Source organism: Ambystoma mexicanum, chromosome 3p (assembly GCF_040938575.1).
Source record: "Ambystoma mexicanum isolate Mex_15411 chromosome 3p, UKY_AmexF1_1, whole genome shotgun sequence".
Classification (NCBI taxonomy): Eukaryota; Metazoa; Chordata; class Amphibia; order Caudata; family Ambystomatidae; genus Ambystoma; species Ambystoma mexicanum.
The window spans coordinates 36459130-36531218 of record NC_090925.1 but is presented as its reverse complement, the minus strand read 5'-3'; positions in this window follow the sequence as shown (position 1 = coordinate 36531218).

Sequence of the window (72089 nt, the reverse complement as noted above, 5' to 3'; positions counted from 1 at the left end):
CGCCTTCATCCTCAGTTCATGAGGCACATTCCATCAGCTCTGCACTTGACTCTTCCTCCTTGACTTCACCTCTTGACTCGCCTTCCTTTACTTGCACATGTAATTCCTTCTCCTGCACTTCGGCTCTAGACTCTTCTTGCCTCACTCCTGCTCCTAATTCTAATCCTTCCCCTCTGCATTTAACCCTCTGTCCACTTCTACTTGTGTGTCTCCTTCTCTCTGTTTGTACTCCAGAAACCCACATTGCTTCCTAGCACCTCCCTTCTGAATAGGCCCCAGTCCATGTCATCACTCAAGACTCTCAGGTGTGCCTTAAGTACAAGCATGTCTTTTGATTGGGATCAAGCTGCCGGGAGTACAGATTCAGCATGTGTTACGATGTGTCTGGTGGGCACTGGCTGTGGCTGTTTCAACTTTGTTTGCAATTATGGAGATATCTGCAAGAAAGTTTTCAGTCTAGCATGAGCACAATTGATCAGAGTTTACGTCTCCAACTGATAAGTAACAAGTTTGTGAATTTACGAAAGATGCTTTTATAGACTGTATTCATAGACCTGAAAACCGCTTTTGACAGAGTTCCAAGGTCCAGGCTTTGCCAAGCCCTTATTAACATGAACAAACCTCGTCCTTATTGAAGGCCATACAGATTGTATACTCAAATTATGAGACAGTGGTCAGATAGAATCTGAATGGTGGTAGCACAGATATGATAGAGGTCCAGATGGGGGTGCGGCAAGGCTGTATTCTTGCACCTAAATTGTTCTATTTGTTTATTAATGGCGCCATCGACAAATTCCTTGGATTCGCGTTGGATGTCCCTACTCTGGTAGGGGAGAAAAAAACAACCCTTATGTTTGCAGATGATATGTTTTTTAATGTCACTTACCCCAAAGGGGCTCAGTTTGCAGTTAGCAGCATTTACTGAGTTTTGTGCAGACAATGGGTTGTCAGTTAATGTGGGAAAAACCAAGGTGATGGTCTTTAGAGACAACAGAGCATATAACAGGCAAAGATTAATTTAGAGTTAAATGGTGAGCCGATAGAGCAGTTGGACACCTATGATTATCTAGGATTGAGAACCGAAGACGATTGTAACTGGACCGCTCAAGTTGCTAAGGCTGACCTGACCCTGTCAAGATACAGTGGAGCCATTCCAAGGTTCACTCGTGAACTTGGCAATGGGGTAGCTAGAGTCTCCATTGAAGCATACAAGCTACAGGCCAGAGAGGCAGCCGCATTTGGAGCCGAACTATGTGGTAATGTCAAGTGGTGGTAGATTGACAATAACATAAAACAAATTCCTAAAAAATGTCTAGGGCTTGCCCACCAGTACGCCTAATCTGCCTCTTTATTTGGAGTTAGACTTGCAGAGGATTGATTTGTTACGCAAGTCAAACCCCATATATTATTGGGACAGAATCTGGACAACTGCTAAGCTCCATAGGTTTAGAGAAGCAGCAGAGGACGTTATGGCTAAACCTAGGGAGGGTGGGGGCTTCTTTCCTCTGGATTGTGCATATTAAGAAACCACACGAGGGCACTGGGATGAGCTCATGTTGGAAGTACACTGAGTTAATGAGCACCACGACAAAGTATGTATTCAGAAGAACAATCAAGGAAAAGGCACAGCAGGGGCCGCCACTATGAGTCTGTTTGGGCAATTGTCTAGTCAAGGCAACTATTGGGAATGTAAGCAAGTTTTCGGGTATGAGGAGTACCTTTATCCAGTAAGCCCTAATTATGTGAGAAGTTTGTTCATTAAAATGCTAATAGGAATTCTACCTGAGAAGTGACTGGGATTCAGATGCCTGCCCATTGTTCAGCAATCTCCCTGGGAGTGTTGTTCATTTTATGTCAACTTGCCCTGAGTATCTGTCTATCAGGAAGAAGGATCTCAAACCACTGTTTTAGCAAGATCCATCCCCACGACAGCCGAAGCTATGGTTCTGTGTCGTCAATCGGGAGATAGTGTTGCACTTTATTCAGTATGTAATTAAATGGATGCGGAGGTTAATCTAAATTAGATGAATGAGAGATTGTCAATCTGTTCTGTTTTTGGGCATCTCCTCAGGGCCTTGGTACTGTCACCCAAACCCTTGTTGTCCATCATGCACTTTTCATGCATCTGCACTTTGTTAGCATGTTTGCACTCTGACTTTCTGAGGTGATGGTTAAAACAGAGAGGATAACTGTACTAGTGTAATGGCAGATGAGAAAAGGAATTGCAGATTGCTAATCTTGTCACAACTACTGTGGTGTCATATTCACCTTCATGTAATGGTGTTCTTGCATCCCGGAGTGCCCCGAGTGCCTGTTGGCCCGAGGACGTTGCGAGGACTACCTTCTGCTCGCTCCTACTCACACGGCTAACTCAAGTCTACAGATATTCCTTTAATATTGTGACTATCCACATTGCATGAAGCCACTCCCCCTTATTCGAAGGCACTTCTTATTTAGGCACTGGGGCCGCGCCCATCCACGCGTGCATCCAGGACTGCCCTGAGTGCCTTTTTGCCTGACGACGCTGCCAGGACTACCTTCTGCTCGCTCCTGCTCGCACGGCTAACTCAAGGATACAGATATTCCTTTGTACATGGTCTGAACTTAAATACTAAGTGACTCTTACTATACACCGGGTGTATGATTATTGACACATATTTCTGTTTGCTTTGTAGAATATTGTGACTGTCCACATTGCGTGAAGCCATGCCCCCTTTTTCGAAGGCACTTCCTATTTAGGCACAGGCCTCGTGCATCCCGGAGTGCCACGAGTGCCTTTTTGCCTGACGACGCTGCCAGGACTACCTTCTGCTCACTCCTGCTCGCACGGCTAACACAAGGATACAGATGTTCCTTTGTACGTGGTCTGGATTTAAATACTAAGTGACTCTTACTATACACAGAGTGTATGATTACTGACACATATTTCTGTTTGATTTGTAGAATATTGTGACTCTCCACATTGCGTGAAGCCACGCCCTCTTTTTTGAAGGCACTTCCTATTTAGGCACAGGGCCGCACACATCCCAGAGTGCCCCGAGTTCCTGTTTGCTGTTTGCTGGGTCACAGGGGAGTTGGGGAGGTGAGACCGGCATCTTTGTTGCCATTGTTCTTACTTCTGTTACAGTTATACGCATGGACTCTGAGGTTTTGTAGTTCTTGGGCCTCTAAACTGATTTAGCCGGTACCTATCACTGGAGAATGAAACTAAATCCCAGAACTAGAAAAGAAAAGTCAGAAGGGGAGGTGGTGGGGTGGGGATGTTTCATGACATTTTGTCAGTTTCCCTTATATTCACTCCGAAAAGTAACACCATGTTGAGTGCCTGGGTGCCACCACTGCCATCCTCCCCCCACCCCCCACCCCTCACCACCGGAATTGGAGGAGGCTGCCTCTGCTGACCAAGTTGGGGAGATTTTGCCACCCTTACTGGAGTCTATGGCCTGGCCCATGATGCCCGCTGCGGACATCCAAAGTAATGAGCAGGTGCCTCTTCCTTCTGGACCAGTATACTTGTCCTTTATGGACACGCCCCACATTTTTGGGGAGGGAGAGATTTCACCCAATTTCACCCAATATCCTTTGGGACAGGGGTGAGAGGGGATGGACGTTTTCCTTCCCTCAGGTCATGCTCAAGTCACGGTTCCGGAGGAGAGGAACAATCCAACTGACATGGGGGGGCTGCAAGACACCATTCTTTTGGAACTAAGGGAACATACAAAGTGTTGAAGGGCTATCATTATCCAACTATTTGGCCTTAACAGTCTGAGAGGAAATAGACCAAACAAATGTTGCCCAACCCCAACTCCTAATATTGTGGATCACCCGATTTCCCCCTGTCTGAATGTCGAAAGGGGAACAGAACCAAGGGAAAGTCCCACTGAGGATAGGGAGAGGGTGGAAAAAACAGAAAACAACAGACATTTTCTTTCCAGTATGCCATCGAAAATTATAGGAGAACCTCGGGACTGCAGTCCCCAATCAGCAAATACTTCTGCCTTAAGGGACTGGACTAAATTAACGTATAATGGGTAGAAAAAAGAACAAAGAGGGGGACAACTTCAGAATAAACAAACTAATCTCCGTAAAGGTAATAATAAACCTTCAAGAAATTCTTGGAGAAACATTGTAAGGGAGGAGATTGTGCATAACCTTGAGATTAATTCTGATTGCACTCTAGTAAGTGAGGATGATGACTGTACTGAGATTTTATCAATAGTGGAGGCTATAGAGGGGGCCTGTCCTCGTATTGATATCCTCCGACAGGACCTATCCACAGATGCCATGGATTCCTTGACAAACGAAATGAAACACAAAGGCACACAAGTAAAAACAAACCAAATGAATCTGCGGACTGCCTCTGGAAATCAAATCCAGGAGAAAGGAATCTATAACTTGTTTTCAAAAAAGAAAAATAAGGGCAAGGGGGTGGCCTTGTAAGGCTCAAAGGTGTTTGGTGAAACTACAGGGATAAGTGAAAGTATCGCTCATAAGAATACTGACTACAGAAATTCTGCAGACATTTGCTCAGGGAAAGATCCTGAGGTTACAAGCCCGCCAGAGGACCTAATCTCTATCAAACTAATGATGGAGAAAATGGTGAAGGAAACAGTGAGAAGTACGATTGATCAGTGGGTTAGGAATGGATCATCTGCATTCGAAGATTCACAGGGTGGGAAATCGTCTGCCCCCCTTTCCAATAGGGAGGAGATAATCTCTCTGGATTATTGCATGTCAGCCCAAGACCCAAAATCAAAAATGACTGTTGGTCCTGTGAGTACTATGCATTGTGATTCATAGGCTATGGTTGGTATAGATGATGTGAGTAAAAGGGCTCCAAGGGAGCTGAAAGGGCCGGATAACCACACTCATAATAGTGCCAATGATAATCTTTGGCCTGGGGAAAACTAGAACCAGACGTGGCTAATATGGAGGCTACGAGGGAGCCTATGTGCCAAAGTCTGTGTTTAACAGTGCTCTGATATTAGCTGTAAGGAATGGAATGGACATTGAAATTAAGAAATGTGTAAATGTATCTGAGAGTGTTGGCTGTGTTGTTGGAGTTAAAGTTAAGATCATCATGTGAATCTATCTTTCTTTTTAACATATGTTGGAATCCTCGAAACAATCTGTTTGTGACCATAAGAAAGATAAACAATCTTATTGAAGACTGGTTGGTCAATACACCAGCGGCACAGATAATAATAGTGGGGGATCTGAATGCAGAAATGTAAACGAACAAAGTAAATGGTGCTGAATGTGAATTGGGCTTGGGAGTGTTGACTTCGTTTGAATCATATAATCAGAACATTAGACTGGTCGGTCCCCCGGGGTGCAAAAAGAAGACTCTCCAGGGTCACATTTGGCAAGACATGTTTCTAAACTGAGGCCTGTACTTTCTAAACGCTCTTCGGGATATATCCGCAGACACTACTACATGGTCAGATGGAAACCGGACATCAACAGTTGACTACATATATATGTCCAAGACTTTAATTGATCTTGTGGATGTATTGAAAAAAAACAGAGTTTAGTGATCACAAGATGATGGAATTGATCCTTTCTTTTGGCATGGGGGTGCACAGGAATTACCATGGAGTGCCGCACAACGTGAATAACAATAAATCAAGGGGAATGTACTTAAATTGAATACTCTCATTTTGGCTGATTTTTGTGCCTCTAACAATCTACAAATAAGACAACATGGGCTCTCCCTCGAACTGTCGTCCAATAGCTTTATTGGATGCCGACTCTAAAATCTTTTCAGGTATCGTTCTAAAGCATGTAGAGGACTGCAGCTACAGGAACAACATTGTTTCATTGCAGCAAATAGGCTTTAGGAAACAAGTGGGCAGTGATGCTGGAGGGTTCTTAGTGCGGACTATGCAATGGATTTCATGGAGAAAAAAAGGTCCCCCGATATATTGGGCAGGTATAGATTTATCCCTAGCTTTTGATTTGGTGGATAGGCTCACACTTTGGTGAAAATTAAAAAAAAGTAGGCCTGTCGGGAGGTGTTCTATCTCTATCCATTTGCATGAGGCGTCATGAATTCAAGTTTGTTTGAGTATTGGATGCATCTTTGCACCAGCACTATTTACCTTATATATGGCTGATGCTGGCAAAATATTGGATAAGGCAGCATTTGTGCCACCTAAGATTGAGGCGACTAAAGTATGTTGGACAGCCTATGCTGATGACTTGTTTGCTAATGGATCATACTCCAAAGGGCTTACAGCGACTAGTAACAGCATTGAATGACTATATTCTCTCTAATGGCCAAAAAGTGAACTCGCAGAAAAACGTAGTAATGAGATTAGTAGACGTTCTACGCCAATCGGGAATGCATGGTTTCTGAATCATGAGAAACTTGCTCTATGATGTATCTTGGGTTTCCAATTTTTTGATAAACTACAAAAAAATGTTTATCGTAATTTCCTACACGACAAAGTAAACTAATTGCTCAAATGAAAAAGATAGATAAAAAGTAGGGCACATTTTCAATGCTTCCGCTGATATGCTTTTACTCTGCTAAGATTATACCACAACTATGCTATGGCCTAGAATTGTTTCCAGCTTGTGGAAGGGATGAGATGGGTAAATGGGAAGCTTTGATCTGGCGCTCAGTTTTATATTGCCTACCAAAATCTATCCCACGCATAGCAATTAGGTACGAGTTGGGACTGCAATCTTTTGAAAGTATGGTGGTATGGAGACCCCTGTCCTTGTGTCGGAAACTCTATAATAGCCCGACCAAAACATTATACGCACTATTAAGTAAGGCGCTACGCCAAGACTCGATAGGGAGAGGCTTTATTTCGATATTAAGGGAAGAGTGTGTATAGTCTTTGGAAAAATTGGGTTTAACAGTGGATATTCTGCTGTTTTCACCACATAGGGTGAAAAGCGTTGTAGAATATAATGATTGGGCCAAAACATTGGATGTAGTATCAGCATCTAAATTGTAATCCCAGCTTGTCTGTCATCATAAAAAAATGGGGTGTCTTGAACGTTACCTCATACGATTTCCAGATAAGAAGCAGCAATATGATTTTATGAGGGTAAGATTCAATGTCTTGAAGACTAGAGAGATTATGCCAGTACGCAGCGACATAGCTACAGAATTGTCTTGTTGTAGATTCTGTAGTGTGTCAGAGTGTAAGGAAACACTGTTACATTTGTTGACAGAGTGCCCAGCTCTCAGGATGGAGCACATTGAACAGTTCAAAAATGTTGTTTGGAATGAAGAAAGAGTGGATACCCTGTGGTGGGATATGTTGCAGAGTAACGCAGTCCCTATTAATATTGCAGTATTACGTTTCCTTTCTGAGGTGTCTAAATTATACTAGAAGTTAGATTGCTACAGTGATGTTTATAAATATGGATTTTATATGTATATATCTGTTTAATTTGTGTCGAGGGAAATATGAGACTAGTTTCGTTTTTCCTCTTTGGAGGTCTGATCTTTTTTTATGAAGTATGTGCTCAAATGATATTGTGTTTTATATTGTGTTGCATGAATTATGTGAATTGATAGAATGTTATTGTAAGTCTGATTTTATTAGGAATTGTTTAATGATGTATTAAGTGATTTATTGCTGTTGATTTGTTATTTAATTAGTAAAACAATTTGTAAAATTATTTCTCTCTTTTTTTACTATAAAATAGTAATGGTATTCTCTTTATGCACTAATGCAATTTCATACAGTGTGATTTTATTTTGTCTACCACACCATTGATTTTAACTACTATTTTTGTTTTGCGAAATATGAATTGTTGTCATAATGGTAGATGTGTATATGTACCAGGACTTTTGGATATACACAAGGTGATTTGATTTTAAATAGTTAATCTATTTAATTATAGTAATTGTATGTTTCGTACAGTGCTGTGGATGTTTGTGGATTATTATGCTGTCTTTTGAAGTGTTTTATGATGTATTTTGAAACTAAGGGTTCCTAGTAGGCCTTGATCTTCCAGGTTATTAACAGTCAATTCAAAAAAACAAACATGAACAAGGCCTTTATGTAAACCCCAATTAGTCCATTCGCTATTTCCAGTCAATGACTGAGTGGTTTTCATTAAATAAAATATATATTTCTTCAAGTTAAATTTCTAAAACAAGACAAATTTTATACACAATTTCAAACCACACATTTTTGGACATTCAAAACGATTACAGTGACAAACGTTGCTATCTCATTTGTTATACAAACACAAACAAAAGTCCAGTTGTTCTCATTTGGGATCTATATCTCTCATAGATCCAGACTCTAATATGTAGTTAATAAACAGAAACCCAGATAATTTGCAAGGTTGTTTTAACTCCTTATTTTTATTTTTATTTTTAGCTAAACATGCCCTGTATTTGCTGTGTCATTGTTGTTTCAAAGGAAAAATCGGCACAGTGTGTTTTGGCCGTCTTGTGAACGATTAGTCTGGTTCTAACCTATCGCGGCCTTCGTCAGGACGTGACACATTTCTTACAGTTCCAGCAATGTCTGTTCTGTGTCTTCAAGAAAACCAATGTATGTGTGTATTAAAAAAGCAGTTGGAGGGTGTTGACATATATATTCCTAAACGGACGACTCAATGCACCTGGGGTAATTTAAAAAACAACAAATGTACTGATGGACATCCTACCTGTGGTAGTAGCCAGATCAATGAGCGGGGATACCACTCAGACTGAGTGTGGATGTGGTCGTCAGTCGCCCAAGCCTATAAATGAAGTGAATATGTTGCTTGAAATAATGGATATTAACAGCAATTCCAGATGTCGTGCTGATCTTTGTTTGGACTCTGTTACTTAGCAATGGGCAACAGCACATTGAGCTTCTGGAGGAAAGTGAGAAAAGGGAGAATGCCCCTGGAAGTGGGCCTTCTTGGTAAGGTACAATATGTGAGGGGTGAAGGAGAGAGTGGAGTCGAAGATGACCCCAGGATTTTTGGCCTCTCAGGATGGTGAGTGTAGAGGGCCCAAGGAGGGCATCCAGAGGGTAGGAGGAAAACAGTGTGCAGGTGTCCCAATGAGCAGATCTCTCTGTTACGGGCATTACGACAGCGATCGCTAGCTTCACACCATGCCTGGACGATGGTCGGACAATCGGGGTTGAAAGAGAAGGAAAAAGAGGTAGTAGAGGGAAGTTTTTTGAAGCAAAGCTGTGTGTCATCAGCATAGCACTGGAAATGAGGAGAGAAGGAGATCAGGTGAGCAAGAGGGGTGAGATAGATATTGAAGAGCCACAGCGGTAGGATAGAGTCCTGGGGGATGCCGCAGGTCAAGAGTGTGGTGGTGGAGGAAAAAGGGCCCAGCTGCAACTGGGAATGGCAAGGAGAGAGGACAGCCATTCCAGTGCCGGGTCCGTGATGCCGAGGGTATCATGGAGTCGTTTTATGAGAATAGAATGGTTGACCGTGTCAAAGGCAGTTGGCCAGGCAGGAGGGGTCAGCAGATGGCTTTTTTAAGAGAGGGTACACATGGGAGTGCTTGAGGGATAGAGGGAAAGAGCTAGTGGCGAAGGAGCGGTTACAGAAGTCAGCAAGAGCCGGGGCAAGAGCGGAGATGTTGTCCTTAATAGTCCTAGAGGAGCAGGGGTAGACCTATTTGGAGGAGACCTTCATAGAGCAGACAACTTTAGGAGAGTGTGGGGGGTGTAAGGAGGGGAGCCACGGGAGGCAGGGAAGCATTAGCTGGAGTGGAGATGGGCCTGGGCATTAGCTGGAGTGGAGATGGGCTTGGAGGAGAGTGAGTATAGGATGTGCTGAGTTTTAGATGAGAAATGGGAGGCCAATGCACTGCAGAGAGCCTGGGAAGGAAGCAGAGATGTGGAGACTGCAGTTGGATTGGCGAGTTCTTTGCATTTTTTAAAAAGTTTAACGGTGTTCATAGTGGCTCCAGAGACGCAGGCTTGGATGTGGGCCCTCTTCTTGGAACAGATAGAGAAATTATATTGCCTTTGGCACATGTGGCAGACCAGTTTGTCAGAGGGTAAACCCAAGGTCTGCCAATTCTGTTCCGCAACCCTGCACTTAAATTTCAGAGATGCTAGATCAGTGCGTACCAGCCGTTAATCTTGGAGACAGTTTGAGGCAGATCCTCATGACAAGGGCAAAGATGTTGAGGGTGTCAGAGATGGAAAGGTGCAGGTTAGTAAGAACAGAGTCAGCGGGAGAGTCAGATGCGGGGGGTGAGGGGGGATGAAGATGCAAGCAAAAGACACGACTGACACTCGCTTCATCGGTTGAAAGATGGCGAAGGAGGCTGGCAGTGCTGGGGGTGGCTCAGGTAGAGGTCCAAGCGGCCCCAAGCGGGAAGAGAGGAGAGAGGGATCAGACCAGGTGAGGTGGGTGATGACTAGGTTAGAGATAGGGATGTCCCCAGAGATGAGGGCGTCCAGAGTGTATCCGGCAGAGTGGGCGGGGCCGGAAGGAAGAATAGTGAGTGAGAGGGAGTCACAGAGGACACAAACTGTGAGGTGGCTGATTCAAGGGAGTCGAGGTGGATATTGAAGTCACCAAGGAGGAGGAGTTTAGAGGAAGAGGCCGAGAGGGAGGAGGCAAGGTCGGCCCATTCAGAGAGGAAGAGAGACATAGGGCCAGGGGGCCTGTAGATGGTAGCGAGGTTCAGAGAGAGAGTAGGCGAGACCCCAAGCCCAGAGGCATTGCTAGGGGGGACTGAGAGGGTATAGCGCCAGGTCTTTTGGTTGTAGTCCCGGATAGAAGCACAGGGGCTACAACCAAAAGGCTAGCAAGTCCTGAGCCCGGCTGTCCCGACATTAGCATAGCCCTGGATCTTTTCCAGACCTAGCAACACCGCTGCCGAACCCTATGGATGAGGCATTCAAAATAGGAGTACAATTTAGTAGGTATGATAGAGGCAGGGACCCACTCAGAGAAAATCAGGGCTACTCCACCTGTGGGCCAGTTGGGCATGGTTTGGAGAGGATTTTGTAGCCATCAGAAGGAGAGTGTCAAGAGCAGTGAAAGAGCTTGCATTCAACCACGTCTTGGTAAGTGCGAGGCCGTCTAGGTCAAAGTCTTCAAGGAGGAGACAGATGTCAGAGGAGTGTTTGACAGCAGAACAAGCATTCAGAGTAGCTAAGTGAAGCTGATTGCCACCTTCCGATGAGGGTTAGAGGGGCGTGGTACTCCCATCGGTGATGGTGGAGAAACCTGAGGAAGTTCTCACTTGTAGACCTCAGGGATTCTTTGCTCAGGTGACCAGGGGAGGGTCATCGCATGTGGATCCCGACGCTGGGGCGGACAAGTTAGGAAGGATCACAAAATTGACCCTGTTTATCTTTCCCTTCCCTAGGACACTAAAACTTGCATAATTCCATTCCTCTACTAGACTACCAAAAGACTGAGCGAAGGTAGAGCGGGACTAAGAGTATGAAGATTACAACAGGAAAACACACTGAGAAACAGAGGACAGACTATCACATCCTGACAGAAGACTGTTCCACTAATAGGGTCAGGTAAGATCAGGCAGACCGAACCCTGAACAAACACCTGCAGACAATTAACATCTCACAGTTGTACAAAAGGAGACTGCAGGGGAAGAGAAGTCATTTGCTCTTGGGAGTCAGGCAGATGAGCCCTATCTGAGTATCGAGGCCTCAAAGAACAGCAACGCTCAACGGTGCATGCGAGCCAGAGCAGAGAGAGTAGAGAAATCTGCTCATAGTGGGACATATCCAGGCCAGTGCCCATTCATCTTGGGCATTGACAAACAGCGGAAGAAGTGCATTCTGGGAAAAGCAGTGCACTGCCTCCCAGGTGAATGACTTAGTTGGGTTGGAAAGACACACACGGAAACATCTGCTTCTCTCCTGGGTGAACGTAGGAGTTGGGGAGGAAGAAGGGGTAGGTGGTGAGATCCTGACCTCAGCCCAAGAAAGCACCAGACCCTGCCTGTCAACTCTGTGCCACCTGGGTGAGTCTAAGAGAGAGAGGAACCCAGTGGCATGTGTGTGGCTGAAACATAAAAAAATGAATTTACTAAGTCCAAGTGCATTATGGGGGTGGTCGTTTTTTCAGCAAAAGATTGAAACCCTGAAAATGTAGCAGAGTGGTCCGGCTGAAATGAGAGTGCCTTTTTGAAAGTCTCTGTGAACTGAATAGGTCGAAGGGGTCATGCGGAGGTACATATCAAATCCTCGCACATTCAAAAGTCTTTGACAGTAAAACCAAAGCGAGGAAGAAGTCTTGAGCCCGACTGGGGGGATCATACAGTGAACTGTGATTTGTGTGATGTGACCTATAAAGCAGGCTTGTGCCTGGCTGAGTGGGGCCTACCAAATTGTAGCTCCCAGGAGCGAGGAGAGTTAAGTGTTGCACAGGGGTGGCCCCCAGGCGGGGGACAGACCCAGGAGGGCCATAGAGACCCTAGATGAATCGGAATCAGAGAAGCTGAAGACTTGGGGAAGGGATCCCCCAAGTCATTTGAAATTGTGGTTTAGATATTTCCTTTGGATTTATTGGACATAGACTTGACTTTGGGGAAGGGAACCCTGAGTGGTGTAAAGACTTTTTTGTTTTGGGAACCTGTGAACACTATAACTTAGGTGAGAGAAACGCGGGACACCTACAGTGAACTGTTGTGGTAATATATTCTTGGTTAGGAACTGAAGAGTTGAGAGGGGCTGATCTGCATGACCTGAGAGCCTACCTCTCACTAAGACCAAGAGATCCATACCTTGAGAAGGAGACACAGACTTGGGTAAGGGAAAACCCAGGGGTTCTTGTTGAATCTAGATAAAGAAGGCATATGTCCATCCTGACTTTAATTTTGATGCACCCCTTTTGTCGTTTAATTACTCATCCCCCTTCACAGTTATTGTATAAGTTTAGGGCAGGTAATTGGTTTATTATTTTAACTATTATAGTTTTGGACTAGACTGACTAGGACAGTTTCTTTCTTTATTTCAATGGTCAAGATTATTACCATTCTAGAATTAGGGCAAGTTAGGAGTTTTTCCAACCCCCTTGAAAACTGTTTAATAAAACACCCTTGAACTTGTGTTGCATTCTTATTTTTGATACCAAAGTTCCTCACAGAAGAAAGGAAGAAGGAGGAGTGGCAGGAGAGGGGAGGAAGTTAATGAGAGAGGGCAGGTGCTGATCTTGAATGACGTGAGTACGTTGAGTACCTTGGGCCCTGATAGTGGCATTGTGATAGACATTAATGATGCACCTATAGGATGAGAAGTATGCCAGGAGTACTTCCCACCTAGTGCCACCATTAATGGGTGAGGAGAAGAAAGGGGAGAGAGTGGATACCAGATGGTGGTCCATAGGTTAGGAGAGGGGACAGAAATGAGGATGTCACTCATAGTCTGCCTGTCAGCAATAGATAGGCCTGGGTTAGAGGCCAGAACAGCTTTTTAAAAGAAATTTCTTCCAGGCTTTGTGAGACATAGGATAGGTTATAGAACAGCAGTTGGAATAAATAGGGGAGGGGCGCCCTTGCAAAGTGGCCTCTGAAGTGGCCTGTTGTGTCTGTTGCTCCTGCTGTGACCCACTTGGAAGACGTCTCGGAGAATTTACTATCAATGATATACATCACAGACTTTTCTCTGGTGAATATTGCATACAAGCACCCTCTAACAATACTATTTGGATACATATGTGCACTTACAAGGCTTTAAATAAGCGTTTTTTATATCACGCCCCAACGCTGGTGAACGTTATTTAAACTGTCGCGCGCGAAGTGACCTCTGAAGTGGCCTGTTGTTTCTGTTTGGCCTGTGGGGCCGTCAGGGCTGTCATGATATGTGATATCTGCTGTACAGTTTAATTAACTGTTAACCATGAACCTGGTAAAAGCTCCGTAGTTTCCACGACTCAGTTAACACCTGTGTGTTTGGGGTAACTGCAACTGTAAGTAGATATTTGGCAGTTTCGTGTCAATATACAACTGGTAAAATATGAGTGTAAAGAAAACAGTGAAAATTAAACAACAACTTGCGCTAACGCCGCCCGTAAATCAAATGGCTACTAGAATGAGCGTTGCGCGTGCTGCTGCAGCGTCTCTCTCAGAATCACCTTACTTAGCGGAAGAACTCATTGAATGTGCGCAGCAATGCTCACTGGAGCAGAGAATGGATGTAGAGTCTCACGTGGACGTTAATAATGCTCAAATGTCTGAAAGCTCTCAATCCTTGTTTGCGGAAGACGGCGACTTGAACGTGATGAATCAGGTCGCCGCCTCAGTTTGTAATACTGACAAGGTTGAGAATGAGTGTTTCTTGTATCCGATGACAACGCTGTGATAACCATAATAATTTAAGGGAAGATCATGAGGTGTCTAATAACAATGTGGTCAAAGACTCTCAGCTAACCAGAGAAGTAATTAGCTCACTTATTGAAGATCTTTTCGAATCAGAAACTTAATGAAGCAAAACGTCTGATACCTAATAAATCTGGTCTATCTCAAGGAAATATTGCTAGTGTGAATAGTATAAGCTGTCAGTATTTAGATGGCAGATCTATTGATACGTATAAGGCTACTGAGTGTTTAGCACAATAGAGCTCAGTAGTCAATGCTAAACAAAACGGTGGTCATGCACCCACATCAACATCTGATTTTAATCACAGGGGCAAAGGTGTTCAGAGGTCTGAAGTTCAAAACCTCAGATGCCCAGTTTATCCGAACGAACCAAGTCTTGTGATTTACTATGTGTTTGATGAGGGTGGTCCAAGGGTGCTAAATAGGCATTACCTTCTAACTCCGTTTAGCGAAATAGCTGAACTAAGTCTGATATCATCAGCTGATATTCAGCTTGTGGATTATATCCACAACGAGAGGTTTGACTACGTCAGGTTAATCATAACATCTCTATTGGTGAGGGCACTGTTACTAAAGGAGGCTGGTGCCTTACAGAAGAGAGGCTTTGATGTACTGCAATTTCATGATGGTACGTATAGTGTTGATGCCTTCAAAAAGCAAGAATTTAACACACAAGATTCTGCAGGCTATGGTACAGCAAGAATAGGGTCTCAGATACCTGCAGGCAAGGAGTTTGGTATGTCTGCCATAGCAGACGCCAGGTCTCATCTGACCGACATGCAGGAATGGAGGACGCTTGCTATGTCTTTTGAAAGAATCCATAGAGAAACTGAAATTGACCGAGGTATCACTTTAACAAATGCACACTGTTCAGTCTTATATCTTGGAACACTAGGGGCTGCTCACACATAGTCGCAAATATCGAAATCGTGAAGTTATTGGAAGAGTACGACTTTGTGTTATTACAAGAAACATGGGCGACCGGTAATCTATTGTGGGATGGTTATGGCGTTATAAATATGAAAGCGCATAAAGGTTTAACTGGCCGACCCAGTGGAGGTCTCCTTTTGGCGTATAGGTCTGATGCAAACATCACTATGATAACTGAGCAGTTGGTAATGGACTGCGTAATAATTGGTACATTCAAACTAAGATCAGAATACATGAAAACTGATATTATGTTAATAAACATATATTGGAATGCAGCCACACACTCAAATGAACAGCTTGTTTACTTGTTTGAGCTGTTGAATAGTAGGATAAGTGATTGGCTCTACTTATATCCTAGTGGAGCACTTTTGTTCGCAGGAGATCTCAATGCGGATTGTAACCTGGGGTATACCGAAGCTTCATGGATTTTGGCCTCTACAAGATCTGATTCTGTGGCAGCAACTAATAAAGTATTTAGAGGTAGCCTATGGCTGGAATTCATATCCAGTTGGGGCATGCAGCCAATGTATAATAACACTCCTACATGGCAAGCCAGAGGTCTTAGTTCAATTTTGGATTATATATTAGTTAGTAACCATTTTAACTCAGGCATGTGTAACAGGAAAGTTTATAGACTTGACGAAAGTGACCACGCAATCATTTCAACACATTTTCCATGGTTTAAACAAAAGAAGAACGAGGATACATGTGAATGAGTGTTGAAATCAAATCTAGAAAAAGTAAATTATTTATTATATCAGGACTACACGTCTCACCCGCTTGAATGGAAATTGGAGACATATTCTGGCGAAGCCTTTAAGGAATATGTCTTACAAATGCTAGACAAGGCAAACGTCAGGAAATCATATGACCAAATCCCATTGAATCAATGTGTGCATGTGTTTGATAATGAAGTAAAAAAAAGAAAGTCGCAACTGCGTAAAGAAGTGCGTAGTTTAAAGAAATCAAACTGCAACTTAGTTGAAATTACAAAAGAAATCAAGCATTGTAAACAATCATATAAAAATGGGCTTTTGTCTCACCGCTCATAAATGGCGCAAAGAGACGGAAAAGCAATGTTATCTGCCATGGAGGGAAGTAACACACGGAAAACATGGTCTTTAATTAATGGCACCGAAATTACACAGTTTCAGCTTTCAATGAACCCTATAGCGGAAAATGTGTGGGTGAAATACTTTGAGAACCTGTATAGTTGTCCTGATGATCACACTATGGTTAACTATATTAGTAACCAGTTATGGACGCTGGATATCTCTATAAAGAATATCTCGCAACATATTAGAAAGGTTAAAGCCTCATCTACACCGGGCCCAAATAACTTATCTTACATTACACTAAAACACAATATTGAATTGTGGGCTGGCCTACTGAATTGTATGTTCAACGGGATTGTAACGGAGAAGCGGATTCCAACATCCTGGAAAATGTCATATGCAATTTTAATATTCAAAAAAGGTAATCAACTTAACCCTCTAAACTATCGTCCAATCATGTTGTCTGACGTTGAATCAAAAATATTTACAGCAGTTGTCTTGGAAGAATTAAACATATGGATTGAATGTAATAGCATTCGGGACCTAAGGCAAATAGGTTTCAGACAATCTATGGGAACAGACATGGGTGGCTTAATTGTAGCAAGTCTGCAGGGAAAGGCAAGAGCTAAAGGCAATCATTCCCTATACATAGCATCAATTGACCTATCCATGACTTTGACAAGGTGGATAGGAGCACACTCTGGAAGACAATCTATGAACTGGGAATTGATAGAGGTCTTTTAGAGCTGATAATAATGTTATACTCGGGTACAGTAATGAGGGTTCGTTTAAGTAATAGAGGCTTATTATCCGAGCAAATTAGGACTAACAACGGCCTGCGTCAGGGATGTTAACTAGCAGCTACTCTTTTTAATCTTTATGTATCCCAGGTAGGTAAAACCTTGGACGCAAGTGGCTTAGTTTCCCCAAAGATAGGCAGTACAATCATAAAGTCGGTTGCATACGCAGACGACATGTTGTTGTTGTTGTTTGACGAAACAAAAGTTGGTTTGCAGAGAATGATGACCTCATTTGAAGATTTTATTAAATTGCTGATAAACCCAAACAAAACGATGATATTTCATACAGGTTTGAAACCATTGAAACAAGGTTCTTTAGTAATGTTTTGTGGTGGTATAAAGATAAAAAACCATTCAGTGCTGAGATATCTGGGCTATACCTACACCAGTGCACATACACTTGGCTATACATTAAACAATCTTAAAACGAAGGCCTCGGTCATTGCTAATCAGATGAAAATCATAAAAAGAAGATACAGGAAATTCACATTAAGTCCATGTATCCTATTCTATCGGACCAAAGCTATCCCAAGATTGACATATGGTCTTGAGTTTTGTTTGCACGATTTGTTACCTCATCTGAAATCTATTGAAGCATGTGTTTGGCGAGAGGTGTTAAGGCATATTCCAAAATGTATACCCATGGAAATGATGCGCTATGAGTTGGGCCTGTCATCTTTAAAAAGTATTGTTTCTTGGAAAAAGTTATCATTAATGCGCAAGTGTCTTGTTTCTGAAAATAACACACTGTATGATTGTTTGGGGAAGGATCTGGAGGGTGTTTTCATGAAAGGTCTAAAAAATGTATGTGACAAAAATGTATTTGACCTGGGCCTCTCAATTTAGACTCTTATAAAAAAAAACACGCAAGGTAAAAGAACTGACAAAAGCTTTTGATTGGCTCGAAAACAATGTGGTGATTTTAAACTCTTCCTTGTACTCACAATTAATTTCCTTTTGGAAATGGAACGTAGCGCCAGAGAAATATCTGGTAAAATATCCCTCTAGAGCTTATCTTAATTCGACAATGAGATTCCGGTTTAATGCATTGAACACCTTTGAGATCCAGAGTATTTGAGCCAAGAATGTAGTAGTTTTTAAAACTTGTAGGCATTGTAAAGTAATTGGAACCAAGGAGTACCACTTATAGATTTGCTATTGATTTGTCCGAGTTTGCTGAAACAGAGAATTGAATATTTCTCAGTTTTTGTAAATGACATCTCCAGAGTGAACAGAGATAATATTTGGTACGAGATGCTTCATGGAAACTCGACAATTTTGAAAATACGTGTTAATGAATTCTTGAGGATTATTTGTGATCTATCATGAAATAGTTCAAGTTATTGCTTAAAGTACTGTTTTAATTCAACGGCTTTTAAAGTGGTGAACATCAATCTCCAGTTCTTATGTAAGATTTTATGAATGTATTAACAAAGTGAATCATTTGTATGTGGTATTTAGGTATTCTATGAGTATGTAATGTGTGTTTGTTATTTGACCACATTTTGTGTTTAAATGTTCTGTAAAGTAATTAATTTAAGACAAATTTTGTAAAGGTTTAAACAATCAAGTTAATAATAAAAATAAATAAATAGGGGAGATGGATAGTGCCATGGGAGTAGTGGAGGAGAGAGAGAGAGAGGCAGCAGGGGAGCTGCACAGTGCACAAATCACTCACCAGGTGGCCTAGCAGCCAGGCAGGCACAGATGAAGGAGATGCACAGTAGAAGATAGTCAATGCGCAGAATTAAAAGCACACCTAAATTCGACTTTCAGCAAACCACTAGAAATCTGCACAAAATGGTAAATGCGCAGAATAAACATTACACCTAAATTTGACTTAAAAGCTGGCCACTAAAATGCAGCCGAAACAGTCGAAGTATGGGTTTGAAGCACAGCAGGAAACACGTTCAAGTGGTCCAGAAGTTACATTAGAGAGGCGTCATGAGATCGAGTCACCAGACAGCATAAACAGAAAATTACATCTAAGAAAGAGGGGAATGAAGGAAGAAGATTACATGTTGGAGTGTTAAAGGAGAGAAAGGCACCCATGTGGCAATTACTAACAAGCGGGCCGGTGAGCAACCAAAGGAGTAGGGCCCAGGGGAAGGATATATTCCAGTTGACACATGTCTTGAATAAATGAGTCACATGGAGGAGCAGGGTAGTTAGAGGTGCTTACCGGTTCAGCGAAAAAGAAGTTTGTCATACTCATTTTACGCCGGGTCACATTTTGAGTCTTTGAATAGCCTGCCCTGGGGTCAAGTCAATGGAATGGCACCATGGAGGGGGGCTCCCTCAAGCTCCAGACAGCTCCAGACAGGGGTCTTAATGGTGGGACTTTGTCAGGGGGCCAGCTCAGCCTGCCAGCTCCCTGATCGGTCTTTAGTGGCCCAGGCTGGCCAATAGCAGTCACTGCAGGGTGGGCTGGTGAGGCACTTGTAAAGTAAAAGATGGTGTCGGCCATATTGAAAAGATGCTACACATATGATTCTGCAGCCCAACTGGGCTACTGTAATGCGATCACAGTGCGGCAGAATTGCACCATGTCTGCACAACACCAATAAATATAGCCGGTGCCCCTGAGCTAACTAAAACATAGATTTTGCCAAAAAAGTCAAAGTCAAAGAATGAAGGATCCGCTGTTAGAGATCACCCCAACCCCATCAGGGCCTACCAGCAAATTAAAGTGTTGTTACGATCATCTGGCCAAAAGTAGAAGAAGCAGGATGGACGGTGGAGCCTGGTCACCCTCCTTATACTGCTTCCGGTTACTGTATGATGAGGTGGGTGGTGGTCCCAGGATCTAGGGTCACCCCAGTACCGTCCCTAGCATCCCTTATGAGACTTTGTCACAAATAGCAGATTGTTCTGAGCAGATATCTTTCCCTAGGGTTACAAGAATTGAATTTGGCAGGACTTCTAGGAATATTTTGTATCACAATAGCTATATTGGTCAATTGATGTGGAATCGGTGTGGGTGTGCATGATGGGGGGATTCACTAGACCACGCAACCTGAAACACGTATGCAAACTCAAGGACCTGGCCTACATTTTGGCCAAAAGGAGAATAGCCATGAGTTGGAAAGCAGCCGGCAGACCCAGATTAGAGGTCTGGTGGAATGATCTCCTGAAATGGGCAGGAGCCGAGACAGTAGCATGGTATGAGGCAGCCAACAGGGGGGAGGATGATGAAGTAGGACCTCTGATAGCATGGAGACAAATGGTAGCTACACTGTCAGGTTCCTCGCGGGCCAACTCCAGTGAATGCGACATGCCCCAGAGCGGCGAAGGGGACTAACCCCAAAAGAAGGGAAGCCTGGAAAATGAGGCGGAAGCTTGAGTTAAAATGGGGGTAGGGAGGAAGACATTCATAAATAACATGCAAATGTACGCCAAAAAACTTGGAACTGAAAATGTCGGGTGTGATGGTTATGTTTTGTTTGCTGTGAAAACCAATACAATTTGTTTAAAAAAAAGCTACTTTGGTCAATTGAACGTTGATGAAGTCTGAAGAAGACTTCAATTTCTTTTTCACTACTGACTCCAATCGATTTGTAAATGTATATTTTAAGATTGAAAATGCATTGATCAGAAAAGGACAAAACAGGAGACTTATTGACACACAATTTAAAAGGTAAAGTAAATGCATTCACAAAGCGTACAAGTTGTTATTCCAACATAAGGAAAACATACGGTTACAATTATTTTTGTTTAATATGTTTTCATTAATACTTTTTCTATATAAAAAAGTGACATATCCATCATACTTACAGCCTTCTGAACCATCTACAATTATAATGGTTTTGTATTCAATTTCAGACTGAGTTGAAACAGTTGCAAGTCTTTATCGCTAAGAAAATGGAAGGAGAAAACCGGACCACAGCGGAAAAATTCTTGATTGTGGGATTTTCAGATGTTACAGAGTGGCAAATTCCCCTTTTTGTTGCATTCTTACTGCTATACCTGACAATACTGTTAGCAAATATTATTATCATGGTAATAATATTCATCAGCTCACGTCTGCACACCCCCATGTACTTTTTAATCACAAATTTGTCCATCATAGACATCAGTTGCATCTCCGTCATCTTCCCACCCATGCTTGCCCACTTCTTCCAGGAAGGTGCACACATGACTCTCACTGAATGCTTGTTGCAGGTGTACTTTTTTGTGTTCATGGTGAGCACAGAATTGTTTCTGCTCTCAGCTATGGCTTATGATCGCTATGTGGCCATCTGCAATCCGTTACGTTACCCTATCATCATGAATAAGGCTGTGTGCATCCGCCTCGCTGCTGGAAGCTGGGTGACTGGTCTCATGGTCCCACTACCACACACTCTACTTTTGTCTGGATTCTCCTACTGTGAATCCCACACAATCAACCACTTCTTCTGTGATGTGATTGCCCTGATAAAGCTTTCTTGCACCAGCACTCCGACTATTGAGCTACTAAGCTATATGCTTGGGTCTTCATTTGGAATAGTGTCCCTTATTGTAATCATGATATCCTATGGCAAGATTATCTCAGCGATTCTGAGAATCCAGTCTACTAAGGGCAGACACAAGGCTTTCTCTACCTGTGCCTCCCACCTGATTGTAGTCATTTTATTTTACGGCTCCTTCTTTTATACATATATGCGTCCAAGTTCCACATTTTCAGTGAAAGACAATATGATAATGTCTTTGTCATATGTGGCTGTTACTCCACTGTGCAACCCAATTATATATAGTCTAAAAAATAAAGAGATTAAACATGCGTTGAAGAAGAAAAATGCAGTACTAACTACAAGAACAGGAAATCACTAAGATTAAAGGTGTTATGATTTATTTTACAAAATAAACAACAACAAACTCCTTCTGGACCATCGTACAGGAATGCACCCTACATGGTGGATCTCGGCATGTTGGGTGCATCATTTGTATATAGTCATAGAAACAGTTTGCTTATCACAATCCTCAGCAGCCACAGCTGCAGCATCATCACAGAAAGGGGGTGGGGGTGCAGATGATGTTTCCCAGGAGGGCGTTTTCACCAAAGCCCAGTTTCTTCAGCTCTGTTTGGGCACTATGGGGAAACTGCATTTTCTCAGGGTGCCCCCTTCACCACCCTCCCCCAATGCAAAGGACACCCCTGCGACACACATTCTCTCCCCAAGCCCTTCTCCTCCTACACCCTGACATCTGTTGATACTCCTATTTGGACCGGTCCCTCTCCATACCTCTGTTGTCATCGGCTACCACTTCCTGGTCCGCTCCCCTGTATGCACAGTAAGCACATGCGCTGGTCCCTGACAGGCCACCGCTTGGTGAAGGTAGACTGCTGGGGAAATGTTTTCACTGAAAATAGCCCTAACGGTTCTATGAGATTTCCCAGCAGCCCTATTTGCTCAAAAGCCGGTTTGCTGAGTCCGGGTTTCGCACTGCAGGGAAATCATAATTTTCATTTTGTGCTTCCTCCCTACCCTCTTCCTTTGGGGGCAACACCCCTAATATATCCCTGCCCTCCTTCCCCCACTCCTTAACCTTTCTTTTGTGGGGAAAACCCCCAGCTCACTCTCTGTCCATTTTCCTTTCTCCCTCCTCCCCACCATCCTTCCCCATCACTCTTGCACATATATACACGCACTCACACATACATTTATCTATTTAGTTATGTATTCATTTGTAGAGCGCGCCAAACCCCAGTCCAACTCCTTACTTTGCTCGCCCGTCTCCAACCAATTTCACGTATGCGCAGCAATCGACTGGAAGCGAACTGCGCAGTAGCAGAGGAACAGTGAGTTTGCAGTAAGCAAATCAACTTGTACCACCATTACGCAGACAGCATGCACTGAGGATTTACATGATCAAGGTATCTCCCCAAGACTTGAGTGACAAAAGGTAATTTACCCCAGCTGCTTATAATGGCAGAAATTCACTGAGCACTATGCGAAGAACCAGTCTTTGGTTGGAGTCTATGAAAACCACGTCTCATGTACTCTTTAATTGCATATTATTGCCTGCTCTGTGCCACGTTATGAGCAGGCACTGAAGATCAGGAGGCACAGTTTTAAAGGTTAAAACTTTAGGCATGACGCTGGAAGCATCTCTCAATTCTGTTGCCCAGGCGACCTATGTTAGTAAAAATTGTAACTACGACATCCGGCTACTTAAAGCCATCAGACCACTATTGAGTGAGAAAAACAGCGCCACAATTGCAAGAGCGACCGTCATGTCATGTCTAGACTATGGTAATGCTCTCCTGGTAGAAGCTAGTAAGCATAACATCCAAAAATTCCAACTGGTCCAGAACAACGCGATCAGAATGGTCAAAAAGAAATCAAGAAGTGAACATATAAGTGAAGCTAGACAAGACCTTCACTGGATGAGAATAGAGGAACGTATTCAATTCAAGTCTATGTGCCTTACTCACAGGTGCTTATATGGCAAGGCACCTGCCTACATGAAGTCCAAACTCACGTTTTACCATCCTCGTAGGGCATTAAGATCAGAGGCAAATGGATTGATAACACCCCTGAAATACAAGAAAGAACTCGGCTTGGGCAGAGCTTTCCCAAACCGAGCAGCCTCCAACTGGAACAAATTACCTAAGCACCTTAGATTGGAGTCCAACCTTCTGGTCTTTCGCAAAAAACTCAAAACAGAGCTCTTCAAGTAATCCCTCGTCTAGGCCACTCTGAATCAGATAACTGATATAAATCTGTCTGCCGTCCCGACGCCTCTTCTGGCTCTATCTTGAGCTTGTACATGTCTTTTTGTAAGCGCCCCGATGCCCGTGGGCAGTCGGCGCTATATAAATATATAAAATGAAATGAAATGACAGATACACACTTTGCTTTTTGGCATGGAACATATGAAAGGGGAATCTGATCAGCAGATTACCCCCATCAGAAGTGGAATCACCCACTTCATTAATAAGTACACATTTAAAAAATCCAGGGTTTTCACACCCTTACCAGATGGTAATTTGTCACACTGTAGATCAGGAGAAATGTCCATAGAGGCTGACAAGTAGTCAGACAATGCAGTGTGCCGCATCATCTTCCAATGTGCAATGGAGTGCAAAATGGAGGGCACCCTTGATAATGTTGCTGCACAGAGCCATACAGTCAGTTGTCGTGCAAAGAGGTGCAAGTACAGGTGAGAGCTTGGATGTGACTTGTGTTAACAAGCTCCAGCGAGGAACAGACCAGACACCACAGCTGATTCAGGCTCATCATTGGCTGACAGAGGGGACAGGCCCATGCACAGATAAAAGGTGCTTGGTGTTTTAGTTGAGTGTTCGGAGACAGGCAGCATTTCAGGTGAAGGTAATGATAGCAAGAGTCTAGGAGAACAGAGTGAGCAGGAGGCAATTATGCAGGCAGGAAGAGTATTTGAAATGATGGAGCAGGAAAGAATGGCAGAGGTCGGCAGCGTCAAAGAGCAGAGAAGACAGGAAATAGCAGTGTAAACAACGGGATCAGGAAAAAAGTGCAAGTGGGAGAAAAGTGCAAAGGCAGGTACAGTGAATGTTTCACAGTGCACGTGAAGAGGAGAGTAGTTATATGGTATACTGTTCATCAAATGTTACATTTGACAGGTGGCCGCACACCTTTTTCAACCCCTAACCACGCCCACTGATCCCAATAAATGTGCTTGAACCCAATAATTTGTATATATATTTTATTGCCCCCAACATTTTTTATATAAGCCCTTATATGGGCGATAAATAGATGATAATGAACCACTATAAATGTAATGGAACCCCAACATTTTAATTGTAGACCAATGTTTTTGATATAATTTTATATAAATTTGATTTAAATTGGATAAGACCACCATAGCAGTGTATACGTAGATTCTGTGATGACGCCTATGTATTGGATTGAACCCAAAAATAATCCTGTACATTTAAGATCACTTTACCAACTCTTAATATCAAACTTCTATATGAATTTGATATAACATGGATTAGACCTCCACGGTAGTGTATAAATGGATGATGTAATGTGGCCTATGCATTTGATTGCACCCAAAAATAAACCTGAAAATTTGAGTTAGCTTTACCGACTCATAACATCAAAGTTCTATATAAATTTTATGTAAAATGGATAAGACCATTGCGGTAGTGTGTAAATAGATGCCGGAATGATGCCTATACATTTGATAGCACCCAAAAATAGTTCTAGGCATTTGAGCTCACTTGAAGTTGCCCGCACCATAAAAATCTATATGCAATGTGTTTTCCCTGTGCCAAAGGCCAAGCTGTTGGCTTTGGCAATGCTTGTCCTTGAAGGAACAGCCAGCCACTTCAACCCTGTTAATTAAAGCAGCCCACACCATGACATCTTTATAAGCAAAGTGTTTTTTCTGCACCAAAGACCCAGCTGTTGGCTTTGGCAATGCTTTTCCTTGATGGAATATCCGTTCACTTCAACAAAGGATATACATTTGAGTGCAAACAAGTTTTGTTTTTTAATTAAATCTTACCTGTGAGACTGTGGAATTAAATTGCTCTGCAGACGCCCACTAATACCTAAAAGAATGCAACATGCATTCACCAAACGTGTCTATCACTGTCACTGAGCCTACCACTACTAGTCTGGCCCCTTGCACCTGTTCTAGTGTAGCAGCACGCACATATGTACACAACCCGGGGTTCCCAATGCATCACTGGGGTTCTTGTGCCAGGTTGGGAAATAACAAAAAGAGTTGGGCCCAAGCCTGGCGTTCTTGGCGCCACGTACATTTTTCATGAGGCAATTACTGCTCTGCCACCTTTTATTCCTCCAACAGCAGCAATTAACATGCAGAGCTGCCTTTGGGGTGTGGCTGACTCTGCCTTTTGGGTATGGCTGGGCGTGGCTAGTCTGTGGGTGTGGCTGGTGCTTGGCTATTTAAACCACACCCAAGCAAGAGTTACCCGCTTCGCATCATTCTGCCACTGCAGCGTGACGCTTACCGGCCTGCTCCTGAACTCCGGACCTAAAAGAAAGAAGAAAACAGCTGTTAGACAAAGCTCCGCTGTACGGACCCGATCCCGATCACCGGCAGCACTCACCTGGTTATCCTTACTTGGATTCTGGTCAGCAACGCTTCTTGGCATTCCGGCTCTTCGATTTTCTTCGTCGCCGCTCCTGCTAGAACAAGAAAAGAAACAAGATAAATGGTTAGTAATCATCACGCAAAGTTCCAACGCTCCGAGCAGCATTACCATCGCGCATAATAATTTAAGCAGCAGTTGAGGATGGTGAAAGCAGCAGAGCGCCTTGGGGGAATAGCAGTGCAGCAAGGCATCAGTTTAGTGTATACAACGCCGGCAACTGCCAGACAACCCACAACAAAACATTGCTCACCAAAGGGCATCGCTCAGCATCAAGGCCCGCGAAAGAGCACTGAGCATCAAAGGAATTGAGCATAGTTAGGATGCCGTGTGCCCCAAGGAAAAGCTGATCAGCACGCTTACACTGCAAGGAGGACACAAGCGCTTATAGCTCAGTCAAACGAACTTTCAACCGACCTTTAAAGCGAACTTTTAAGACAATTATCTACACCGCAAGGTGAAAGGACACTGATTCACGCCGCAGCAGGCCTGGGCTGGATATAGACCACCACAATCAGTGACGTAACTGACTCTACAACACATTGCGCCCATGCTCAAGAGGTAGCAGGATGGAGAGCTCCTCCTCCAAATAAACCCGGTGAGCGGCCATAACAAAAGCTGGGATTCTAAAAGGGGGGGATACAGGGTGGAGGGAGGAGCCCCAATCCATCACCCTCATTAACACAGTATTGTGCCTTCCTTTTAGGTTCATGCCCAGGGGCCCAATTCTTCTGGAGGGTCCGGATACAGATACCACACGGGAAGAGGTTTCCAGGTGCCCCCGCAGAGCTAAGGTGAGCGTTACAGTGTCTAAAACTTAAAGCTTTCATGGGTTAGCTCCTCATGCTCAGACAACGGGCCTCTCTAACTCAGTGCTTATGCGAGCACATCTGGGGAGTGAAGAAATGTTCCTTTGTAGGCCTGAGAGCCTGAAGACATGGCAGGAAACAACTGTGGGGGAGTTGGACATGGGGGGGATGGTTAGCTGATGGATTTAAAAGGGGGTGCCGGCCATCCAATGGCACATTGCCAGACCCCATTTGGACTTCGCACGTGGAGCTGGGGTTGTTTTTCTGCTGCTGGAAGTTCACACATTTGATTTACATTGGGAACCCCCACTGGCTGTTTGTTTGTTTGTTTGTTTATTTTATTTATAAAGCGCGCCTGACCCAGAGGTACTTGGGCGCTGTTAGGACATTAATGGTTACAAAGGTCAGTGATGGTAAGATTACAACAGTAAGATAAGATATATACATATTATACATATTATACATTTTATACAATCAAACGTTCGAAATCATGGCAAAAGTACAGGGCATCGTATAAGCAAAATGTGTAGTCCATCAAAGGTCACTGGTATTTACGGCTATGGTGATTATATTTTGTTGAGTAGCCAAGTGATAACATGGCTTCTGAATTTGTTAAACGCTTGAATCATTTGAATATTCTGAGGGAGAGAGTTCCATAGCTGGGCGGCTAATACCGGAAAGCTGGTGCCACCGGCTCTTTTTAAATTAAATATAGGCACCACCAGACAAGGTCTGTTGGATGATCTAGTAGTTCTGTTGGGTACTTTCCATGTGAACTTGTCTGTGAGATAGGGGGGGCTTGGCGGGTAAGCGCTTTGTGAGTGAGGCAAATAGTTTTTAAGTCGATTTTATCATGTATAGAGAGCCACTTGTGTTGCTTTCTGGTTTCTGATATGTGCTCTCTTTTGGAGATATTTAACGCTACTCTGAGCTCGTTATTTTGCATGATCTGCAGTTTATTTAGGATGGCTTTATTGGCACCAAGGTAGAGACTGTTACAGTAATCCAGTTTGGATTGTATGAGAGCTCTCGCCAGTGTTGGGCAGCTAGTGGGGGAGAGAAAAGGTCTGCCCACTCTAATCAGTTTGCCAGTGTAGGCAGTGGCAGATGAGGTCATGTTTATCTGTTTAGTTAAGTTAGATTGTGCATCGAGGTAAAAACCTAAGATTTTTACATGTTTGGCTACGGGTATATTGTTCCCATCAATGAGGATACTCGTATAGAGAGGACTAAATTTGAGCAGGTTCTTAGGTGAGCCAACTAGGAGTAACTCTGTTTTATCATCATTCAGGCAGAAGCCATGTGTGGCCATCTATGCCTGAATGATGGTGTAGACTTCGTTAATCTGTGCGACATCTATATCATAATTCCTGATAGGGGTAAGAGTATCTGGGTGTCATCCGCATAATTTGTGTAGGTGACACCCAGACGGTCCAATTTATGAAATAGTGGCTTTGTAAAAATGTTGTACAAAGTGGGCGAGACACATGATCCTTGGGGACTCCGCAGGTGATGGGAATGGGATCAGCAGCTGCCGAGGGTGAGAACACGCGCATTGTTCTATTTGCAAGGGAAGATTGGATCCAGGAAACTGCAGAACTGGAGAAGTGAGCTGCTGATGATAGGTGGTCACAAAGTATGGCATGGTCCACCAAATCAAAAGCCGCTGAAACGTCCAGAAGGAGTAGGATGGCCATCTTTCCATTATCTTTCAATTCATCGATCTGGCTCTTGAGATCAACAATGGTTGTTTCTGTGCCATGCTGAGGTCTGAAACCAGATTGACGGGTTCCGAGTAATTTGTGGGTTTCAAGATAGTCTTGTATTTGCAAATAGGCAATTCTGTCCAAGATTTCTAGTAAAAAGGGGACTGTCGTAATTGGTCTATAGTTGGTGGGAATTGCCGGGTCAAGGGTCTGTTTCTTTAGTAGCGGTAAAACCCAAGACTGCTTCAGGTTACTTGGGACAGAGTAACTGGCGAAGGATGAGTTTATGAGCTTAGTAATGAATGGTGCATCCTTTATGATCTGGGCTGAGCAGCTATCACCCTTAGAATTAGATGGTTTTAGAGAGGCAATGATTTTTTGAAATACGGGTATGGTAACTTTTTTAAACATGAAGCCTGAGTTAGTATGTGCGGTAGAGGTGGGTGCTGGAGTGTTGACTGTTAGTTGGGATCTTTTTTCAGCTATTTTGGTCTGAAGTCCTTTAATTTTGTTGGACAGGGCATTTTGTATACTGGTAGACCAGGCTTTATCTTTGGTGCAAGTATCTGGCGTGGTGTTAGGGTTCTCAAGTTCTCTTAGGATATTGAAAAGTTCTTTAGTACTGGAGCTGGCTTGGGCTATTCTGTCATTGTATGTTCCTTTTTTGGTCTGAATTATATTATTTTTGTAAGTGGCAGAAATGTTGGCAAGGTTAGTTTTGTTTTCAGGTGTGGGTGAGGATTTCCAACGTGATTCCAGTTTTCTTTTTTCTGTACGGAGTATTTTTAACTCTGGAGTGAACCACGAGTTAAGATGGGCTATCGGTTTACTTTTGCTCAGTTTTAGTGGGGCAATAGCATCAATAGCTTTGGACATAGTCTCATTATAGGCGGTGGTCAGGGTATTAGGATCATTGGTGTCCGGTAGGGCATTGAGTATGGGGACTATCAAGGGAACTAAGGCTTCTACAGTAATGTTACGTTTATTTCTTGTGAGGCAAGGGGGAGCAATGTAGGGCTTTTTCTTTTCCAGGTTGTTGATCTTCACTTCAAAGGTGATAAGGTGGTGGTCTGACCATACTAGTGGGGTAGTATCTAAGTGTTGCAGTTGAGAACCGCTACCCAATCAATTATCCTACCCTTTTCATGGGTGGGTTTGGAGCTAATTTGGGTGTAACCATGATCTGATAGTGCAGAGGCTAGGGAAGTGGCATGTGGGTCACTGGTGTCATTGTAGCCAAGGTTAAAGTCTCCTAGGATGATGTTTTGCGCCATGGGTTTGGTGTTGTCAGCTGCTAAGGCTGTAAGGAAGGAAGGATCCAGGGGGTCCTGGGGCCCTGTAGATGTTGTGTAGTGTGATAGGGTTGTTGGGTGAGGTTTGGAACTTGACTGAGAGGAGTTCACATGATGATAGCACCGTGGGGCTGACTGGTCTTATGTTAAGAGTGGCTTTAAAGATGATGGCTACTCCTCCTCCACGAGCCGTGGGTCTGTCTGCACGGAGAATGGAGTAATTATCCGGGATGGCTAGGGCAATGGAGGGGCCTGCTGCCTCGTGCAGCCAAGATTCTGTCATAACGAGGAAGTCGAGGTTGTTATTTACGATAATGCCAGCAATCTCTGATGCGTGTGCTACAAGGGACCTGACATTCAGAAGTGCTCCTTTGATAGGCTGTGTCAGTGAGCCCTTCAATGGTAAGCTGGGAGTGATGGTATCTGTGTTATTTAGTGCAGCTGTGTATGTAGTGTTTTTTCGCCTAGAATTATTATAGGTGGATCTAGAGCGATCTAAATAAGTGTGCTTATAGGTGTGATCAGCTACTGAGTGCCTGTGGCAAGGTAGTCTACTGGCAAGTCTCCCGTTGTGCTTAGAATTGTCTGTGGGGGAGGCAGATGAGACTATAGGCAAGGAGGTCAACTTATTCTGTATGGTGAGCGTAGTTGAGCCTGGATATAGTTTAGGTGTCGTTGGTAAGGGAAAGGGGGGTAGTGATGGGAGGAATGGTGTGGGGCATGGGATGGCGTAGTGGAGTAGTGGCGTGGACAACTCAGTCTCCCTAGACCTTCATTAAACTTGATGTAGTGCCCTCTGGTGCAGGGAGTGGCATTTGGAATTATGCAGAAAGGGAACATCATTAAAGTTAGCAGCACCTGCATACTGAAGGGGGTAGGCAATCTAGGGTTATGCTTGCTAATCCTATTTAAGGCTAAGGATTTCCTAAATTTTAGGCTAAGGATTTTAGGCTAAGGTTTTCCATAGACTCGCTGGGAGGTGTACGGTAGGTAATGAGTGTCAGCCTAGCGTGACAGTACGTCTGTTAATGTCTAGGGAAGACTAACTGTAGTTGCACATACTAATTTCTAACAATGCAAAATTGTAGTGGGTGCTAACTAGTGCAAGGGGAGTGAGTGATTTAAGATACTAAGTATTGTAGAGGCTGTGAGGAGACAACAATAATACATTCGAGAATAGTAGCAGGGCAGAGATTCCACTTGAATGCGAGTGATGCTAACGTGTCTAGGAAGCAATGAGTAAACAATGATGCATTCGAAGAATAATAGCAATGCAAAACTCCACCTAAATGCAAATGATGCTAACGTGCCTAGAAAGCAGTGAGCAGGATAGTGGGGCACACAGAGCTAAATCATCTACATCTACAGTGCGAACAGCGGATGGCTGGTGAGTCTAGGGTTTGCAAGTATCAGCACACGAGATAGGAATAGTGTTTGTGCTAATGATGGATGACATTATGTCACAGGTGTGCCGGTAGAGACTACGGAAAGTGTCGAGTTGTCCCATCAGGTAAGCATATCGTAGCGTCACAAGTATTTCGAATGTTAATAAGTTCCGGTGCTACTCACAGATCGTAATTTCGGGTTGCATGGGCACAGGGGACATCAGAGTGGTCGTAATGGCAGCGCTTGTCTGGGGTGATGGTGCGCTCAATCAGAGATTTGGGGCCTGGGCTCTGGCAGTCTCTGGTCAGGCTCAGGTCAGGAGCTTTAGTGGGTGCCTTCGTTGGGGCCGGCTCACGCCTGCCGGTGCCCTACGATAGGCTAAGGGAGGGGGTCTGCCCAATCAGAAGTCAGATTCACGGGCAAATCAGGAAGTGCTCCTGATTCAAAGTCGAGACGATTTCAGTTTGGCGGCGGCGGCCATCTTGGAAGTGTGATACCATGCGGTTTTCAATAGTGCAGATTGTGAAAAACACATCATTAGAGGCTCAGCTGCTATGGCATAAGATGCAGCTTCAGAATCATCGGTAGCTGCAATTATGATTATGATTGCAGCGGTCAGCGTCGCATTGGCCAGGAGAGGAGGTGCGGGGGTAGATTCAGCTGGATGGCTTACCACGCTAGCTTCAGATGATAGGGGGATGGCAGGGCTGCTCCTGCAGCCTGCGGATGGAGCATCAGCTCCTAATCCAGCTGTGGATGATGCAATGGAGCCCCAACCATGCTGTGTGCTTACTTAGAGCTGGAGGACATCAGTGAGAACTGCTAAGGACAACCCTGGACTAATTGGATATTCAGGACCAAAGGAGTGCTGTTGAGATACGCTGATTGCAGCAGGCCCAGGCAGGGATTACTGACACACTTCAAACCATTACTTTCAAACATTAAGGAGGTCATTACAACCCCGGTGTTAAGGGTTAACGACGGCGTTAAACCTTAATGCCGGATTCCCACTTTAACGCCTGCTTTTGGCAGGCGTTAAAGTCCATGGCGCTAACCCGCCATGGTGCTAATTACGCCGCCGTAATTTATGGCGGCGTAATTAGCGCCTTCCCCACTCATGCCCTATTGGGCAAAAATGGGAATGGGGAAGGGAAAATGGGAAATGGGGATTTACCGCCCCACTCACCTTGGAATGGGGCGGTAAATCTGCCATCGACCATGGTGTAAATGTAGTTTACACCATGGTGGTAAAGTTGGTGCACTTAGCACCAAGGTTGTAATGACCTCCTAAGTGTGAGTCAATATTTATTTTATATTAAAGGAATGGTTCGCTCAAAAATCTTTATTGCAAAAAAAGACGGGCAATAATAAAAAACATCGATTGGCACTTTTTTTTTTAAGTCCCTATGTAAAATTTTGATAAAATGAAGCTCAAAATTTTAAAAAGGAAGCACATGGGGGCATCCATTTTGTGAAATGGATGCCCACCTGTGCTTGCTTTTGCGGCACTAACTAAGGAAAAGCCAGCCAGCTGTAGTAAACAAAAGCTACCACTGGGTGGCTTTTCTTTCATTGGTGCTGGGACTCGGAGGACGCAGACCGGAGACTACAGGCAGAAAAGCTGCAGCTGCATCTCGGTAAGTGCTATTTATTTTAGAAAAATAAGCACTAGCTGCTTATTTTTTCCGGAACGGTTTCTTTTTAAAATAAAAGTATAGGAACGGTAAAACCTAATTAAAAGAAGTAGAGGAACACCGCTCCCGACCGCTCCCGCCCACTTCGACCACTGTCTCTGTGGCAGGTTTAAATGTGTAAATGTGTTTAGACAGATGATAATAGGGGTTGCTTTACAAAGTTATCACATAGCTCTCAACCATTTGTGTTGCAAAGGCGGGTGAAATCACCCGATTTTGTTTTTGGCGGGTGAGACGCCCATTGGAATGAATGGGCGTGCAGGAGGCTTGGCGGGTGAGTCAGCACTTTACAAGGCGGGTGACACCCACCAAAAGTGTGTGAGTTGAGAGCTATGTTATCATGACACGCGGCCTAGTGGTTGGGAGTTATCTGTAAGTCATGTGCTTTAAGGCCTAGTGGGGGTGTTTAAGCTTCCAATATAAAAAGAGCAGTTTGTTGGGTTTTTGACGGCCAATGCCTTCTCAGGAGTATGCATGGTTTACTAATGAAACTATTTTTCAAGGCCTATTGGTGTTTGATTGTATAAAGATGTATTGAACCCTTATACATTGAATGGAGCCCCAAGTTATAGTTAAAGGAATGCAGGGTTGGAATAAATAGCCATTGGTTATTAGGTCTATATTTGATATAACCATGCTGTTTTCTGGGGAGGGCCTAAGTCAGCGGTTATTTGTAAAGCCAGTATTTTAGTGTGATATGCAGAGAGCAGATTTTACATCCATATTTCTATGTGTTTAGAGACACCATGGATTCCTGAAACGGGACTGCGCATCCGGAAGGCCCTGAGGCTGCGGAAAGTTCTGCATCCATGGATGTGGGGAATGGTTTAGCAGGTTCTTCAAGCCACAATGGATATGGGTGCCTAGCAATAGTGCCAAATGGGTTTTGGGGTGCTGCAGCGGGCATCACTGATTGATTGGTGACCCTGACAAGGCAGCAGTATGGCTTTTGTGCTGTTCCTTCAATGGTCCTTGACAACTGGCAACGTGTGCATGACTCGCAAAATGGACACCTAACCAGGGGCCTGAGGAACCGCGATGGTGCCCATTATTTTGTCATCAGAAGGGATCATGCATCTAGGGCAGCACGTTTGACAGGCCACCAATAGTGGAATGCCACAGGGGGATGCCCTGTTTCAGAATTGTGGCAGGGTATTGAGACCCCCCCAGACAGTGCTGCAGGATGTGTTAGAAGTCAGTACCAGTGATATAAATGTGCAACCTTTTTTGCATGGGCAGGAATGGAGCTGTTCGCTCTAGCCGTGCCATCATGCACACCCCCGGTTGAGTTGGTGCTGAACCATTGTTTTGAAAGCGCTCAACAGCCCCATGCCACACAGGGGTTGAAGCGTGAACAGGGCTGTGGGGGTGCAAATGCCGAGGTTTCCAAAAGGCAAGGGGAATACGGCTTGGTCTAAAAAAGAACAAAAATGGCCTGCAGTGGGGCATTGCGGGCTAATGGGGGGTGCTGCATCTATGAATTATACTGATGTGCCTTTGCTACAGGGGTGGGAACAGACAACTGTGTTCATTAGGGGGTTGGCTCTGCTGAAGGGGTTATTGTCATTAGCAATGACGAGGATTTTGAAACACCTTATCCAGTAGCATCTATGGGACAAGTTGTAGCAGGTGTTAGTTCTGTTAGTTCTGAAGGAAAATATGTTGCTAACTGGCAAGACCAGATTATAGAAGGTGTTCTTAATGTCCCACTGAACCTGCCAATTAACTTGCATGGCCATCTAGAGTCTATTCAGCAGCATGAGCCCGCCCCGCTACAGTATGAAGACATTAGCATGGGGAGGGTGAAGGGGAGGTGATGTAGGGTCATGTGTTTAGGCCTGTTAACCATATTGGGGCATTGGATGCCACAGATGCAGGGCTGGATTAGCGGCTTGAGGTGGATACGGGGACGGGGACATGCGTTAGGTCGGTAGATCATATTGGGGTGTTGGATTTCATAGACGCAGGGGTGGATGCGCTGGGGGAGGGAGATGCAGGGTCATCTGTTCAGCCTGTTAATCAAATTAGAACATTGGATGGCATAGCCGTGCGCTGGGTGATGAGATAGAATCCATTGTTAATATGTACTCAGGAGCTTATCGGTGTAGCACACAACATGTACAATATAACCTTGAATTCTTGGGCCCCTGTGTGAATATGGGTAGTGCTGGCAACGTGGTGAGTGAAGGTGATGGTATACAGCCCTACAAGATTCATGTGCCCAAGGACGCTACTGTTGATGCTCAAGATGATGGGATAATTGATATTGCACCTGAAACAAAACAGCTGTATGCATTGATCAGGGTGTTGACCCCCAGAAGAGGGGGATACAAGATGCAGGGGGGATATTGATAGCCAGGGTGGCCCCATTGACATTTAAGATGTTGGAATTGTTGATATTGTTAGTGTCAGTGAAACAGTTGCATGCATTGCTCAGACTATGAACCCTCGGGAGGGGGGTATAAATTATCTGGGGGAGAGCTGTAATAATAGTCAGGTAGACCCCATTAACATTCAGAAGGACCTCAGCACTGGCAGAATTATCATAGATAACACTGTGGGTACGTGTGGCTATACATCAGTTAATAAAAAGAACCAGAAAAAAGAAAAGACCCCAATTAAGTGCGCAAGACCAATAGAAATCAGGTAGACACTCCCACTTAAAAACAAAGTTATAGAAAAATGTTACCCTTGGCCTGAAGCCATACAGTAAGAAGAAGGGATTTAAGCAATTTGTTATCAGGGGTACTTTTGAAAATGTGGCAGGGGTGGTGTCTACAGTGATAAAAAAAAAATGACTGATGACACTACAACCTTAGCGACAGGTGCTTAGGGGTATCCATGGATGGGCAATACATCAATCCTGCTACTGCAATAGAGACTGCTGCAAATTTTGAACACGCCTTCCCTGTCAGCTGGAAATGAAAACCACTGCTTCTATACCACAGATAGCCGAATGTCCTAGTACAGCGATAGCTGGGCCTAGTACAGCCAAAACCCAGTCAAGATCCACCCCAGCAACATTGCAATCATCAAATATAGCCGGGCGGTAAAGGTTTATGACTAATGACTAGCGAACCTGCGAAAGAAAGCCCTATTACAAATCAGCAATCTGCTAAATCACAAGCTTGTTTAACCAATGCCCGCTCTAAAGGGAGTGTGGCATTTTTACAGATGGCTTGATTGTCCAGAGCGGTGGTGGGTATCCATTTCAGGGGGGTCCCTAAAGATGCGTAGCAAAACTTAAAAAGTCTCGAGCCCAACAATGGCAGTTGTTTAAAATCCTGAAAAAGTCCAGGCTATTTATATCCAGATGTGATTGACCTAGTACACCACAACCCCAAACCCCACAGACCCCTGATGCTCCTGTGTATTTGGAGCAGGTGAGGACCTATCAAAGGGCTTACAGGATGTTCATCTCTGTGGAGCATTATGAAGAATTTAGGTTTGCGAACTTGGACCAATTGCGCTCCTTGGGGCATGGACTAGCGGTTATAACTGAAGCTGTGGAAACACTGGTCCACCATATATTGGAAACTGCGGGCCCACTGACTTCATCCAGATTGAATGGATGCCAAAGATTTAACTAAGGCCTTGTTAAGCAGGCGATACATGCAGGATGATTTCTGCATTTTACGATTCTTGGAAAATCTGCAAAGACTCCTCTGCAGAGTAAGAACGAGATGATGTGTTTTTCGCTGATAAGAATCGTGGTGCTAGTTGTCAGACTGCGCTTGGAGGTGCTTCTAGACTTTTAAGAAAAGTTATTCACAGCCATATTATAAAAACACAAAGCAGATGGCTGTTAAATTTCAATCACATTCCCTTAAATCTCTGCCTGGCATCAAGTCTCATAGGTTTAATCAAACCGTGGAGCATAACAGATGTCGATATACAATCAAAAGTTTTGCAAACCCACAAAGAGCTGGGCATCCCGATGGACACCCTTGTAGGGTTTGGAAAGTTGGCTCTCTTTGAAAAATATTTTGATAGACCCATCAAAATACTACTTCAACAATGGAGTGTGACGGGTATTTCCTGCTAACGGATAAAACAGCTTTGTATGTCTTACACCATGATAACCATTTCTAGAGTATAACCCATGAAAAAACTTTCTTGGAGCTAAAACAAGGAGATCATCATTTGACATCATTTGAGTGAGCTAGTCCCATCTTCTTTTACTGTCTGAAAGGCAAAATGAATGGAATGGACACAAGAGAGAGAGAAAGAGAGAGAGAAGGGGGGAGCTAGAAAGTTAGAGAGAGTGAGAGAGAGAGAGCTAGAAAGTGAGAGAGAGAGAAATTGGGATGGCGCAAGAAAGCACCTTCTGTGTAAATGTAACGTTCTTTGTAGCTGTGCATGTGCATGTGTTGTGGGGGCATCCAAATTTGTATTGATGGAAAAGGAAATGATGTACATGTGCAATACCCGCCTTTTAGGATGTTATGGCAATGTCCAAAGGTGCCTTCTGAACATCAGATGGTTGAATACAATAGCAGAGCTTCTTCACTTTACCCACAAGAGGAGTATAGAATACTACCTCAAACGGTCCATTGAGCCTGGGGCTGTTCCACCTGTGGACAAAGGATTACAATTGGATGAGTTCTCTTGGCAGCAGCGATTGAGGGGGTGGGGAGTCAGTCATAGAGACAGAAGTAGCACCTGGAACGTCTTCAGATCAGGGTGATGCAATCTGTCGAGAAATACATTTGAGTGCTCATGTTAGGGTTGTTCAACAGTCTTTGAACTCATCACCTAAAACAGCTGCTGCCCTATGTGCATCTGATGCCCTCCTAATCAGAGGCAGGGGTGTGTCTATGCGGCATCCAGTTAGCGCCTTAAGGGATGATAAATGGTGGTATTTGCTGGGCTGTCTGTGCAAACTAAACAGTGCCAAGGGCAATCAATACACTCATGTTTTCTTCAACGTGGTGCAAAGCTTAGACAGCTTGCTTTTGAGGAGTCCATTGATCCTCTTCACAAATTCTGTTGGCCTGGTGTGGTAAATCGTACACATCTGGTGTTTTAATGCCAAGTAGTGCAGCAATCTTCTTAAACAACTCATTGAAAAAGGGTGTGCCATTATCTGACCTTAATACGTCCCACACATCCTACCGGGCGAACACTTAATAGACCAGAAATTTTGCTATGCATTTGGCATCTGGATTTGAACAAGAACCTTCTTCCACCCATCGTGAGAGGGGCAGATGACAATGATCAAATACTGGGGCCCTTTGCATCTCTCGCCCGTGTCTGCGTAGTCGACATGCAACTTGTGGAATGGCCCATTGGGTGGGGGAATGGCTCCCAGCATTCGCAATGTCATGCCTGTACTGAAACTTTGACACGTGGTGCATCTAATAACCATACTGGTCAAGTGTACCGGGATGTTTGGAATGACCAGTCGTCTTGTATATCAGACTGAAAAATGGGGTTGTCCTACCCTCTAGAATTCAAATATATGCAATGATTTAGTGCAGATATATTCAAACCCTTGTGGAAAAAACCCGAATGTGGCGCTAGAACATTTGTCCCATTGGTAAGCAACCTGGAAATACACGTGATCATTCTGTTGTATTATAACAGCTTTTAAAATTTATCTGTTGTTTACTTATTTAAAGCATAATGTCATTCAATCAATTGTGCCCATAATATGATCCTGAAACATAAAGGTTCTTGAGCATTGAGATGGCCATAAAACTGTGATACATTTACAGCAGAAAGGCATAGAAGCCCAACAAAAGGAAAGTGGCCACAACCTGGTGTGGCCTCCAATCTAAAGGCAAAATAGTCAGCACGCGTTATAAGGCTTACAACTCATCAATACGTTAACATTTGTTAAATGACAAGTGATGAAAGGAACATATAAACTGATGCATTGATTCCACAGTCTGAGTTAGTACCTCAATCGAGGTGCACCTATGCCCGGCAGAAGTATGACCTCATGATAGGTCGACGTCTAGATCTTATGTTTGAAATGTAAGCGCAGACTTGATCGTCACCCAGAAAGGTGGGCAGAGTGGCTGCGGGCGTTTCGGCTCGAAGGTGGGGGAGCCTTCTTCTAGGGCCATAAAAATCAGGTCTCTCTGTGTCAGGGACAAACAAAAAGAATGACCATGTGTTAAAAAGGTGCGAAAGTATTAAAAGAGAAAGGGTAAAAGGTATGCATATACAATACGCATAACGACCTATGTCGTTCCAGTAACCATAGGGACTCACCTTGCTGGGAGCTCCACACTGGCTGGCTCTGAGGGAGTAGAATCGCAGCAGGTAGTAAGGTAGATGCAGTCCTAATATGGACTACAGGCAGTGTCAAGGCAAACGCCTGGTGCAGGAGAAGGTCCCTGAGAGGGCGGAATTCCTTGGGATCACCCAAATAAAGGTAAATCAATCATAAAGGCAGGACGAGGCTCCCTGTGTTTAAATAGAAGGGGGAGCAGTGTAAATAACGTGCCCGATCCAGGGGGAGTACAGAGCATACGAGGACAAAGCACACACACTACCTTGAAAAGTGAGATGGATGTAGGGAAGGCAGTAGTCCTAGCCCTGTTCTGGAGATTCCATGCGGTAGTGCAGAAAAAGTAGAGGTCTGCTGCTGTGAATGAGTGACCTATGGGAACAGGAAAGTGCAAATCAGTGTAGTCAGCAGTAGCCCCCCTGTGTGGATGAAAGGGCGGGCTGTGGGGCAAGAGAGTTACCTTAGTTCGGGCGCTGAGTGTGGAGGCAATAGTCATCGGCATTAACCTTTGCAGACTCTGCAGTAAGGAGAAAGGCGATCAGTATACATAGTAAGAGTGCGCATGCACCTTGGAATAGTGTGCGCATGCAGTACGCATGCGTGAATTTGGTAGATCTGGCCGCAAGGGATACAAAGCTGAACGGAGGAGGGACGGTGTGGGGGGCTCACTCGTCAGGGGAACAACGTGTGTTCACTGAAGTGAAGACTGAAATGAAGACAAAACCTGCTAGTGTTATTTTGGCATGTGAGTGAAACCGCATATGTAAATGAATAAATAGATGCCATTATCAGTAAAAACGTTTGTTGCAACACATGCATATAAGTCCAACATCAATCCCATAGAGTTTTGACAGAAAAGCAGATAAACAGTAAGGCAACTGCATAGCAGTTCAACAGCTAGACATCAGGCTCAAGTGTGTATAGATGCCACTATCAGTAAGATCCGTTGTCGCATCAAATGCTCATGAGCCTTAACTGAATCCCATACAGTTGTAACAGTGATACAGATAAGCGGTCGGACTGTATATCAGAAGCAATGTGGTGTTTGGAGCTGTGGAACAGTTAATGGAGCTGATCAAACGCCGTTGCCAGCAGTTTGTGTGGCATCACTGCTTTTCCTGTACATTCCTGTCTCCACAATAAATCGGTAGGGGACTGTTTGTGTCATATTTTGAACCACAACTGTTTTTCCTCATCTGTGACCCTTCCTTGTAATTCAATTATGTGTGCTATGGGCACAGCATTGTATGAGACAGGTAGCTGGTCAGTGGTCGGTCTTGTAACAACATAACAACATATTCAGCTACAGTTAGTAGTGGGAGGTATCAGTGTGGGCAGCGCATTTGACAGCCGCCATTACAGTAGGCTGTGAGAGTGCGAGAATTAGCTCATCTAACAAGGCGACACGCTGTACTGGGGACCCATCTGCCCTCCTAAAGCCCCTCCTTTTTCATCACAAAAGACCAGCGTGCACTGGTGTAGCGATGTATGCAAAATCAGAATAAATGGTCATGTGACACCCCTGTGATGCTTGCAGTGCTTCAAAAAGTGCATGGAGTTCTGCTGCCTGTGCTGAATAATGCATTGGTAGTCTTTTTAAAATCAATGTCTCGCATTCCCCGCCCACTAGGTGCACCACTGCTGTGCCCGTAAGTCTGAGGCCCTTGTCACTGATCCATCAACGAAGAGGACCTCTCCCTTGAGTGGCCTGTCATTTTACCTTGGGAATGTGATCCTGCTCCCCCTCACCCATTACACAGTCGTATCTTGTCAAATCCGCATCAGCGCACATTTATGCTATGAACATTGGAGGGTTCAATATTTTACACTGTACAATGTGGATACTTGCGCTGGGGAGAATTATCTCATATGCAGATGCTATTTGGGTGGTTATAGTGGATTTTGATCTTTCCAAAATGGCAAAATTGTCATGTTCCATGTAGAGTGTAATAGAGCAGCCCATCACAATTGTGGAACTTTGGAAATGCCACTGCCGCAAGTGCTTGTTTGCAAGCAAACTGCACTTGCATCACTGAGTCCAGCATGATACTGTAATAGGCCAATGGCTTGTGGCCCATTGTGCTTTTCAGTGTCAACACGACAACCATAAACTGGCAATTAGAGTGGGAGAATAAGGAGAATTCCTGTGTATAATCTGGGGTTGCTAACACAGGGGAAGTTAAAATCACCTTGAGTTCATTACAATTCTTTAACATATCTTCAGTCCATACTATTTTGTTGTCAGTCTTTTGAGCCTCTCTGAGGCCCTGTAAAAGCGGCTTGGTGTATGCTGCATAGTCAAAGATCCATGCCATGCAATATATGCACAACCCTTGGAACCTTTGAATTTCTTTTACTGTGGTGGACTGTGGGGTGTCGCGCACAGAGGCAGCGTGATCTGATATTATTCATTTACCATGTGCAGATATCAACTGCCCTAGATGTAGAACCTCTTGTAGACAGTACTGTAGCTTTGCCTTGTCAACCTTGTACCGCTTGCGGGAAAGGAGCTTTAAGAGTGTAATCGAGTCATGTCTGCAGTGTTGTTCAGTGATGCTGCACACTGGCAGGTTGTCGACATACTGGATGATAGTGCTGGACCCTTGGATGTTGCCTAAGTCAGCATGGAGTATTCTGTTGAAAATTCTGGGGCTCTCACAATACCCCTGAGGTCATCTTGTGTGTTCGTACCTCCTCCCCCGATGTGTAAAAGCAGTGAGGTACTGTGAATCTGGGTGTAATGGTATCGAGAAAAATACATTTTTTAGGTCCACCACCGTGAAATGTGGTGCCTCTTTGGGTATGCTACACAAGACCATGGCAGGGTTAGGAACCACAGGAAACTCTTGCTGCTCCACATCATTTAGTGGGTGCAAATACTGTGTCATTATCCAATTGCCCCTGTTGCCTTTTTTACAGAATATATAGCCGTGTTGCATGGGGAGGTAGATGGTACAAGTATCCCTTGGTTGATTAGGGCAGGGATGGTATCCTTTATTCCCTCCTCTGCCTCCATGGAGAGTGGATAATGTTTTACTCAGGGTAGTACTGCTCCTGGTTTCAGTGTTATGTGTACTGGGATCACTCCAGTAAGGAGCCCTACATCAAGGGGGTTAGTTGTCCACAGTCTCTCAGGCACCTGCTCTAAGTCTGCCTCAATGAACTTGGATGGGGCCGCAAGGGCCATCAGGGGACACAGGACCTTCCGGTACTACACCATTATTTCACAGGGGATACAGATTGCTAACACTATTTCTCTGCCATCTGGCTTGTCCTCCAACAATTCTGCCTCAGTCACCTCCTTCAGAGGTACTGTTGGGTCAAGGCAAAGTACTTTGCAGCACTCACACCCATCCTGGTCAGTTCCTATCACAACAATCCTTTTTTGCGGAAATCACCAACCGTTGCAGATCTAGAGACAGTATTCCACATGGCGCCAACTCAGGGGACACCACAGGGCAGCAAATGAAATCTGTGGGCCCTCGCCAACACCCTTTGCCAATCTGAGGCACCGTCTCCACAAGCACAGTGATTCCATACACGTGTCGATGTTGTGAGGCATGGTATCAAGCAGTAGACACAGACACAATGGATACAATTTTTGAAAACATTTTATGAAGTTTAGTTGGGTTTGTATAATTCCTAACTGGCCCAAACTATAACATGGGAGTAAGCTCGACCATTAAATAAATAACAAATACGTCCACATCAGTCTGGTCAAAACAAAAAGGCATATACTAAGAAAACCTAACCTTGCCCTCCTTCTCAAAATGACAAATGTTTTAAGGGAATACAAAAGAAAAATAGTGTCTCCAAACATAAATGTCAGAATGGCAAAATGATAGCCTGGGCATCCGTCTCCCTCCTTAGTTGGTCTCCAGTACCTCAGTCCACTGATGTCAAAGGTTATGGACGATGGAGGGCCCACCTATTCACTTGGCAACCAGCAATGGTACCCTGAAATACCTTTCCAGGAGCCAAGAATCCAGAAGCACATGCTGGCATGACTGGGAGATGGGCCCCTGGAAGAATGGCAGGGTAAGTAAATGAATCTGCAGAGTGCCCCCATCTTGCCAGGGGGGTCTCCTATGACTGACAGCATGGTGCTTTGACACCTGTGGCTTGAGGTATGTAATTAGGGGTACTGGGGTAAAGAAGGAGAAAATAAAGACATGTATTATTAAGGGGTCTTTAAAAAGTAATCTAGGAATAATTTAAAAGTAATCCAAAAGTAATTTAGAGGTAATCAGTGGTTTAAAAATAGATGTTGTAGTTTAGAACAGTAACAGGGGGTTGGGTGTTTAGCTTATGATGAAGAGTGTCGCATAAGGGATATGGATGAGGAGCGTTCCATGAGAAAGCCCAGAATCCTACGTTCAAGGAACGCCTAGAAAAAGTTATTTCAAAATCAAGTGTATAAATAGGTGATACACAGACAAGGTCTGCGAAGGAAATAACTGACACTCTCATCAGAGTAAATTTCGGGGCAAGAATAACAGCAACGAGCACTGAAAAGAGATATATGTTGGGGCCGGGTAGTTTGTCTGTTTGTGTATCATATGTATTATATGTATAGAGGAAAAAGAGTGAGATGTCGAAGAGCAACAAGGAACTGTATAAAATAAGAGGAAGAAGAAAATACATTATTTATTTAAGAAAGGAGGTGTGCACCAATCTTAAAATAGGCAGGGACTAGTGGAAAAAAGATAGAGGTTTTGAGTAAGCCATTAATGAGGGCACTCATATGTGTTATTTTTGAAATGCTATGAAGAAAGAATCAGGCAAAAAATGAGTTTGCAGCAAAAAAGTGTTGCTGCTTCGCACCCCTGCAGCGAGCGGGTGTTGGTAGATACATGGTTAATTTTTATATTCCTACATAGTTGACAGCTTTAAGATAATAAATTCCTATGAACAATAGAAATTTGCATTGTGGTTCATGTAAACGAAGGAAAGATAAGGCATGACAAAAAATAAGAGAGGTTCATTATGCTTTAAACATCTAGCTATGCAGCTACAAAGGTAGGAATTTAGGGGGTGTAAATCAAATTGAAACACAAAACCAACATTAAATTAATTTCTTGCTTAAGAAAGCGGCGCTAAAAAGACGCAGTACATAGGTTGAAAGTAACATTTCATAAACGTAGAACTACTTTTAGATGCGCTACGCAGCTGATAAAAGCCAGCACTGACAAGTGGGCAATGGAGATTTGTGTGTTTGAGACAGCTGTTGGGAACAGCTACGATGCCTGATTCAAGGACTGAGAGAATACAAGTTGGCAAAGTACGAAGGGTAATTTATGATCGCAGAAAGAAATGTGGGGCTGTTGCACAAAAGGACACAGGAAAAGTTCTTTGAGTTAGTGTAACTGAGACAGCTTGTGCAGAAGAAACAGCAATATGCAGTTGTTTTCAGCAAGGACATGGCTGGATTAGGAAGCCATTTGCATTTGCATTCACATTGAAAAAACAGAACAATTACATTAAAAAAGTCAGGAAAAAATGTATGCAAAAATGATTAAAATTAGTAGGATTGACACTAATATATATGTAAGAATACAAGGAAAGTGTTTAGACATTTATTTTATGCAATTTTGAAAAATCTTGTTTTTCTGGTGCCAGGCCCAGGGCTCGCCAGGACGCATATGGAAATGTGGACTTGAACCTGTATGCATTAAATTAATTTGTTAGTTTGTGAGATTCTTAAGGTATAGAAGTGTAGTGTTTATGGTTTTTAGTGGGGACACTCAGTTAGGGGTTGACAGGACTGATATTTATTGAGCAATTGACAGATGAATATGTTTTGAAAAATACCATTTTTTATGGCAGTAAGTGTATGATTGTTAAAAATCAGATGCTGAGAGAAGCGCTGGTTTTAATTGATATGTTGCATGGTAAGTTAACCCCTAGTTATTTAGCCAAGCAAGAAGTATATTTTAAAAAAAATGGTTGTTTATGTTAGAAGTTTGGTGTATAGTTGAACCTTGTTGTGAATGTATTGCCTTTGTATTAGAGGTGGCTCCCAGTGGTTGTATATGAGAAAGCTGTTTAAGGATTGTATGAGTCATTTTCCATTTTTAGGGGGTTGTTTGATAGTTTAATGGGGTAATGCTGGATGCTTTGTTAATGAGCAGACATTGAAAAGCGCCCCTAAATTGTTGATTTTGTATTAAGCAAGTAGCCGTCCCTTGTTTAGGAGGGATGGGATACTTGGAAAGGACATGGGTTCTGTGGCAAGTATGGACCAATTGTATAGATGAAAAGGAAAGAGGAAGAATGTTTAATTAAACATTTTCAGTGCTCTATGGAAGAAAAAAGTACAGATTGCTAAATGGAAGCACAAGAGGAGTGCTATGGGGGACCACATTAGCGAGAATATTGATGGTTAAGGGATAGAGAAGCAGCATGGGATATGCATTACAATACAATGTAGAAGTATGGGGTGTTATACATGCAGGTTTTGGCATATGCACCAAGGTTAAGAGCACATTGGAGGAGTGCCAAGAAGGGAAACAATGTTTTCCTCACCATACATTATGTCTATGCAATATGGGGACAGTTGGAGAAAATATGAAAAAAGTTGTGTCCAGGATCAAAATAAAAGCTGAGAGTAAAAAAAGTAATTATGTGTGCAAATGACATTAAAACGTTGGTTAATGTAGTAGTGGATGATATTGAACTAAGCATAGTGAATATTTATGGGGAATTGCAAGGGTAAATGAGACAAAAGCACTTTTTTGGGAAAACATGGGAAATACATGTAAAAGTGCAACTATTTGTATGTATACTGAGGAAGCAAGGGCAATAAGGGGAAGTGCTTGCAAAAGCATACTGAGGCTAAACGCACACACAAAAATTAGTAAAAGACATGGTACATATAAAACAGATGGATTGAGGAAACATTAGGTTGAACATGTGTTTTTTGTAGAAGCATATATCCTGATGGTTTGGCTTCTAAGAATAAGGAGGGTATTATTTGGTGGTTTTGCAGGTGCTGCTTAAACAGAAAAGTATTTATGAGTGAGGTATAGCCAGGCTGGCCATTGACAACAGAAAATTGAGGCAGTTTTGGCACAAATATTGAGTACAGCATGGAGTATTACTATACGTGATGAAGTGATTTATAGGGTGAAAGTTGAGATAATGAAGGATAGAATCTCTGTTATGACAACACACACACACACACACACACACACATACACACACACATGCATACATGCATGCATAGACACACACATGAATACACACATGCACACCCACACATGCATGCATAAACATGCATACATGTACAAAGGTACACATGATCTTATGGAACTATAGGCGATCAGTGAACTATAGACTATGCATTTAAGAACACACATGGGTAGTCAGAAGAACGAATTCAATATTTCAAAGAGAAGACACACACTCATGCAGGATTGTTTTGTTTTACATTTAAAATGCTAGATGGGAACATTATGGTTTATTTGACATGGAATATAAGAGTAGCTGGTCTTTTTTGAAGAAGTGTAAATACAACGATGAAGATTTGCTTGTTGTATTCAGGAGCATTGAACTCTTGAAGAGTGCAAGCAGGGGTGAAAACAGTGGCAGAATTTCATCACTGTTTATGCCAGAGACTGTTTGTGCTAGTATAGAGACGCTTGGGGAAGCAAGTGGAGTGGGCAAAGATAGAGTTGACTATCGCACATTATTGCAGGATGCTGAAAGGGGAAAATAACAAGAAAAACAAGGTTAGGAAAACTCAAGGAAGCCAAGTTAGTTCAGAGGTATGCCAAAGAAAGAGGCAATACTGATGAGTGAAGGAGAGCTGGGAATGTAGCAACCTTTGGGTGCATCACAGATGAATAATCAGCGACACACAGATCAGGGAGGAAGTGGGTCCAGGCAGAGAGGCCGAGGAATGGGTTTTAGAAGAAGGGGTGGTTTTCAAAATAATCAAAACCTTTTTCAGAATATGCAGAATGATATTCAGAATATGTAAGGAGGGCAAATTAGAAAAGCACCTCTTGTATGTTGGGCATGTGGCATGAAGGGCCATATCACATGCATGTGTGGAAGACAAGAAGATGCACAAGGTGGACAATTCTCAAGAGGGGGGACAGCTTATCCCCCAGTATATAGCTCACAAGCTAGGGAAGGGTTCGCCTAGGATCAGACAGTGTATCAGATATGAGCACATGGAGTATAACGGGTACAGTAGCTTGAGCAAGTGCAAAGCTAATTCACTGTATGGACAACTGTAGTGAGCCCCATGCACATTCAGCAATATGCAAACATGGGAAAGGTCTTGACACCCAGGATAGGAGGTGCATTGTGGTAGGAGGACATCCTTTCACAGGAACAGGGGTATGCATGCACCCAAAATAAGGCAGCTCACAGGGCTGTGATTCAGAAGCATTAAGTGATGCTAGACCCCGAAAGGATCCAAGGGTTAATATGGCAGTAGGAGGCGAAATCTTTTTCTCTATTGCTAGACGCTGGGACAGTACGTCTTTGAACAGAGGCAAAAGGTATCAAATGGTGAGAATTATCAGAAGATTGAGGGTTCTTTGGAGTTATAAGTTGAGTTTCTTTTTGTTGATGAATCATCAGTCTTTATAGGAGAGTGTGTTACAACTGATTTTTGTTATATTTATGACCAAAACTAGTTAAATATTTTTGGGAAGGGATTGGATGACAAAACTTAACATGATGATTTTATTTATTTTGATACTGTTCCACTTTTGGGATACACCATTTGAACGCGGGTGAATTTATGTTGGCATGCACCGGGCAAGTGGTTCTGAGAGGTGATTTAGCAGAGCAAGAGGTATTTTTTATCATGAGATGAGCATTGTGTTAAACATGACTATTTGGCCCAGTGAAGAAAATGGTGAGAATATTTGATGAATTCTTGTTCACACCATGGATACCTACGGATAAAGAAGAGGGGCAGATAATCCCTCTAGAATAAGAAGCAGCAATGAGTGAAAAAGAAAATGGCAATGTTCAAGGGAATTGACGTCACTGATAATGACATATCTAAACAGGACCCAATGGATGATGAAGTGGTGTTTTTAGGAGCATCACGCGCCAAAAAAGAAAAGGGAACATTTTATAGCATGTGGCAATAATGTAGCAGCACTCAGCATAATTTCAGGAAAAGCTTGGAGAGAGTGCCAAGTATCCGGTGGACCACAGGCCCTTATGGCATGGGTCTAGTGAAATGAGCAGGGGAACAACATAAAAATACAGGCATGCTAGGGATTATAAATATGACAAATATGAACGTTTATATTATGGTTAGAGTAATTAGTAAAAGATGAAAATAAACTCTTGACCTTAAACAGCACAGGAGTAAGAAACTCAAAACTAAAGGATTGATAATGAATTCAGGGAGTGAAATGAAAATAAAAATAAATAAATACAAAATGAATGAATGAATGAATCATTAGATATTAAAGCAGCAAGAATTGAATAGTGTAGTGTATTTTGATAAAAGAGACAATGGGCCTCATTACGACCCAGGCGGTAAGTTACCGCCTGGGCCGTGACTTTACCACCATGGCGTAAACTACGTTTACGCCATGGTGGTTGGCGGACTTACCGCCCCATTCCGAGTTTGGCGGGGCGGTAAGTCCCCAATCCCCATTTACCCTTCCCCATTCCCATTTTTGCCCCATAGGGCATAATGGGAGTGGGGAAGGCGTTAATTACGCCACCGTAAATTACGGTGGCGTAATTAACTCCATGGTCCCTTAGCGCCATGGAATCCGCCATGGCGCTAAGGGACCTCGTACTCAGGCGGTAAGGGTCGGCGCTATTTACGGCGCCGTAAACCCCTTACCGCCTGAGTTGTAATGAGGCCCAATGTGACTAATGATTATATAAGAGAATTTTGTATAGAACAATTTATGGTTTTACATAAGAAACCTATTGTCCTTTCATAAGCACAGGAGTGTCTATATGGCCTTAGCAGAATATAACAATATAATGAGAAGAAACATTATATTGTGACAAAGGTAGGTATTAGTGAAGCAATTAGAGTCAGAAGAAGTAAGTGTTGGTTCACACTGCAAGTGTGTGAACACAGTGCTGATCATTACTAGGAGTAAGAGGACCCAGGTGAGTACAGAAAAAAGTCAGTAAGGGATACAGTCTTTCAAATAAATAGCATTTTCACAAGATAGGCGCAAACAAGTGTGAGTATAGAATAGCATGTACATGCAAGTATGGCCATCTCTAATGACAAAGACACAGAAGATTTCACATAAAATGGGTGGAGTGACCTTTTTTAATTCTGATAAATGGCAAGATGCCAAATGGGTTAACTTGGCAAAAGTATAGGAATATTTAGAATAGGCAAAACAATGTATTTTGTATATGTCATACTCATATATATTTAATAGGAACAGTGCTGGGTTCCAAATAACAGGGGTAGGCTAGATTAGTGTAGGTGGAGTGGCAGGCGGCAAGCAGCAAACAGTGAAATATGTCAATTATGTCTCAAAAGAACCAAGGCACAGTAAAAGAAAGAAGAAGGCCGCAGTCCCACAAGAGCAGAAGAAAGACTTCAAAAGACACAGAGAATAATGTTCAGCAAAGCAGAAAAAAATATAGAAAAAGAGGCCTATTTTAATGTGCCCCAGCGATCCACATAAAGCGAGCCTATCGTTAAATGGGCTGAGAGTGTCATGAAATGATCTTAGCAAAAAAATGTATTGAAAGGAGAAGAGCAACCCTGAGGAAAAAATGAATTGCTTTATCAGCTAAAATATGGCTGTAACTCTGTAATTTCGGTTTTCTACAGAAAGCAAGAACCCACACCAGTATTGTCTTCTTCAGCTACGGATGCGCCAAGAAGACAGAAGAGGGACAACAAAAGAAGACATCCTTTTTTGAAGTGGTGTGAATGTCTTATGTTGTCTATTGTTTATTATTGGTATTATTAAAAAAAGGGAGACCAAAAACAACTCTTTGGTCTGAGAATGTCGACCTTAGGGGAACAACGTGTCCTTTAAAAATATTTGATGTTTTTGAAGAAAAGGAAGCCCATAAGAAAATAACGGAAATGCCAGACAAAGGTGGATGTATATATTGACTAAATCCAGATGATAAACCAAGTGCCAATATCAGCCAGCATGAAATTAAATATAAGTAAAGATGTGCAAAGAGAAAGAATGGAGCAGCCATTTTGGTATATTAGAAATGAAGAAAAATGTAGTAGAGATTGTTTAGGAGGCAGGAATGTTTGAAAGAAACACATGAGTAGCTTTTTAAGGGTTGGGTTTGAAGAGGAAGCACTGACGATAGAGACTGTCAAGAAATTTGAAGCATTTCAGCACTTTTAAAACAGTGTTAGCAATATTAAGTAACATGCAGTTCTAAAGCAATATTAACGGTATTAAGTTTGTTATGCTTTATCATTCCTTGAAACATGTATGTGCCAGTAATATGAGAAAAGTGCTGTCAAGAAGGCGTATGTATGTTCAGCTTCACACAGCTCAGCTTTTTCCTATTAAGTGGTTCCAAATATGGAGATCCGATTACGGACACAAAAAGTCTGATTAATGGCTATTAATATGGACAGAAGTTCCGGTGCTTAGGTTGTCTATTTTAAAATGGCATCTTCCTTTATATAGACAAATATGGTAACTCTAGTGCGCCTTCATTTTAACATGAGGAATGAGAAAGGGTTATTCGAGAGCATTTCTGTGAAGATGGTTGGATAGCGGTCAGGACAAAAGAGTTTGGCAAGAAATGGATGGCTTCCAGCCAGGACACAATGTGTTGGCTTGAACCCAGCCAGGACAAATTGGCTGCCACCCAGCAAGTGAGTCATCTAGTGATCTTTGCGGGGACTATAAATAAACCGCAAACGCAGAGACATTCAGAGACGCAGGGCTGGAGGCAACAGGCAGCGAGCAGGTGCTTCCCCACAGCACGATGAACTGGGACAGAGTCCAAGCCATAGCATAGCGCATAGCGCTTCGATGTGAGTAATTATGTTGGAGATATTTTACCTTATGCAATGATGCTATGCACTGTGATTGATGCAAAACGAGGCTTTATTATGTGCTATCATATTATTCAGAAAGGAAATAATGCAAAAAAGGCATGTTGGTATTATATGCCGCGATCCTGCTAATATTAACCATTCTGGCTTATTTCTGTAACATTGTTATTTTCATGATAATTCGTTTTTTATATAGGAGAATAAATCTATAAAAAACCAAACCCATGAGTGGATCTATGCGTGAGAGATGTAATCATATTGTACTTTGAACATAAGTGTTCACATTTAATAAATTCATGTCTAGCTAATTTACGTGGGGCTCTGGCACGAACAGTGGGCGCAGTTCCAAACAGAGTTTTCCAATGAGCAGGCTATCCTAAAAACGGTCATATAGTTCTCAGCGCTCCCCAGGGGAAACCAGGGTAGGGTGGGGCTCTATATGCACGACCCTAGGAGTGTGAAAACATGACAAGACATACTTATTTTTCAAAGGAAACTCATTCAGTTGTATTTTACAGGTGGACGGGAGAGACCTAGGCACCAGGAGATTGACGGCACTCGATCCTGTGAGCAGAGAGAACAAATCAAGGGACCCTGCCAGATACCCAGTCATAATTGTTTCAATATTCTGTGTTTGAGAATTGCCTATACAAAGATTCCCCCACCCTTATGTTCCCCAGAATAGGTAATCAACTGTCCCCCCCTTTTTGAGTGCCCTTTGAAGATGCAAATAGAAAGTTTGAGGGTTCTGTGATGAAGGAAACACTAAATGCAAAAGGACTGGCCTAAGAATTAAAGGGCCCATGAACTTGCTGCAAAGCAGCCTAAAGAACAGAAATGTAAGATGACCAGATCAGGAAAAAGATCTGTGGACGTGGAAGAAGCTGAAGCAAGACGCATCGTGTGAAAGATGTACTGAGGAAAAGAAAACAAACATTGAAATATAAATAGAGGGCCTGGGAGCAAGGAAATGTCATGGGATGGGAGTAAGGAAAAGGTGCAGACCAAAAGGTGCACATGGACAGACTAAGAGATGTTGGGGCTGGTGGGTTCCCTCAAGGAATTATTTCTCTCGATTCTCATAGTGTCCAATCTGATGTATATAAATATTTTATATTTCACTAGCTAATAGAGGTGAGATTCAGATAGAAGCATATAACACTTTTTTAGGGATACACGTATGCAAATTAGGAAGGAAAAACATTGCAAGTCACCTTTTGGTAAAGTAAGATACACATATATATTTCAAGTTAGAAATGTTGTTGAACTTCTAGAAATGTTTACATGATACCTCCCATATTGAGATGAATCACCGCACTGAGTGGGGTGATTAGGACAGGGATGTATAGGTACACGGAATATGGGGGAGGGTGAACATTGGGTGTAGTGGCCCTGTTGTGAATAGGTGTCTAAATACAGGCCAGAGGGGCGAGTGTAGAGGAGGTCCTAGACCTACCCCCACCCGTCAAACTGAATGCAGATAACATATCAGGCTGATCAATGTATCCAGTATTGTAAAATGAGAATTATAGTGCTTTTTAGGACAAAAAATGCATAATAAGGCAACATATATTTTTTAGGGTCAGAATGCCCCTTGCAGCGGAGGGTTTCTCAGGTAGTACACGTACATCATAAATGTCAAAAATCTAGTCTGACAACTGGGTAAGGAAAAAGTTATGCATACAAGTAGAAATAATAACTCATCGTTTGGTAGTTGTACAGAATATTCAGGCCAAGGCTCAGGTATTTTTTTAAATGGATGCTGATGAAACAAAATGCTGGTAAGACCCTTATTCATGCAAAATAAATTCTTTAGTAGCAGTTCATCAGCAGTTCACTGGCAGTTCATTGAAGAGATGAATGTCTGGTGTGTATATTTATAATTTCCTGGTGGCAACTCTAGCAGTGATGGGTCGTGGGGCTGGCTTAAAGTCTGGGAAACTACCAATTAGGCAGAACAGCTGCTTAAACTTGCAACAAATATGATGAGCTCATGAGGTTTCCCACAGTATTGCCTGCCAAGCGAAGTTGACAGGCCTAGTCGATCTGTTTCTTGGCGAGCGATGAAGGATTTATAATGAAGGTTGGTAGGATCCCCCTCAAGTTTAATTAGCCTATGTGTCAGTTAAATAAAGCTTGCCAAGAGAAGTCATGTGGTCTTGGTGATTGACACACATGCCAGCCAATTGGAGGATAGGAGGACTCATATGTTAGCTAAGAGAGCCAATTCAGAAAGTATCCTAAATTTGCATGAACATATGAGGTCATTGAAATTTGCCTATATAAACCCAGTGATTTTGGGAGCTCATTGCTGTTGTTTTGTGCTGTCCTGTGATGCATTAAAGATGATTTTAAAGACAGCCTGGGCATCCATCTCCCTCCTTGGTTGGTCTCCAGTACCTCAGTCCACGGATGTCAAAGGTCATGGAGGATTCAGGGCCCTCCTATTCAGTGGAAAAAGGGGGATACCATGTATCACCATTGGGTGCTTCTCCCCCACTCTCCGAGGACCTTCTACCCAGGTGATCCTCTCTCGCTCGTCCACATCCAGGGTCAGGATCCAAAAGCAATTGCCTTTCCCTAGACACCTGAGTACGAGATATCCGGGAACTAGGTTGTGAAACACCCTCTGGTTTTTCACAGCGTCTATGGGAATCCCACAAACCACCACTTCTCCTCCCATTGCATGGATTATCAACACTGTCCTCAATTGGCACATCCCTGGTGTGGCACAGACTATGCCACTGTCTGTAAACAGGATTTTCATATTGTGCTTGCTCAGCAGATCTCTGCCCAACAAATTTACCTGGGAACTTTCAGAATATAGTAGGGGGCTTGCACCACCTCCCCCCCCCATTTTTGATGATGATGATGATTGGTCATTTATAATGTGCTTAATACCCGGAGGTTTCTAAGCGCGGACCCGGGAATCGAACCTGTGTTGATCTGCGTCAGCTTGCTTTAAAGGCGAGTGCATTGCCCCTGAGCTATCCTCCCAAGACTATATTATGTCAACCTCTTCAGTGTATGGAACCGTGGAGACAGCCCCAGAGAAGTCCTGCGTGTCAAGAGTGTGACCTGATAGTGGCACCTGTGTCGACCATAATAATGAAGTGTTTGTTTCCTATGTCTGTGCCCACCAAGGGTTCCTCATCAAGGCAGATGGTCATAGATAGAACTGGGCACACAAGTGCTCTCTGTGGGCTTTCCTAATTCTGGTATGTGTGTGTGCCTGGGAACATGAAAGGGTAATTTCCCATCACACTCATCCCTTGGTAGGTCACTATGGTGCCATTTGGCACTTTGTTGGGTGTGTGCATTTTGCCATTTGCGTACTGGGTCATAGTTTGTTGTGTGTACTACTGTTGTGGGTGCTGCTGTTGTGAGTGCTGCTGTTGTTGTGCATGAATCCCTGGGACTGGGGTGGGCGCTGTGCGTATGCTTGGTGTATTTCATAGGGTATGGATGTCATCTTCGGTGTTGGCATTTGTTTTGTGTTCTGGGGTGGTGGGTGATAGTTATTGTACATATTATATATCCGAGTCCTGGCCTGCTCTATCACTCTGTCGCAAAATGTCCCTACATCCTGCAATTCCAACACTGTGAGGAACCCATACCCTCCCTCTTGGCCCCATGTTTCCAAACTCCCTTCTGCCCCCTCTAAATCCACCCTTCCCATGCTGCTGACCTCCTTGCTGCCACTCCTGGGTGGGGTATTGTGGTCCACCTCCCCACTGCCTTTGTCCTCCTTCTGGCCAAAACACTGCTATTTGGACATCTGTGGGCGCTTGCATGCTCCCCATTTTCTCTGTCTGTGCAGGTGTGGGCACTGTTACCTCTACAGCTACTTTAGCCAACTTTCTTTGTACCATTTTTACCTCATTTGCCTGTATTTGCTTTGCCATTTCTCTTTCACATTCCTTTATTCGCTTGCAGTGGTGTATTATTATAGTCTGAATTTCTGCCCACCCTTTTGCTTTAATGCCCACAATTTTATCTACTGTTTTCTGCACTTCTTTTGTTAAACCCTTTTTGATAACAAAATATAAAAGAGGGACTGATGGGTCCCACTGGTCCCCCGTCTCTGCCCTCCACATCTCCTGAACCTTAAGCATGTACTGCACTGGGTCTTCATCAGCACCCATAGTATGTTGCATAATTGACTGCAGATCTGGCGTGTCCGGGTACTTGCGGCAAAGCGTGTCCCACACCTGCACTCTGATGTTGTTGAACAGTGCGCTGCCATGCACATCATCATCTAACCTCACTCCTGGGTATCCTGCTTTAATCCAAACGTCCTCCGCCGGATATTCTACTATCTCCACTAATACACTTTTCATATCTCCCACAGCAAGAAGTACATCCGCAGTCTGTTTTTCAAATTTGTATATCCATTTCTCAGCCCATGCTGTTACGTGGGAGCGATTTGATCAAATTGTTCTTATCCATATGCGCTCAGGTCACATATTGTGCCCTACCCATACCCTTGCAGATCAGTGGCATCTATAAGCATACTCTCTGCCCTTCCTTCTGGCACTTCACTTTTTCCTCGCTACTGCCAATCCGGCCAAACCTCCTTACCCGCTCATCCCACAAAATTTCCACTCAAGGTGTTATTTCTGGTGCCAGTTGTGCTTCATCCTCACTGTCATCTGCAAACTCATCCACAGTACTCCACCGATCATCTCACGATCCCTACCTAAACATCTGTCGGTCCTTACAGTTCCATACCCTGTCTTGCCTGCTTGTCTGCCCTCTTTCTTCTCAATATATACATCCTTTATTGCCGTACTGTCCAATCAAACAAAATGTCTCCGCCCTCCACTCAAATAGTCCGCTCCCCTTTACCTCGCTCTGTGCTGAAAGGAGTCGCACTAGCTCTGCTTGTGTAGATTCTAGTGCCCCTTCTAATTCCTGTCACAATCCCTACCCCCAACCCGCATAGGCAAGTCAGCCTACCCATTGGACCCAGGTTAGGGTCTCCTAATGTGGCCCCAAAGGCCTTGCCACCTCACCAAATACTCTCCTGGAGTCAGTCCTGGTGCCTCTGGCACCAGGCTCATACTCAATGTGAAGGTAACATGAGGGCACAGACTTTGTAATGGGCTTGGCCCAACATGGAGGCTCCCACATAGCTCAGTTCCAAGAACTGAGCTATGCGGTCTAGTATTTTGGGTGTGTCCGGGCATTGGATACATGAGGCTATATAAGCCACGCCCGAACAGAGGAACACGCTTCGTGTTACTCTGCGGTTAGCAGTGTGATGGTCACCGTGTTCAGCTCGATCTCCTGAGTTCCTTGCTTGCCTTCCTGGAGCCGCGTACGTGAAAGAAGAAAAGAACATCTTTAGTGAGACACTTACCTGTGAGTAGTATACTGTTCGCAATCCTTCGCTCACCCGGTCCAGTGAACACAGCATCTCAGCGCCTCATCCATCTATGGAACGCCATAACCTGGAAAGAAGGGAACCAAAACAACATTAGCAAGCGTTTCCATATTTTAATACAGAAAGCAGCAAGAACCATCAGACGCTTACCTGAATTTGAGCCACTCTTGGTCAGCACCTGTTCCGGAACCTCACAACGAACTACAAAAGAGAGGAAACACAGGTTAGCACATGAAAAAATCAAGAAGGCGCTGCGCATCACCCATTCACTCACTGCTTAGTGCTCTCTCAGTCAGCCTCCATTCTGGGACATTACAGCGGCCTACAAGAAAGAAGGGAGACACAGGTCAGCGCAAGAAAAGACAAATAGCGCCGTGCATCATGCATTCACTCACCGCCTCATGCTCAATCTCAATCAGCACGACAATAACCTCTTCCTGCACCTAGGGGAAGAAACAGAGACATTATCAAGGGACAGGAGAAAGAGAGAAGGAAAGATTATCAAGACTGTAAAAACAGCGCACTTACCTTAACGAACTGGAGTCACAGCAGGTCTGGACTCGAACAAGGCCTGCACCAGTGAAGCAACTAGGTCGTGACATGCCCACACCAGCAACGCGCCCCTGGACCGAGAAGCAGGACAAAGAGTGCATCATACAAAAATGCAACGTGAGGAGAAGGCTATAGGGGAAGGTTTGGTCCTCAAGGGAGGTGGGAGCCAAGCAACAAGAGACAATAGGGTTTTACATCCGATATTCCTGTATTGCAGGCCCAATCCTCGGCCGAACAACTTCCAAGGGAAGGGTTCGAGAGTACGAGTGATCCAACCAGGGCTGAGTTGCGTCCCCGTGGATATCAGGTGTGCGTTACAGAACAGAACATAAAGCCCTCATACCACAATCCACCTGGAGGTCATGGAAACATCAGAAACCGACCAATTAGCTCAGATGCTGGGGCAGTTACGTTCTGAAGTACATTCAGCCAGGCAGGAGACCAACGACCTGAGGAGGGAAGTGATAGTTGCTAAAGAACGCACTGGCTAATTGAGCAGGCAACTTCTCCAATCACAGGCTGGACAGGCACTGCTGCCCGGTAGCGTTTCATCAGTGCCATCATCATCAGCCAATCCTGTACAGATAACCCTTCCTGGGGCAGTTCCTTTGGCCCCACCTGAATGATTCACGGGAGATCCCAATAAATAACATTTAAGAACCAATGTTGCCTTCATTTCCTTTGTAGGCCTGGGGCCTTTCTTAACGACCAGTCACGGGTAGCTTTCGTTCTATCGTATTTGAGTGGCAGTGCTGTAGACTGGTGCGTACCATTCGTCAGTCAGGATGATCCTCTGCGACATGACTTCAGGGGTTTCCAGCAAGAGATGGAGAAGCTCTTCGCTCGTCGTACCCATGTATAGGCATTAGACAATGAACTTTTGTCCCTCTGTCAAGGAAATAGACGTATTAACATATATAGCAACCTTCAACAGGCTCGTGGTTGAAGCAGGTTGGCCTGCAGAGAAAAGAACCACGTTATTCCATCGGGGCCTACGGGGGGAGCTGAAAGAATTTCTTGCTCAAGTGGTTGATCCACCAAAAGACTGTGCAGAGTTTATTAACCTTGTTGTTAAGCTGGATCATAGTTTGCAAGACTGAAGAGCAGATCGGATTAGACTGGACACCTGCGCTATGTATGTTCAATCAAAGGACAATGTTCCACGTTCAACAGAAAGTACAGTGGAACCAAAGCAGATCTGAGGGGTAAGGGTCCCTTTAACTAAGGCTGAAAGAGAAAAGAGAAGGCAACATCAGTTATGTTTATACTGCGGAAAATCAGGCCATTTCCTTAAAGAATGTCCAGTGAAACCAGCACGGAGAACCATTGGGGCCACAGAGAAAGAGGATACTAACCAAGCCCGGCAAGTGTAGGGGTCCATTTGCCGAGCGAAGAAAGTGAACTACAGACCTCCCATTTTGCGTTGCCAGTGATCCTGATCAACCACCAGCAACCGTCTCGGATGCATGCCGTAGAAGCATACATAGACAGCGGAGCAGTTGGAAACTATATGGACCAAGATCTCGCAGCAAAGATGGAGCTTCCCTTATGCCCAAAGTCGACCACAGAAACGTTCACCACCGTTGATGGTACGGAAATAGCTTCCGGTCCAGTATCCCAATGTACAGCAGTCTTAACCCTTCTGTGCCAGGATGGACACCGGGAATCTATTACTTTCGACCTCATCAAGGCGCCTCAGTTTAGGTTAATCTTAGGGATGCCGTGGTTGGTAGCTCACAATCCTCGAATAGATTGATGTGCAAGGAAGTTGACCTTTTCCAAATGTTGTGTTCTCACTTGTCACCACAGAGAAAAGCAGCAAACAGATACAAGTACATCTGCTCACGGAACAGCAGCAATAATTCTGGGTGTAACCAGTGCCCTACCAAGTGAATTCCAGGACTTTCAAGATGTATTCAGAAAGAACAAGCTAATACCTTACCGCTGCACAGGCCATATAACTGTCAGATCGACCTGGTACCTGGTGCACAAATCCCTTGTGGTTGTATCTATGCACTCACCGAACCAGAAAAACAGCATTTGTAGTCTTATTTAGATCAATACCTGGCAAATGGTTTTATCCACCCATCTAAGTCACCAGCAGCCTCTCCTCTATTCTTCGTGCCGAAGAAGGAAGTTGATTTGAGGACTTGCATCGACTACCGCGCATTAAACCAAATCAGCATGAAGAATCGCTACCCACTCCCACTTATTTGGGAACTGTTAGATCAAGTCAAAGATGCCCAAATCTATACTAAATTGGACCTTAGAGGAGTGTACCATCTTATTTGAGCAAAAAAAGGGGACGAATGTAAAACCGCCTTTCGTAACAAATATGGCCTATACGAATATCAGTTAATGCCCTTTGGGCTTTGCAATGCTCCTGCTGCATTCCAGTACTTCATGAACAACGTCTTAAGAGAATTAATCAACATTTGTGCCCTAGTCTACATTGATGATATCCTAGTATATTCAGCTTCAAAACAGGACCACGTAAAGCATCAACTATATGCCAAACTCGAAAAATGCTCATTTCATGTCACCTCGATGGCCAGGATGAAATGTCAATCTTGATAAATGAAGCATTTTTACAGCAGAATTCGTTTTTTACGAGTAAACCAACTGAAGTTGCCAAATAGGCTCTGCTGTTTGGTATGTTCTAGAACACAACAGTGCATTGTTTACAGACAGGTAACCCTGAAGAATGTCCTACATTGATTGAGCTTCTAATGTTTAGAAAAGAAACATGTTGGGTTATGATACATTGAATGAATTGGTATGATTGGTATGTGATGAGTATGAATGGAGTGGTTGATGTGTTTTACTGTATTAATTCTTTTGCACAGCACTAGACACTTTAGTAAAAAGAGTGGAAGTTCTCAAATAGCATGCTTCCTATGTACAATCTGTCTGCTTATTTGCACTGCGTAAACCACAAACAATTGAATCATGGTCTTCTTAACGGACCAATTTTGTCCTGTTTTTTATTTGTCATTTTGTAATTTTGATATGAATAAAAATTGTATGAAATCATTTTTGTATTAGATTGTCGGCATGACGTTTCTTGGCTCGTTGGCCTGTGGTTAGCGCTGTGTCTAAAGGTTGCTCAACCTATCTGAGGGATCACTTGGGGGTATGGTTCCCTCATGCCTGTCATAAGTGTTGTTAGTTACCAAATGCAAATTACCTAAAGAAACTGCATAATCTGCGAAATCCCTGGATAAGCCCATGAGGAGAAAAGGGCGCGTGAAACTGTTGGGCTGCAGGAGATTCTGAGATAAGGAAAAAAAGCTTTTCCTCTTATGCTTGCTGTTTTCAAAACACAGCATTTCACTTTAACTGTACAAGCTCTGCCCCCTGCTTGAAGGAGAAGCTAAAAGCAGACATTGTGTGCCCTTGCAGCGATAAACCAGCAAGGAGAAAAGGGCACATGAAACTGTTGGGCTGTTGGGCGTGTGGACAGGTGGAAACACTCTCTTATTATAATTTTACTGTCTTACTGTCGTAGGGTATCTTTCTTCTGCGGTCATGTCTGGCTGGATCAAATCTGGAAGTAAGACCATTATTGTTAATATATTAAAGGGACCGCCCGGTTGGCGGGGAGAGTCAAGACTAAGGCAGCTCATTGAGCTGTCGGGCGTGCCTAACATGGGCGGTCCCCCATAAACTGCTGCCAACAGTGGACGATCTCTTCTACCTGACTTGTAAAGAGTTTTACAGCCCATTTGAATTTAGCCACAGAGCTGAATGAACTCCTTCTGTTTGATTTGGAGTTAATTGTTTATCTCTCTGGGATACTCTGAATCTAGACATCTGATAGCGACGGACTTATAGTTTTACTCCTTCTGGATACAGTGTTGTTACGTTTTGAGGTCACTAGGATATTTATATCTGTTTTAATTGTTATACAATTGCTCTCTTCCTCACAGGGGCTGTGAAGGATTCTTCTCCCCTGTTAATATTGATATTGGTATATTTCATTTCCTTGGCTAATTAAAGGACCTTTGCTTTTCCTGTAGAACATCGCACTTTAACTTGGTGAATATTTCTGTTCATATGGATATTTGATTTTATTGTAAAAGTTTGAAATTGAATCATCGGAGGCTGCAAGGTGTGTCTCTTCTCTGTTGATTTTAGTGGTATCCCTTTTTGACACTATTTTTAGGCAGATAAAGAGTGGATGGTTATTGCATCACTTTTATACATACCCTTGGGTATACTGTGGGGTAAGTGGTAAACTTCTGTTTTAATATTATCCTTTTTCAAATCTTTTTAACATTTCTGAATTTTTGTCTTCTACTCTGAGATAAGTAATATGGGTCCCAGTTTGCGTTAACACAATTTAAGATCTAAGAAAGGCAAGAGAAATACGCCTTCCCACGAAGTTAAACAGGGGGTATTAGAGATGGATATAGAGAAATGTAAAAAGGGTAGAGGAAATAAAGAAATAAGTCACACAGCACAGGAAAGCAACCGTTAGATCAACCAAAAATATTGAGTGTCCTTAATATAAAAGAAAAATTACAGGAACCTCAGATTGAGGACACTCAACCTCCCCCTATTAATAGCTTGATGATAGATAATAATTCCTTGTTGAACCTTGTGCAGAATTTTAGACTGCAATTAATGGGGGCACGGACGGATTTGGACATCTCCTCTGTTGAAACCAGTATGGGAGATGATGTCAATATGAATAATGTTATAGGTATTAATCTGTCAGCCTCACCAGATATGGAAAAATATGCACAGGGTGATATTGAATATAATGAGGAGGAAGAGTCTTGGAATGAAACAGGGAACTGCATTGATAATTCACTTATTCCGGTATTGGGTAGTAGAGGGGATAATTCTCTCAATTTAGGGGAAAAGCTGGATGCCCTGACAACTACGATTGATGTTCTCCTCGGTATATGTACAAATTGTTAAAAGAACAAAACGACATTAAAACTTTAGTACATCAGACCATCGATAACACAAAAGCACTTGTTATTATGATAGAGGAAAATAGTGAAAAGGCCCCGAATAGTAAAAATAATGACATTAACAATGGGAATGTTGTTATGGATGATCTGGGTGAACTCTGGTTGGTGGCAGAGAAAGAGAATGAGAAATGTGAGGTATAGGCAGAAGAAAATGCTATACAGGTACCTTCCCTAGTGGAGATGTCTGTAGAGGAAAAGAATGACTGTGATAGTTTGACTGAAATGACAGCCTCTCATGGCACAAAGAGAAGAACTAGACGTAAAGAAAATAATGAAAAAAACTACCCGAAGTAGGGTGGCCATGGCTAAAGTCAAGACGCATAAGTGTGCTAAGAGGAATAGCATGGCATTAGCGGCCCGGCTCCATCAGACTCTGAATGTGTGGAAGTGGGAAATTGTTTCGAAATTATTGAATGTCAGAAGAAATATGATGAAGGAAACATTCCCATAAGTAAAGAGGGGGGTTTAGAAAAATGGTTGAGGGGTAAAGATCATGTTCCTGAAGTAATATAATCAGATGGTGAAGAGACACTGGGAAAGGTAATAAGATATTTAAATATCCCAATTAAGAAAATGGCCCTATCTCTTACAAATAAAGAAAGAGAGACATATATTACTGAAATGGAACGGCTGGCAATGAGTAGAAACTCCAGAATTAGTATGTGTAAAAATACTGGAAATAAGGAGGTAATAAATAATAATTTGGGGAAAAGAATTAAGATTATTGAAAAAGTCACCTCTGAGGAAAGTCCATATATGAACACTGCCTGGATATTGGAAAAATTGAGAAAAAATCTGCAGTTGCACAATATCAATTCAGGGGATATTGATAAGGTCATATTGCCCAAATTGGAGAGTTGTGAAAATTGGGCAATTGTACAATTTAAATCTGCAGTCCTTGTAGATTTGATTTGTGAACACTCTAAGCAGATTTGGGGCAAAGAATTTGAGATTGTAATATGCCATACTACTGTTAACCCGGATCAAATGGAGGAAAAAATTGGTTCTGGGAGGTACCATTAAACAGATATGGATACAGGGAGTAATCAAAAGGAAGTGTGGTTTCCAGAGAGTACCTATTTCCCAGACAACTTAGATAAGGAATGAGAAAAGAAAATGACCCTGCTGTCTTTGAATGGTAGGGGTTTTAACTCTCTACTACATATAGATGGAATATAACTACTTCCAGATAGTGATAGATTTGCCCTCCAAGAAATGTGGGTGTGTGGAGAAATGCTACTGGAAGGGTATAATATATGGAACAAAGCTGCTATTAGAGGGCAAACAGGTTTACCAGTTGAAGGTTTATATAGTGGGGTGAAAAATCACATCCCGTATAGGACATTCGACCATTTTGGGAATTTCCTATTTGTCATGTATGCAGTTATAGATAATATGAGTCAATTTGGTGAAATGGTGCTTATTAATATATATATATATATTCACATCCGGAGAGAATAGTAGATCCATACACACGTAGTTGGATTTATGGGAAGCAAATTTTCCCTTATGATATCTCAGATATACTAGAAATAATAACAAACATGAAATCATCTCATGCCCTCGGCCTGGATGGGTTGGCCAATATAGTAATCCCACAAAACCCCAGAAAATGGGCAGTTCAGCTATTTCAATTTTTCACTGGAATCTGGGAAAAGGGTATTATCCCTGATAGTTGGAGGAAAGCTGTAGTTGTTCCTATTTTAAAAAAATGGCAGAGAAAAATCCCCGATAACTACCAATTTCTCACCAGGGCTGATAGCAGCTGTAAGATTTTATGCTCTCTATTGGTGGATAGCATTAATAAATGGAGCAAAGAGGAGGCATTGCTACCTATTTCAACAAACGGGTTTTAGAAAAGTCCACAGCACCCTGGACAAATTGACCATGGTGAACAGTATTATTTCGGATACAAAGGACAATAAAGGGGGAAGATTATATATGTGCTTTATCAACTATTCCAAAACTTTCGACAGTGTCGATAGGGACTTACTCTGGAAAAAACTGAGTGAAAAAAAACTTTGTCCCAGAATTTTACATTTCTTAAAGGAAATGTACAGAGACACAATGTTGTTATTTGCCTAGGAAAATGGAGCAAAATATCTCCAGCTATCAGAACGACCCTAGGCCTTAAGCAGGGCTGTGTAACATCTTCCATATTATACAGCCTGTATGTGTCGGATTTATGGGATAGATATGCTACCACAAAGAATTATCCACCTAAAGTAGGGGGTAATGCTAACTGTGGTCTGATGTATGCGGATGATACCATTTTAATGGATACAACTCCAGTGGGATTGCAAAGGTTGTTGGATGAATTGTATTTTTACTCAAAGGTAAATATCTTAAATGTCAATATTAATAAAACTAAGATTATGATATTTGGAGCAAACAAAAAGGAGAGGAGTATAATGTCCTTTAGATGGCACATACATTCTGTAACATTGGAGGTGGTGGACATTTATCCTTACATGGGTATCCCAATCACATGCAATCCCCCTAAGAATTTTTTCCAGGAAATGGTAGAAACCAAAGTATTAAAAAAGTGGAATGTTATACGAAAATGTATGTCTAGCAAAGGTGGACACTCCATAGAAGGATTTTTAGAGGTATATAAAAGTTGCATTATACCTGGAGCACTGTATGCTTTGGAAACAGTGGACGGAAAATATAAGACTAATTTAGGTAAAATAGAAGGGAAGCTGTGGAGACCAGTATGAGGCCCACCCTGGGCCATATCTATAGAAGTGATAAGATGCGAATTGGGGTTCACCTCTTTGGAGACCTTGTGGAAAATAAGATGCTGCAAATTGTATTTCAGGATGGTGATGTGGGAGGGGGAGGAAGAGAACCTAATAAGACTCATCGGTAAAAACAGAAGTAGGAACGGGAAAAGGACTTCCTATATGTTAAGCCTGGAAGATATTGTACTCTTCTTCCTTAAAGAAATAGGCCTGAAAGTTCCAACTGAGAGAGAGGAGGTCACTATTGTAACGCTCACCTGACTCCCATGGAGGCGCTGGCCTGGTTCGCGCTGCTGTGACCTCTTCTAAGGTGATGCGCAGGGTTCGGAAGACGGACTGGACCGGGCCCCCAAATCTGGCTTGTCTGGCTCGCAGAAGTATCCTTCTGTGGGCAAAAATAGGGGATTAACTGTCTGCGGGGTAATGCAATCGGCCTCCCACTTTCCCATTTCACCCTCCTTGAAACCCTTCTGTGATTTCTCGTAGCGTCTCACCTTAGGGTCTGGAAGGACGAGCTCTCCATCCTGCTTCTGATGCAGGGGCGCGTTGGTATCCAGTTACTTCACTGGATTTTCGGATTGGTGAGAACCAAACTTGCTTGGCTTCCAGGTAAGTTTTTTTTGATAAGAGGTTCCCCTTGTGTCCACGCATTAATCTACTAATGCTAGTGTCTTTTTCCCCATAGGGGCCGGGGTACGGAATGCCGGGGAACAGGCACCGACCCGAGATGAGAGGTGAAATCCTTGTAGAAATCAGGTAAGTCTTTAATGAGCGTTTTTTGGTAATGTCTTTTCATTCGCTCATTAACGCTGATGTCTCTTTTTCCCCTTAGGGGCCGGGGTCCGGAAATGCCAGGATACGGCGCGGACCCGAAATGAAGAGGGAATGAATCAACAGGTAAGTCTTAACATGGAGATTTAGCTTTCCTTATTCCCTTCTCTCTCTCACCTTTTGTTCTGGTCTTTTTCTCCCTAGGCGCTGGGGCGTGACTGCGAATCCGGATGATCGCTGCTGAACATGGAGGACCCTGTAAAGGTGAGTGGAATGCGGCGCTGCAGCGATCGACGCGATGAGCTTTTAAATTAAAGTCTTCCTTTTCAGGATTGTCGGCGAGATGTCTCCGGGATGCGGATTTAGCAGGTAAGGACTTTTCCTTCTTCTGTTCTCTTCTTCTCTTCCTTTGTAGGTGATCCAGGATGCTGGCAAGCGTGGCAGAAGTCAGGATGCAGGAGCAGACACGGTGAGCGTCCAGCTGCTAGATGCAGAACAACGCGAAGCATGTGTGGCTGTTCGGGTGGAGTTTAAATAGCCTTGGAAGAAGTTCCAGGTATGTATCCTTCCTCCAATCAGGTATGTATCCTTCCCCGACCACGCCCGGATGGTAAATTAGTCCCACAGGTAAAGTAGTTCCTTTCAGGCCTCAAGGAGACCGGGATCCTGCAGCATGGTCTGCATCAGGTAAGTGCACCCAAGCACTCCCATAATGAGCCTGGTGCCTATGGCGCCAGGACTGATGTCTTTTATGAGCCTGGCGCCATAGGCGCCAGGACACTGTCCAAAGGGCCCCTATATGGGGTTGCTGGGTCCTTCCTTGGGGTCTGGATGTCCGCTTTCGGGGACGCCGGGCTTGAACCGGCTCCCCGGGAGCGGGCATCATGACAACTGTATTACTCAGAAACCTAAAGAAAAAAATCAATAACGTGGGATCTGAGTAGAAACTTCACTTACCTCTATACAAAGAAACGCTATGTTGCTTATGCTCTACAGGGATTAAAACCCGCCACACCAAGAGAATATTTGATAAAAATAGGAAACAGAGAAATGAGATTTATTATCCAACTTGGTTTGAATATTCTCCCATGTAAAGAATACATGGGGATTGGGACTAAAATTCCCCGGGAAGAAAGATGGTCTAAGTATTGTAAAACTGAGGTAGAAACCGCAAGCCACATCCTCACCATGTGTAGTGAATTACAAGAATGGCATTATAAAGGATATGGTAATTTGGTGAGCAATTTAAATATGATATTATTGTACCAGTTTTGGTCACCTATTTTTGAGGCAGAGATCAAGGTATATATTGGGGCAGCTTTTTATATATGGGAGAGCCATTTATTTAGGAATAATAATCATTTAATGTGTTTTAAGGTGTGATTTATATTGATTGTTTCTTCCCTATTTTTATTGGCATCTTATTAATATTATTGTGCCTATCAAAATGTATAGATATATCCGGAATAATATGAACTTTGAAGATGAATTTTTGAGATCTGAAATTTGATATAAATACCATAAGTGATGAATAATGATTGAATTGAATTGGAATTGAAATGAAATTGAAATTGAATTGGCATTGTATTTTTATCTTATTTTTGGAATATTGTATGAAAAGTATTTGTAATTGTATATGTTATAGTGTATAAGGTTTTTATTAACCAATTTTCACTTTAAACTAAAGAAAAGAAAAAGAAAAAAATCCTGGGTAACGAGGAAACTGTGAAACATTTGCTGACTGAAAGTCCATGTTTAGGATCTTTGTATATGCCTTTTGTGGGTAACTTGGTACATGAGTATGAGTCCTTTAAGACAAATGAATTATGGACCTATTGTTCCAACACACAATTAGCTGCAACACACTTAGCACTTTACTGGGTATGGAACACTGTACAACTAAAGCTGACTGATATGACAGTAATCTGATACAGTTGAAACTGACATGAATTGATTAAAAAGAAATTGACTTGTTCCCGAACCCTATGAATTTATTTATTGTAGTTGTATAGAAGTGTTTTCACCATGTATTTACAATGTGTTTTGTTTTAAATCATTTTAAATTGTTTAAATAGTTTTAAATTGTTCAATTCATATTTATTTATGTGTTGGTTGTGATGAATAATTGAGTTAATGTAAAGTAATGAAATTGTAAACATTCTTACTGAACTATATACAATAAATGAATTTAAACAAATACAATTGTACTAACATTGCTTGTGTATTGAATTTCAGATTGTCTTCTGATCGCTATATCATTACAACACTGGACAAATGGAAGGAGTAAACTTGTCTTCAGTTGAAACATTCCTGATTATGGGGTTTTCCGATTTCCCTCAGTTGCAAGTTCCCCTCTTTGTTGCATTTCTTCTGCTATACCTCACAACATTGATGGGGAATCTTATTATTATGGTTCTGATTTACACTAGCTCACATCTGCACACCCCCATGTATTTCTTCCTCACACGTTTGTCTTTTATTGACATTTGTTACATATCAGTCATTTTCCCACCAATGCTTGCCCACTTCTTTCAGGAAGGTGCACATATGACTCTCACTGAATGCCTGTTGCAGGTCTACTTTTTTTCGCACTTTGTTTCGGTGGAATTCCTTCTCCTCTCCGTTATGGCGTATGACCGGTATGTGGCCATCTGCAATCCCTTACGTTACCTGACCATCATGAATTAGGGTGTGTGTCTTAGCCTCGCTGCTGGAAGCTGGGTTGCTCGTATCATTACGCCACTGCCACACACTCTTTTTTTTTGTCTGGGCTTTCCTACTGCAAATCCCACACGATCAACCATTTTATTTGTGATTTAGTTGCCCTAGAGACGCTTTCTTGCACCAGCACTCACACTAGTGAAATATTAAGCTATATCCTTGGATCTACATTTGGAATGGTGCCTTTTAGTTTAATCATAATGTCATATGCAAAGATCATCTCGGCGATCCTGAGAATCCAGTCTACAGAGGGCAGGCGCAAGGCTTTCTCTACATGTGCTTCCCACCTGCTTGTAGTCATTTTATTTTACGGCTCCTTCTTTTATACATATATGCGTCCAAGTTCAACATTTTCAATGAAAGAGAACAAGATAATGTCTTTGTCATATGCAGCTTGTACTCCACTGTGCAATCCAATTATATACAGTTTAAAAAATAAAGCGATTAAAAATTCCTGAAGAACAAAAAAAAGTGGCAGCACTGACTAGATGTAAATGTCATTACTAATCATTCAAGGTCAATGCACAATGTACAGAAATCTACAACATGGTGCTGGAGTAGTAGACAGCACACTAGAATAAAGTTTGTCTATCAGCACGATTGGAGCTTCATTTGTAGGGACATTTTGTATCTCTATAAATACAGTGTTCATTTTGAGATTTAGTGCCAAATTGCCACAATCCAATTTAATATCAAAAGAGTTAGTGAAAATGATGCAGCCTCAGTCTGCTCCCTGAACTACTAAGACAACAAGCAACCATAGCTGAGCCATAAAGGAGCACCATTTACATGTGTAAGCCCTGTACACTAATTGATGGGGGTATGAAAGAGTAAAGGACTATCACAAAGAATAGCAACTTGCGATAATGACACTATATAAATACACAAGTCTCAGTCATCAGGACTAGGAAGGAATGTTTTTAATCTATATAGAAGTGAACATCTGTGGGCTTGTGGCAAAGGGTATGTTCTCTATACAACTCCACACTGTTTCACCAACCTGCACCACATTTTGCAGTCACCGGTTAGGACCATCTGGGCATTACTGGCTACATGACATCTGGACACCCCACCCCTTTCCCTGGATTTCAGCAAAAGTGAAAATGTAGTTGTGGGTTTGTGGCTTGACAAAGCGTTGTTCCTTACACAAGTCGACACCGTTTCACCAATTTGCACCAAATTTTGCACAGTTACCTGTACTTATGACGGAATGAATGCCTGGGCAATGCCGGGTAAATCAGCTCGTAGAAAAATAAAGGTGAGGAGGAAAAGCCAGCCATAGACAGGCAGAACGGCCGGTGGGATGATTTGGAAACCACAAAGAAGTTGTGCACATGTTCAATAGGTACATTTGCAATTGTGTCATTTATATTAAACAAATCATACAGAAAACTGTGAATGACCAGCTTGCAAGCTTTGATAAATCTATGCAACTGTTGGATTACAAACATGCCACATACAGTGGTTTGAAAACCAATACACATGCTGACTGCTTTGAGGACTGCCTAGGCAGTGCTGTTCATTTTACAACATGTACTTATGCTACTTATTTATTTATATATACAGGGAGGAATAAGGCTCCTTGTGATTACAGAAGTGCATACACCAGATAAGGCATCAGATCTGATGGGAGGCAGTGAGCTTCTTACAATGGGGTGAGATACAGCCAGTCACACGATCAGAAGTCATGGCATCTGCTAATCCAGCATTGTCCATGCATGGCAAACATGCAACTATCCTTCTAGAAATGGTAAAAAGAAACTATGAATGCAACACACGTGTGGACAATATTATTCTTGAAAGGAAATTAGATTGTGAACAAGTAGCCGACTTGCTGTGCACCGGAAGCTCACCATTGTCCTCCACCAACTAACCTTCACCAACCTGAACACCAACCTAAACACAAGGACAATGTTACTTCGGTTGTATGGTCATCATTACACACAGGGTAGCATTCCCTTCCAGCTGCTGCAAGTTAATGTTGTGAAGATACGAGTAGACAGCATTTCTGCTGCCAGCTGCTTCCATGGGAAATAATGGCCATTATAAAGAGAGACCTGCACCAAAACATTGCTCCAGGACACTGGGAATGAGAGAGCCCAGGTAGACTAGGGAATACCATGAAAGGTGGTACGGCCTACGTCACACTTATTATGTTGCACTGTGAAATGGGTGGAATAAAAGAAAATATCTTAGACACTTAGGGCCTGATTCATGGAACTTGTAGCGTGGTGAAAAGTGACTTTGTACTGGTGCAAAGTGACTTTGCACTGCCAACAAAGCCTCATTCACAGGGCTCTGCAAAATAGATGTTTACAGTGCAAAGTCAGTGCACTCATTTTTGCAGTACAAAGCAATGACATAGCACTGCAAAAATACACTTTGCACCGCTTTGGGAACAGGTTGTGTGTTGGCAGTGCAAAGTCACTTTGCACCATGCTACAAGTTCCATGAATCAGGGCCTTAATGAGCTAGTTCACATGCATTGGGTGCAGAGCCAGAATGCACATAGAATGAGTCAGCAGCAGCTGACCAAATAATCATGTGAGTTGTTATTGTAAACTCTGGTTCTAAATACTGTTTTGTTTTATTTCTTATAATATTCGTGTTCCTAGATTTTTGGAGCTGAATTATATTTGTAAACACTATTTTTAATGTTGGTATGATCTATGATGTTTGTCAATCTCGCTTCTTGATTGCTCACTAGTGTTTGAGGCACAATTAACTGTGTTGTGGTGCAGGTTTGATCATTTTAGCATATCCACACTTAGCCAGAATTGTGAACAGTAGCCGGCGTTGCATCCAGATAGGTTTTGATTGAAGGATAGCATGCCCGCGCCCAGATGAAACTTAAAGATTAGCATGTGCCACACTTAGAACTGTGAACACCAGCCTCCACCGCTCCTAGATAAGATTGTGAATGTTAGCATGCCCACACCTAGATAGAACTCTGAACACTGGCCTGCGCCGCTTCTAGATAAGACTGTTAAGGCCAACAAGTGCCACACTCAGAGAAAGCTGTGAATGTTAGCATGCTAAAGGTCAGGTAACCCACTAACCAATATAACCTCAAACTCTGCATACTTATCTCACTCAAAAACTCACACCACAAGCCGCACGCAGTTCACAACACTGCAACAACACATAAGCCGGAACAACAGCAGACGCGGACTGACACCGATCCAATACCTGCACCAAACCACAGTATCTGGTGTATACCGAGCTGAAGCTGCCAACAGAACACCACTCCTCTCACTATCCTACTCCCTCTTCACCTTACTAACCCATCCCACCTTATCGTTTACAGATCCGCCAGAGCGCCTGGGGACCAATTTCCGTTGGTGCCGGTGCGCGGTAAAAATACCTTTAACATTTAACATTTTAACATAACACATTCCCAAACCTGTGCACAGCCTGTACTTCTGGGCAGTACATTAGACTCATACACACCTCTAGTTGACAGGAAAGTGGGAACTAGTAGGTGCATTGCTATTGCTCTACCTTTGTTTGGTTTAAGATTACTTTTAGGAGACTGCCTTTAAGTATTCTATGTTTTTAATAGGGTTTAGTGTTTCCTTTTTTAATGAGTTTTCAGTGGCTAACAGGTGGTCACGTGAATCACCTGTTGAGACAGTGCTAATGTCCGGACA